General features: G+C 26.8%; 2 protein-coding genes across 4 annotated transcripts; one reads left to right on the plus strand and one right to left on the minus strand.

The window, feature by feature from the left end:
* Positions 1–11636: 11636 nt before the first annotated feature.
* Positions 11637–36128, minus strand: LOC129989028 (uncharacterized). Its single transcript, XM_056097337.1, has 8 exons — positions 35961–36128; positions 34922–35029; positions 32245–32445; positions 30462–30641; positions 26738–26807; positions 24101–24168; positions 20274–20368; positions 11637–12038 (listed from the first exon to the last, which is right to left on the minus strand). The coding sequence occupies exons 1-8, from the start codon at positions 35985–35987 to the stop codon at positions 11906–11908; spliced, it is 882 nt and encodes a 293-aa protein (XP_055953312.1). The 5' UTR covers positions 35988–36128; the 3' UTR covers positions 11637–11905.
* A 322-nt stretch (positions 36129–36450) lies between these two features.
* LOC129988648 (uncharacterized) lies at positions 36451–57229 on the plus strand. Of its 3 annotated transcripts, none has more exons than XM_056096919.1 (6): positions 36451–36597; positions 47842–47989; positions 49063–51033; positions 52048–52173; positions 55825–55918; positions 57060–57229. In XM_056096919.1, coding segments are annotated over exons 2-6 (2301 nt in total). In that variant the 5' UTR covers positions 36451–36597; positions 47842–47880; the 3' UTR covers positions 57061–57229. The 3 variants fall into 3 exon arrangements, with proteins under 3 accessions (XP_055952894.1, XP_055952895.1, XP_055952893.1); XM_056096920.1 differs by lacking the exon at positions 36451–36597 and adding an exon at positions 40107–40228; XM_056096918.1 differs by lacking the exon at positions 36451–36597 and adding an exon at positions 42389–42718.
* Positions 57230–68528: the final 11299 nt, after the last annotated feature.

Genomic DNA, 68528 nt, shown 5'->3' on the forward strand with positions numbered 1-68528 from the left:
TTTTAATTAATTTAAGTCATTAAGCAGTTTAAACCGGTTTGACACAATCACGAGACTTCTCTATCGGTCTCTCTCTAAAGAGAGAGAGGCCGATTCAAACCGGTTTAAGCTGCTTAATGACCTAAATTAATTAAGACAAATAATAACTTAAAAAATAATAATTTTCTTAATGATAACTTGAAATTTTCGATAGTAGATTTCATTTTTTTTTCTTCCCCTTACACAAGTACGTTTCAGTTAGAAGCTGGAATAGGAAACAAAAACTTGGATATTCTGCATAAAACTATTTGAAAGCTTTTATGTTACCGAAGTATGCTAACACCATGATTATTTTCTATGATGTTTTATAAGAGCTTTATATATATTTTAAAACAATTATTTTTGTCGTTAAAAATTAAAATGGCAATGTAAGCAAATGATTTTCCACAATCGTTGAACTTTTGAAATATTTTCTTCAGTAAAAAAAAAAAAAAAAAAAAAATCTAAAGTCTTTTAAAAATTATTTTTGAAGTCTCATAAAATAATTAAAAGTACTCGGTTCTGTATATTAAACCTGCCCCCCCCCCTTTTCAAAAAAAAAAAAAAAAAAAAAAAGGTAAATTTTACTATTAGAGATCTATATGTTATTGTTACATATATTGGTTTCAAAAATATCTAAATATTTAAGCATGAAAAAAAAAATCGGTTCAATAGATGCAGAAATTATTATTCTATTATGAAAAAAATAAGATCTTGATTTTTAAATAAAGTTTAATAAAGATATATTTCAGATTAATAAATATACACTTTTAATAGCACGCACGTTAAATAAATTCATGTATTTAAAAAATAAATCGAAGCACTTTCAGATATAATTATGTTTAGCAGGGAAAATTTTTTACATGTTTCATTTTAAAAGAAATAAAAGGATTATTAACATGAAAAAAGTTTGAACTCTAAAAAAAATTCATTTTTGGTTTTGAGAATCTACTTTAACTGTCATTATGTAAATTGGTCATAATCCTTTCCATTGCATCGTTTCTAGCACCAGATTTAGCGAAGTCCTCTTGTTATTTCTCCGCGTGCTTCACCCAATTTTTCGAGTCGCCCACTTTTTTGTTTAACAGAGTTTTATCGAGCAATTTCCTAACATCTTTAATTTCGGAAGGTTTTGATTTGCAATTTCACATTTCACCTGCGCCCAGTAAGTTCTATTGTGTTGTATTGTCGGTTATACGAGGAAGGGAGGGGGCTCGCCACTTCATGTTCACCACTTTATTTCGGCAGTTATTTTCTGTTTCTGTAAAAACAATTATTTTACTGTAAAATTTGGTTCAGATGACACCAACTCTTTTAAGTAAATGTACATATTATAGGCAACCGTCTGTGATTGCTTCCTGACATCAGGACTATTCACGCTATCAAAGATTAAGAAAAAGGGCGCTGCTGTCTGCTGCATCGTTGCCAAGGCGACGGGGTAGAAAATTTGACCTTGAAACGCCTATTGTATTTACACAGACTATAGTAACACCCGTAACAGATCAGTTACATAATATCACCTGCTCCCAGACCCTGACTAAGGCAGGAGCATGCGGGGCAGTTGCCCCAGGCCCCACATCAGAGGGGGCCCCCAAATCGAATAGAAAGTTTATTTTACGTTTCGGGGGGGGGGACTTTATAGCTATTTTAGGTTCTAGTCAATTTTCTCTTTATATGTCTATAATGAGGTGAAAAATTTTAATACCTCCATAAAGTTCGGGTCTTCATTACTGACGTAGGGAAGCAGAGGCGGGCCCCAATTAGACTAAGTCGGGCCCTGCCTGCTTCTGTACCAATCGCTCTCATAAAAGATTTGACTCGTTATCGGAACGGGGTCGACATTGCCATACACCATTAGTGTACAGCTCCTTTACTCATCCAACAAATTTTCATCAATTAGGAACTCCATCCCCTAAAAATATTGCATAACCTGTAGGCAGTAAGCATGAGATTGGGAGTGTGGTGAAAGCTTATAAGCCAGTTAACAACTACGCTACACGAGCAATTGCTTTTGTATTGTGGTCATGTTAACTGCGCTGCGAACCACAAGGTCCCAGGTTCTCCCTCGCTCATTCCAACTCGCCACATTGGTGATCCAGACGTGACCTCAGGAGTAATTGTTCGCCATAAAAGACGGCAACAAATCTAAAGTGGGCAATAAAAAAAAAAAAAACTCTGATATGGAAAGGTGAAAGTTAGAGAGGTGTATTTTGCTTCCCAGTAATTAATGTGTTTCTAAGGATAATTTATTATTCGGAAACAAAAGTGCAATAATCGAATATCTTATGAATTTCTTGGATCCGAATTCGACATTAAAAAACGACGTGCATTAATTTCAATTTTAAATGTTTTTTCATTAATTTTATTTCTTTTCGAAAAGTGATTTATGTTGCGTCGGTATCGATTAAATCATTTAGTATTGATTAGAAATAATTAATATTACTTCTCTAATTAGAAAAAAGGCTAGAGCATTAAATTCTTTTAATCCGTGAAATTGATATGGAACTAAGCAAATTTGCTTGTACGTAAGACAATTTTAATATAACTAATATTTAAGAGATAAAAAAAATCCCGAATCCGTTTTTTTAAATCATAGTTTGTTCTTTATCTAGAAATCGTAGAGTTGAATTTTTTAAATATATCGCATACTTGACAACTTACTACTAACGTGTCCATATGTCTTAACATCTTTTCTATCCCAAAGAAAAAATTCTACGACATATCCACAGTTTCATATTGTTTCTTACAAAACGCTTGTGAAATGAGAAATTTTAGCGATGGCATTTTGATTAAAAATAATTCAAAGCAATCGTGCTTTTTACATTTTCTATAATAAAAATAACCAAGCTATTTTATTTCATCCCCTATTAAATAGCTTGAGAGTTCATAATTACAAAACTTTGTGGAATTTAAAGCAATTTCATTTTCTGTTTTGTTGATATTTTATAGTGCAAAATCTATTTCCGGTTGCGTAGCAAATTCCATGTTAAAAGATACAATATAAAATAATAATTTCAGGAGATTCGACTCTGTAACCCGAAAGAAACATCGTAGCGATATAATGTTGTAACATTCCGTGCATAAGATATTGCATTCCGTAAATAATAATTGTTGTATCAGCATTTAGTATCGACTAAAATAATAAATATTACTTCTCTAATTATCAAAATGCTGGAATATCAAATTCTTCTAATCCGTAAAATAGATATGACACTAAGCAAAATTGCTTGTGTGGCAAAATAACGCTTCTCTGTGCTCAGAGTATCATGGAATTTTTTTTAAATAAAATTATTATTTAAAAAACAAGAGTTCGAAAAAAAAAATTTCTTTTAATTATCGTTTGCTTCTTCCAGAAACTGTTAAGTTGAGTTGTTTAAATCAAATCGTATACGTGACAATCATATTTTCATCAAGCAATTTATAGAAAGAATCAAAATTATGTTTATTTATAAACGAGAGTGAAAATTTTGGTTTAGAATTATTTTCTACAGAAAGAATTTTATGGTAATTTTAATATTAACAAAAGCACATTATTGAAAGATTTATAAAATCATAAAATGAGTTTGAATTTCTTTACAACAATAAAAAGCATTATTAGAAAATTCTATTTAAAATTAATTTCGAAAAAATTATTAGAAGGGGGAAAAAACTAACATCACTGATGAGCTATTTTTTTAAATAAATTTAAATGGTTTTAATGTGATATATACCACAATGCGAGAAAAAAAACATTAAATAAAAAAACTATAAAATATTACTTATTTAGCAGTAACCCCATGTCAAATTTTTTTATCTCTACATTCAATGGTCCCCCTTGTATAGAATTTTTGGATGATTACTGTGTCACATAATTTAGAGATAATATCGAAACCGTAAATATTATGTTAAAATGTAGCAAATTTTGGTTAAACAAAAAAATGTTTCTCTGTTAATGAACAATGAAATTTGTTTGATTATTAATAGTTTATTTAACAAATTGTAAAGTTATTACTAACACAACAGTGGCAATCAATAATAAAAGAGTCATCAATCTATATATAAAAAAATGTTTTTTGATGGGGGGAGGGAGAATTTTATTTCATCTAGGGATTTCAAGGGAGTATCAGAATAGGAAAAAGCATTCTCTAAACATCAAATTCATGACTGTTGCATTATTAAGGTTGTTTGTTATCTTTTAATCCCAGCAAAAATTGCACTAAACTATATTTTACAATATCATGAAGGTGCTATCTCAATCAGATTTTTTCTGGATTGTAATTAATTAAAATATTTTGCAACTTTTAAAGCAGTATCAAAATTGCAATAATTGTTAAGTATTTTATTGGATCGTGTACAATACTTCATCAAATGTAATTCAAATACATTTCATATATTTGTGTAGATTAAAAATTACTTAAAAGAAGCCTTAGAAATAAGCCTTAACATGATTTTGGTTTAAATCTTTCCTCTCTTGTTTCATGATTATATTGGCTTAGTTTAGTTAAACTATATTAACATTGTTTTGAAGTTACATAAAGCTATTCCCGAATAGACATGATCATTCTAATGCATGGTAAATGAAGAAAGACATACAAGCCAATATCTCCATTTGAGCTTCAAGAAAATTAGGTTTGAGTACATCACAAATCTTTTAAGGAAGGGAATCTTGAACTAACTGCATTAGATTTAATTATTTCTTTTAAAAATAATTTATTTCATGGTTAAAAAGCATGGAAAAGGACTTCTAAAACTGAATCAATTAATTAATATGATAAAAAGCATTTTAATTATAGATTACAATAAAAAAATTAGTACAAATTTCTTTAGTTAACCCTTATGTTCATTTTGTATAGTATACCATACATACAACTTTATAAAAATATATATAATATATATATATATATATATAAAATAAGCTACCTATATACATTTTTTTTTTTTTTTTTGCTTTTCTTCAAAAAAGCAATCTGGCCACAATAAGGGTTAAAGATGACATTTTAAAATATTTACTAATACTGAAGAGTCTGACAAAAGACCTGTCAATTTAAAACTTTTGGGATGGTGAAAATCATAATGAAAAGTCATGGTTCAGAATTCTGCAAAGTTCCTTATCTAGTTAATTCTCACAACCATTTCAGGGTTATGATTTTACAGGATACCCATTCTAATGTAACTTAGCAGACAACTTCTAAACCAGTAGAGAAAAGCATATATTTCTAATTTGAAAAATGGTTTAAATGACATAATGGATCATACTGGGTAAGCACAAAGTCTTGCTCTGATTATAAAAATTTATTATTAAGGTAATTAAAGTGTCGCAAAATAATTTATTTCCAATACTTATTTCCCCTGGTACAACATTTGGCTTGTTTCTACATCAAGGGTGAAATTCTAGTAGACTACTTTTGCTTGAAAAAGTGTTGATGAAAGGGGGGGGGGGAACTAAATGTGTACTTAGGTTTTAATGTTTTACTAAATGTGTACCTCACCTCCCATTTGTGTTCCATATTGTAATATATGCAATCCTTCTGATATTACACTTTGATTTTATCTTTAGGGTTATATTAAGGGCAGTTTTTGACATCGAAAGACTGAAGGCTAGCCTAAAAGAAGCTTATTATAGAATATTTGATGAAAAATAGAATGCTGTTGAGAGATTCTCCGAGCTACCAAGGGGAGACAGGCTGAAATCTACATAAAAACTTTAGATCATATCAAAACAAATATATGACAAATTATAATAATTTTTGCATGATAAATCTTTATTCTAACTTTTGGTCCTAATTCGTAAAATAAATAGTTAGACTAGACTAGTGTACTAGACTTTAAAGTTCCACTCTTCACTGATCAAAATTAATCAAGTTAAGCTCTGAATTTCCTTATTTTAGGCCAACACTTCTTTGATATCACCATTAAAATAATGATATATTTTTATATTGTTTGCTTCAAATAAAATTAGCTACGTACTGAGAAAATATGCATAAGTATATTTTTAATCCCATCTTTCTTTGAATTAATTCATTGGTGACATATAAAAATGTTTAATAATGAATAACTGTTATTGATTTTGTGTATCTTAAGCAATGTTTTCATAGCAGATGAGAAAAAAAAGTGTAATAAAAATATCCAATTACATAACCGAATATTACTGTAATTTTTAATTGCTTTAGCTGGTAAGGAGAAAGATGGGAGAAGGAATATTATATACTTTCTAGTTATATGATTAAATCAGACAAGCGATCAAGACCAAAGAAATAATTTAATAGAATGTAAACTTCTCACTACAAGTTCAGCAAAAATTTTCAACAAAGTACAAGAAAGATACATATTTACAAAGTAATAAATCTTTAAAACTGCCAAGTTAAATACTTAAGCTCTGCATATAAACACTAACTTCATTTGTTTCTAATAAATAAACAGAAAATCCCTTATTATATTGCAGTTTCATTACTTAAATTTATATGTCTTGTAATTCAATAAAATTAAAAACAAATGGTAACATTAATTTTAAAAGCATATAAATAATATAAGATCATTAATAATACTTAAAGTAGAATAATTTAGGAAAAGAAACACATAAGCCATACATATATATGCAGTTGTAATAAAATTCATAGATTGTATAATTATATATAATTTATAAACAACTTTCAAAATTTGATCCTACAGTAACATTTGGGAAGTAGTAGTTTAACACATATAGGGTGTTGTTAAATTTGACTGACAAATTCAGAGATTAGTATGCATTAAAAAAATAAAAAATTGCCATAGAGTCAAAAAAAAAAAAAAAAATAGTGATCAAATGAAGCCTTGAATTATCAGCAATCCGCCTCAGACCATCAATCCTAGAGATCTTCTACCAGACCAGAATTTTTAACACTGATCTGCGATGCAGTATATGTGTTTTAATCCGGCTTTACATGGAATAAACATTTTTCTACTTATTATTCCACTTGTTATTGCACTTCACATTTTTCTTCCATTAAACGAGGTTTGTGACCCCATGTTCTATGGTAATTTTTCGCCATCATGATGACTAATACAAACCCTCTAAATTTGTCAGTCGACTTCAGCAACACCCTATACATATATATATAATGTAGGAATATCTTTCCCCCAAATACAACATGATAATGAATTAGTTTCATAATAATTTGGTTTTAAAAAAGTGCAGTTATGCAATAACTTAGGCATTACTAATATCTAGCACAGAATATTTTTCAAATTAATGTAAATATCATTCAGAATTATTCTAAAACATTAAGGATATACATAGAAATATGAGAGATTTTTTTAATTCCATAAATGTACTTTCAAATTAACTGTGCACAACTAACAAAAAAATTCCCAAACACAGGAAACTAACAATTCTCACATTCACAACATTTTTCATAAAAGATTTAAGCATATAACAATTCTCAAAGTTTTTGCTTTATGCTGTATTTGTATAAGGATATCTATATAAATAATTATAAAGCAGTTTTCATCTAATTTTTAAACAGCTAATATTAGCAATAAATTTATAATTATATATGATATCTAAAACTAGTATTTGCATTTAGTAAATATCTACTAAGCTTTGTCAATTGATATCTAAGAAAGCTGACTGAATTACTAAAAATGTTTTGAAGGAATAGTAAATATTAAGCTAAGCTCTAATACTATCATTATAAAGAATAGCATTGCTATAATGTGTTTCTAAGTTGTGCTATTCAATTCGATGTAATTTAAATACTTTCAACATTGCTAAATTTTTGTACCACAGGTATATATATATATTCTTTAGTTTATACAGAAATTAATGAATAGAAAAGTTAAATTGTAAGAGAATGTATTGCAGATCAATAACATATAAACATCGAAATCATTTTTATTACAATAAAACAAAGGGGGGATGCAATAACTGTAATATATTTCAACACATGATACAATACAGAAGCTAAGAAACTTCATGCTTTGATACAAAAATAGCATTCCAAATGTGAATACCATTATTTTCTTTTACATTTAAAGTATTTTTTAATTTACTGAAATATAAAATTGTAGATCAAATTAATATTTTCTTTTTAAAATACTGCCAAAAATGAAAGTGAAAAATCAACTTGATAACTTGTTTCAAATTGTCTAAGTAACTGTCTCTTTTTATGGAAAGGGGGGGGGGGGGTAATAGTTTTTTCACTTGTTACTATTATTCAAATATGTCCATACTTTTATTATTTTAATAATTTCTTTATCTCTTGCTAGATAGTTCCCATTTAATTATTATTTCAATAACATATCTTGCATAAGGCAGGACAATCTGTACAAATATTCTGTTTACAATTGATACAGATGCATTTAAAATGCTTATTATAAATATTTTGGGTCTGAAATTAATATATATACTAATCCCGCTTTATTTTCTTTTTTCAAATATATTTTATTAAATTTGTTATACTTATTTTATAATCTGAAATATGTAAAAACTTGTTTCAAACAGAGTTTTTATAACTTTTTTCAAAAGGTGGTATTTTTGTTTGGTGTAAAAAAACAGACTCCTACAGACAGTGAGGCAACTTAAGTTGATGGCATGGAGAAAGCTATTAATCATATAATAATAGCTAAATATAATCTTAGAATATTCAATAATAACTAATATAATAACATTTCACAATATTTCTTAATAGAATTATATTATTTTTTAAATTTCAAACCAAAAATCGGCAACTAACATATTAACACCCCTTTGTAGTCTTGATCAGCAGATTAAAAGAGAAGAAGGGGGGGGATAACTGTAAATATTTTTTAAAAACTTTATATTGAATTACATATCAAAGCATGAAGTGTTAAATCAGTGGGACAAAGCTGCTCTACTATATATATTGAATATATTGTAAGAAGTTGATCAATAAACATAATAATTCAGAATGAATTCTAAAATTAATTAAGATTTAATTTTAATAACATTAGAAATTTTAAAAATTAGGAAGAAAACATCTTTTATAATATTTTTTAAAAAAAACTTACCCTTTTCAAGTAAATGAGTTTTAAATTCAGGTGCTGTAGTTTCATAATCCAGAGTATTTAAGCTGAAACAATTTCTATGAATGAACAGAGAGAGTAATTAATTTTCATCAAATCAACTTCTTACAATTTCTGAGATCTTCAGTAAATGCTTAATGCATCATAGGAGGGTCACAAGTTCCTGTGGATTACATTTCTACATAGGCACAACAGTGTACAGGATGGAAAAAGGAATCACAGAGACCATTGGGAGATTGTCAGTGGTTTTTAACTACCACTACATTGAAGAAAATAGCAGCCTGGAAGTGATCAAAATAGGATTCCCATTTAACAGCATTTGTAAGGTCAACACACTATGTAGCTCAATGTAACTAGTGTAAAACAAAAAAAATATATATTTAAAGATATTGGATATTTACATCAAAAATTAAATTAATCATAACTCAGATCAAGCTAATGAAAGATACTTTGTTATATTCTAATTTTACTCTTTAATTACTTATAAAAAAGAAAAGAAAAATAAATTACAAAAAACTCTACTCCAAAGTGGGGCTTCTCAACTATTTTTGAGTGGAAAATTTTTTTAACTCATTTCCATTGGAAACACAGAGGATAAAAATTCAATCAAAAATTGCTATTTGCAAATGCCAATAGAATCTTGGTAGGCATTTTTGTTATTCTAATTTTTCTGCTAAGTAACTGTGCTTGGGAGTCATAATATAAAGTTTAAGAAGCCCTACCCAAAGTGTAAACAAAAATAACTAGTTTGATATTTTTGAATAACCAAATTATCACAGAAATACATATAAAAAATCAAATACAATGCAATATAAATAGTTATGTATAATAAATTATTAAGCATGTGGAAAGAGTTTGTTCATTTCATTAAACATTTTATAAAATGTGTGATCTAATGTAAATGATTGAATATTTATAGAATATGAATTAAAATTAATTCATTTTGAACTGCTTTTAATTTAAAAGTAAATGCATATGCATAAGTTTATAGAAAAAAATTACAAAGATACAGAGAATATGATTGTGCATGAAGCTTAAAAAGATTTTCAGTTTAAATTTCTAATCTTAGTATAATAATCTAAGTATTATAGCTACTTAAAATTATAAGAATGTATTAAAGTATATCACATATTACAGTGTAATTCACTTTGAACGTCAATCGTGAATAATTGTTTGAGCAAATCAGTTGTATTCAATAAATCTCATAGTAATAAAATATTAGATCAAACTTTTTACAAAAGACTTTGCTTTTAAAGGATGAGAAATTAAAGAAAAGTGGTAAATTTTATAGGATTTAATGAAGCTCTATGCTAATATACTACAACTAACATATATAAAACTTTTAAAAGTATAACAGTAATAATTATTGAATCTTACTTTATACAAATTTGCATAGTGCAAACTAGAATAAAGTTCACAGTCATTGCTAAGCACAACAGAACAGCAATAAATAAAACTAAGGAATTTGGCACAACAATGTTAATATCACAGCATAATTTTATAACAAAAGTATAATACTTGCAATACATGAGCACATGAAAAGCAGGATCTATACATGATACTAAAACATTTTAACAGAAATATAAAGTTAAATAAATACATAAAAATCAGTTAACAGTACTGAAAATGTAAGATGCATATTAAAAAAATTGCAATGTCGCACAATAACAATCAAAATACTGCTACATTTTAGAAAATATCAAACACAAATTTAGCTCAATTAGCAGCAATAAATTTAGACTTTTTAAAAATCAATTTCTCTGTAATTAAGCAGAAAATGAAGAAAATAGCTTCTGTATAAAACAAATATATTCGGGGTTTTTTTCAAATGTTTTCAAACCCCCATAGCTAGGACATAATGGCCAAATACATTGTCCCCCCCCATCAAAAAAATAAATAATAATAATAAAAAAAAAACTACTTTTATTTAGAACTATTTAAGCTGATTTTAAAAGGTTAATGGGATGTATATGCCCCATTGATAGTCAAAGGGTAAAATTGTACCTAAACATCTTGCATCACTTCAAAATAAAAAGATTTAAACCTATGCCAAGAGTAGCTGAGAAGATTTTTGTATTACACATATCTTGGCTATTGTGGCTTTTGCCTTTTTATATAGAAATTCTGCTTTAAATATTAATTATTTTTTTAACTGCTGTTCCAGAAATAGTTAAAATCACAAAAAGCAAAAAAAAAAAAAAAAAAAAAAAAAAAAAAAATTACATTTTATAGCCATACATTTGGTATAAATTGTAGCACAACCCCTTATTTTTTGGAACATATATTAGTGATTAATCAAAAATATTTACAATACCACCAAAAAGATGATATTTAGAAAATTTCAAAAAGGAAAAGGAGAAATGTCTCTTACTCTATAAATAAAAAGGATTCTTATTTTTTTATGCATAATATATTGTACTCAATTGTGTGTTATATATTTAAACATAAATAGTACTAAATACTTTATATAATTTGCAGTCTTTTTAATATGCACCAAAAGTTTTGAAATATAACAAACAAATATATACAAAATGAAGTATAGCACCAATTTCACAGTACAATTAAACAAAAAAAGAAATTCCATTTACCATGGAATAGCGAAATCAAAATAGACATTCTAAAATTCTAAAACAAAAATATGATCAAAATTCTTTTCATTCTAAATATTGAAATCGATATTTCACACATTTTCAAAATGAAAAGTACTTGTTTATACTGCACCCGAAAGTCGAATGCAGTAGTTTTTGCCTTCATATTTTGGAACATAAAATGATATGTTTATAATAGGTATGAAACAAAAAGAATTTATCATAAAATTGAAACTAAATCAACACGAAATAATAAGCACTTATAAAATATTGAATCTCAGATGAAAAAAGAAGTAAAGTTATCTTTGAATGCGATGTCTACCCTTTCTATTTTGAAGATGCACACAGTTGTCAAAATACTGATTATTCTTTAAAGATCGCATCTGAGTAGCTCCATTGCAGAATGAATCATTGCTGATGGAATATTCAGGACTGAAAAGTCAATAAAAGCATATTATAAATTGTTATCCAAAATGAAAAATAAATCTTCTATATATTTTTATTAAATGCAATCAATGAAAGTAATAAACATTTTGCACACAAGTTTTAAAGTCCACTAAAATTATAAGAAAATTTTCCCTGACATTTTTTTTTACATTACCTGTTCATATTCAATCTATCATGACTGTTTTAACACACTTCAATAAATGTTTAACATAGTCCTTTATAAAATTTTTGGCACGAAGATCTGGCTAGTTAAGATTTGTTTAGAATTTAACTAAGAACCTAAGAAAATTTTATTATTTTTTTTTTAATATACCTATTGGAACTTATTAAACAGATTTGCCTAAAAACCAACATAAAAAGCTCTTTTCAATTTCAAATTACTTTTTATTGAGATGTTTTAAAAATTTCTTTAGGATATTTTAAACCAATTGTATATATAGTATATATATACATACTAGCTTTTACCTGCGACTTCGTACGCATGGAAATAGATTGGAATTTATAGCATCAATGGCTTTATCTTTTGTTACTCCTGCGCATGCGTGAATTTTCAACGCCAATTGCGGCAACACAAATGTATGAATTTTCTATGCCAGTTGGCGTAACGCAATATAAATTATAAATTTTTAATTTCCTTTATTCTGTTTTATTTTAATTCAAAAGTACTTCAGAATGAATCCGAAAGATCGATTAATTAACAAAGTTTAATTTTAAATGTATTGAACACTAAGAAAATAAACAGAATCGTTTGAAATAATAGTCAAAATCATGTTAAGCCTAATCTCATTGGCATGGGGGAAAAAACCCTGAAGCTTTACTCCTTTGGCGGGAAAGTTAGTTTTTAATCAATAAACAATTAACCACTCAATTAAACAGAATAAATAGTAGCCTATGTCCTATTCCAGACTATAATGTATCTCTCAGCTAAATTTCATCCAATTCTGTTCAGCCATTCTGGCGTGATTGACTAACAAACATCCATCCAAACTTTCACATTTATAATAATAGTATAGATTTTAACCGTTTTAATTAAAGCAATTTGTAGTTAATTATACAGCCATTGAACATATATATAAAAAATGCTACTTAAAATTTATGAGGTTTTTTAATAAAGAAGAAACATTTCCCCCTATTTCGGGAAAATGGGGATCATGACTCTTCTTGGCCTACCTGATTTTTCATTTTAGTATGCTATCTTCAAACTAAGAATATTACTTAAAATAACTCAATGAATGTTATTTATGAAAAATGTCATAAAAAATCTTGCTATATAAATATAGAGCATACACATCCTTTTCATATACAAATATTCATTTTTTTTTTCAGGTCTCTTTTACTGTATTTGAAATACTTGCTTACATATTCACATAAACAGATAAAAGTTCGAATATTTTACAGATTTTTTTTTCTATTACCATGTGAATATAAAACATTAATTTCATTCTGTAAGTACAGATTTATAATCTTCTTTCAACTGTTCTGTAATTTTGAAAAAACGTTTCAACATTTAAAAAAAAACACAGATTTGCTGATTCTAAACACAAATGAGATTGAGGAATGAATTTCAACCATGAATTAAACTAACAGTTATCAAGATAATAGACATTAATTTAATACATTTATTTTAATAAATTCAGTTTTATTAATTTTTTTGTGTGTGTGTCTTAACCTTACAACTTAATTACTTTGCCCATTAGTCCTATGTTTAACAACCTGTGGCATTTTGAAATTATGAAAGGCATTATAATTCAAAACAGAATAAGAAACAGCTTTCTCACACTTTTAAATCTTAATGATTACATTTAAAGAAGGTATGATATAACTAGACATTGGATATATAAAGTTCAAGTAACAACACTTAAATACTGTTTAAATGTAAACAATCTTTAACAATACTTTAAATGTTGATATGTATGATGAATGTATTTCCTTTGAAAATAAAAACTTTTCAGTTGTAACTAACAAACATTTAGATGACAAACTCAATTTGAAGGCTAAAAATTTCTAAAAAATTATACTAATATTATATGTATAATAGGGTTTCATGAACTGAATCAGAATTTCCCAACCTATTTTGCTATTAAGAATTTTTATACAAACACAGTTTTTGCTGTATTCTTTAGAATACAAGAGTGATTGATATCACAACAATATAATATCATTCATATTGCCTGATATTAGTAGCACATAATTTTAAGTTGTTTTTAAAATACAACCTATAATGGAACAGAAGTTATTAGAGAAACATAATAATTTCAACTATAATTTTTACAAGAAAAGCAAATGTATATTTTTCTTTTAACTCATTTTCTGATTTTCTTAATATATGCATTAAACTTAAGCCAATGTCAAAGTTTCCATTTGAAAAAAAAAAAAAAAATCAACAATTTTTTAAAGAAAATTTAAGGACAATGAAATTATATATTTCAGACATAAAAATGTAAATGATAAATTTAAATAAAATATTTTCACAATATAAAATTTCAAATTCAAATCAATATTTCAAAATATAAAACATTTAAATTATTTTCTTGCTAACCACTTCTAAATGTTAAAATGCATTAAGATTACTTATTATGATCATTGCAGTGAATAATATAATACAGTTTAAAGTGAGTTTCAAGATTACTATGCCTGTACCAATAACCACCACACAGCTACTAATTTTACACAAAACTATTACTGAGTGCTAACTTTATAAACACATTCATATTGTAAATGAAACAAAATTCATTATAAAATATTAATCCAAAGAGAATTGATAATCTTACTTGTGTTCAGTGCTCAGCAGAAATAAGGGGGGAAAAAAAGAATAGTTGCAAATCAATAAACTTATAAGTTTATAATTCAAACAAATGAATTGCAAACGGTGCATCATTAAAATATTTTAAATTAAAATTCCTATTAAAGCTTCGATTCCTATAACTATTTAATATTGCTGTGCACAGAAAATTTCAATGATTTTGTACAAAATTTCTGCTGTGCAGGAATAATTCCTTCGATTTTCACTTATTTAGTTCATCTGTTATGTGTTTCCTTGCTTTCAGATACTAATCTTTACATTTTTACATACTTACAGCATATATATTTGCATATAATCTTTCTTCCATAATTTGGGAATTCTCTATTTCACTACATTTTTTTTAATTAATCTAAAACCAATATTTTTCAACATATGTTTAATATATATTTCTTTTTAAAGCTTTTCAATCTCACTTCAAACTAAGGTTTGGCCTTGAGATAGTATCATAGGAATTTTAGTTACCTTTTGCATTTGTTGATAAGACTTTTGATCTTTTTGATACTTTGATAAAAACTTAATTTGATTCCAAGACATTTTAAATTCCTCACATTTTACTGATTTGCAAGATAAGTTTTTTTTAAAAAAATTGTTGAATCTATTAAAACACAGCCAAATATTATATATATATATATGTGTGTGTGTGTGTAATGATATTTTAAACTCTTAATTTAATTCAAATTAATTTCCAAAACTTTACCTTAATTTAGCCCTTCCTAACCTCATTCTAAAATATTCTCTTATTTCATGATCCAATTCCACTTTCGGTTTAATTAATCCCTTTGTAAAAATAATACGCCATCAGTACTATGTATCAAATGAAAGTGATACTTTTGCCCTTGTCTAAGGTCACTCCAGCTGCACTGGCCGGAAATCCTATGCTATATAAGGCGAGCGATCATTTGCTTGGCCCTTTTTGCCTTCTGTTTTTGTGCTGCGTTGTGCCTTTTTGTAAATAATCATGTTTGCCTCCCGAGAGAGAATAAAATGGAATTAAAAATACACCGTCTCGTCTATGTCTTCAAACCTGCATTCTACTTAAACCAAAATATGTTTTATATATATATATATATCCCTGTAATCACTTGCAATTCATTAGAGCAGAAAGAATAGCTTTCTACTCATTACAACAAGAATAGGCTTATTTTACTATTCTCCTCAGGTCCAAATAATTCATACTCTTGGCAGGTAAATAGCTGAGAAGAGACTAATTCAAAACATTACAAATGAAAGCATATAAAGTACTGAAATTCACATTTCAAATTATTTATCTGTATTTCTGAAATTTTTCTTCTGATTTGTAAGAATTTTTAACATTCTGACCATTAAATCTTGTACTGACTTTAATGGTATTGGCACAAGAATCTTTATTTGGAAATATTATTTTCAAGCATGAAGTGTTTGAGCACTTTCATTAATATGAAAAATGATACTCCTCAAACAGCCTGTAACAATTATTTGCATTTCCTTTCCTGTAAATCAATCATATCTGTTATTATTATTTTTTAAAAATCTTTATAAACTTTTAGCACATCTGCTGTATTAAAGTTTGTATGGCAAAAGTGAACTTTATCTGTGCTAAGATAATTTTGGCCAACAAGAGAAAATTCTCAATTTGATATATAGGTTGGATTTCTGCATAGAAAATTTTCCTTTCTCAACATATAATAGCAAATTAACCTACATTTAATATTACTTATTCAGCAGAAGCCCCATTTTCTAATCATTTGGTCCTGCAAAACTATTGGGGAAATTTTCTATGCCTTTTATATAGTCTTTTCTTCTTGTTCACACATATTTAAATAAATGATACACACTATATCTAGTATTTAATCATGCTTAAAATGAATTATTGATAATTAGGGATTGCAATACCGGTATTTTGAGCCATTTTACAATTTTATAATACCGGTATTCACAAGTTTAAATACTGGTTTTTCGGTATTTACTAAAAATTTTTTAAATTGTCTCCACTATATGTTCAGGGATTGCAAACATAGCAAAATAGTATACGTTTTTGTTTTTATGCCTTAATAACGGGCGAAATTAATTAGCTAATTAATGGCTTAATTAATTGCTTAAATCTAAATTAGTGAAACATGGATTATCCCTGAAAGAAGATATTGTATCCATAACGACTAATAGAGCAACAGTTATGAAAAAAGTTGGAAAGTTGATTGGTGCAAATCAGCAATTGTGCTATGCTCATGGAATTCAATTAGGAGTAATAGATATATTATACCAAAAAAATAAAGAACAGAAGAATCCAAATACTGTGGATATAGAAACTTCAGATTCCCACATTGAAGAAAGTGAGAGTGCTATTGACAATGAAGATAATGACAATGTAATTGTGGAAGAAGATATTGCTAATGAGGATGAAATATTAACCCATCAAGAATTGCTTCCTATAATTTATAACGTTCGAAAAATTGTTAAAATATTTAAACGTTCCCCTACAAAAATGCCATATTACAAAAATATATACTAACTGAAAATAAAATAGAATATATGTTAATAATAGATTCTAAGACATGTTGGAACAGTTTACTCCTAATGATGGAACGATTTTTGAAATTTAGAAATCCAATCCAAAAAGCAATAATCGACTTAAACCTGTAAATTAATTTTTCAGATAGTTAATTCGACTTCATATCCAGAATTATATCAGCTCTACTTCCAATAAAACTGACTATAGAGGCATTGTGTTGGAGAGATTTTAATTTATTAACAGCTAATGCAACAATAAATTTCATGTTGCAAAATCATGAAAGAACAACACACATCACTATCTGAAGAATTATATATTACATTGAAAAATCGCACAGAAGAAAGGCATACCGAAATAGAATATGTCTCATGGTATTTACATTGTCATAATGATTTTAAAAATGAAAATAAAAAAGAAGAAAAGAAAATAATTAATTCAAATCTGATTAAGTTTATAGTAAATTCTCTTACAATTTTTTACTCACAAACCTATCCACATTCAGAAGAATTCGGTACAGTTAACGAAGATTATGATGACACTAATGTCGATAATGAAAATGAATTGTCTCTTAAACAAAATTTAAAATTAACAATAAATGAAAAAAATTCAACAAACCAAAATACAATACAGAAATCAGCTATATCCAAAACCATCCGACGAGAAATTGATTTATTTGAAGATGAGGGATTAAGAAGTAAATACTTGGAAAAAGTATATCGCGTATTGCTAACAGTATCACCAACTATCGTAGATGCCGAAAGAGCGTTTTCGACAGCTGGTAATTTTTACACAAAATTACTTTTCAGGCTTAATGACAGTACAATTGATGCATTATGTTTTTTAAGATCTCATTTCAAAAATTTGTAATAGTACCACAGACTGAATAGTGATATTTACACTTTTTTTTGTGATTTCAATAAATAAGTTGTTCTTTTACCTTTTTTTGTAATTCTTTATATACTGTTATAATTTATAAGTAACATATTATTTTTTGTGATATTTACCCTTTCTAATAAAACTGGCAAATAAAACAAAGAAGCACCTGTGTTTTCTTTCTTTTTCTAAAATTTCTAATACCAGTATTAAAACCGGTATCCTGGTATTAAGATCTAAAAAATACCGAATACCGGTATTGAAATTTTGGTCCGGTATTGCAATCCCTATTGACAATATGCGCACTTTATTATCCATATTTAACTTTTCTAGGACTTCAAGTGTAGCAAAATAATACTAATATTTGGTTTGTAAATAAACAATTATCCAAGAATATTTAAGAAATTAAGAAACCCTGAATAAATTTAAAAATATTTGACTCTATTTTAATTTGCTTCAATAAATGATAGTATAATATTGCTCATCATGACAATTCTGTAATTCATTACATAAATAACATGATTGTGGAACTGAAAAAAAAAAACTATTTTATAAAATTCAAGTATTGCATTTTTTAAGAAATCAATATCAATATTCAAAGTTGCTAATTAGTTTTCATAAATGAGAATCTTGCATGAGTTATGGCTGTTTAATTAATCCATAGTTTGTTAGAGTACTGTAATATTTAGAGAAGCTTTATTACTACATATAAGCTACTGAGTGTGCATGTTTCAGATTATTTAAAATACTTAATTAGAACAAGTAAACCATAATAAATGGAATAAACATTTATACTTTCAGAAAATTATTAAAATTCTAACAAGATATTACAACATAAAACTTTTTAAAGTAGCAGTTGGTGCAAAATTAAGTCTTTGGTTTTTGAATAAACAATATTACAATTAATGGATTATGTTATTAGAGAAATAACATTTCCACTCAGTCAGTTGAAATCTGCTACATTTTTATGACGCACGTTATATAATCCTTATTTAAATCTTACAAGTATGCATTTGATATTAGACTTTTCACAATTTATCATAACTTTTAAATTTAATATTATTGAATTTAAGAATTTTAAATTATAAAACCATTTGTATTTTTCAACAGAAATATCAGAACAATACATCTATGAATAACACTGAAATCTGTTATTAATTCCATTTCTCTATATTATATAGCTTTTTTTTCTGATAAACAAGATATAGACAGGGTGGCAAAGCCACAAAATCTAAGAGTTCTTTCATTGCACCAGGAAAGGAAAAGGATAAGGAGGAATCATCCATTATTAAAGATAATGTATTTTATTGTTTTTCTTTCAGCATTTTAGTTCCCATTTTAATAAATATAAATTTTCAAATTTGCCAATTTGAAATTTTTCAATTAAAACAATTTATATTAGTTTTCAAACTAATTATTTTAAAATTCTTAAATTTTGCTTACTTTTGAAAAACTTACATCATTTTAATAATATTTTTTTTCTGTCTAACATTTAATAAGCAGTATTCCAGTTATTTATGAAATTCAATTATTTTCAGGCAAAAATGCTTGCAATTCAATTTTTATATATTCTGTTTTTGATTGCTTTAGAAGAGAAAAGAGAAAAAGTCTTAAAAGTGCAAACTTATCATCTGATTTATAAGTCTGCACAAAAAATTATAGCATAAAATTTTTCTGCAACATCTTAATACACTTTTTTTTTTTTGTTCATATTATTATACTGGCCATTGGTCACAAACTAATTATCATATAATTACTTTTTCAAATGTAGGACAATAAAAATTATCCATGTTTTATTAAATTCTAAACAATCAATTAAAAAATAATTGTTCAATAGCAAATAAACTGCATTTTGCTCATATGAATATAGAAAGTATTTTAATTGACTGAGCAAAAATATAAAATCCATTCCTAAGCAGTAAAAAACACCTTTTTATACATTTAAAATAAAGAATGCCATATAAATTATAAAACACTTCAGAGAATTTTAATTCAAATTCTTGTAACAAAGTATTATATGTCAAAAAATTATTACTTTAAAATGAAAAGAACTTACCATGAAAGAATATATACGACATAATAACACAAGCAAAAGCCACCAATCAGGACAAATCCTACAATTACACCAACAAGAACAGGTACTGGCTGAACCTAGAATATTAAAGAATAAATGTGAAAAAAAAAAAATCCTAGAAAAGTATGAAATTTTTATTAACAGAATTTTAAATAATCTTAAGTGCTTTTAAAAAATTAAAAAAAAATAAAACATTATATTCAAACCAAAATTATTAACAAGAATAAAAGAATATTAAACATTAACAAATAAAAATAAAAAAATGTAGTAGTTTTTGTAGATAAATGAGCATTAACATGCATGATATTAACTAACTTAAAAATTTCGTGCAGGTTGTTCTTAAAGGAAATATTTGTTCATTTTTATATTACACATCTTATAAATGTATAAGAATTTTATTATTTAGTATAGAAAACTATGCATTTTATGGCATTAATAAGGCAGATAATTTAGTAATTAATACATAATATAATCTATGTATTTTATGGTATTAATAAGATAGATAATTTAGTAATTAATACAGGAATGTAAAACTTTCAAATTTCTATAAGTAGAAGGGTACTTTATTAACAACCAGCTTATTATCAACCTGATACTGCTTTATTAGAGACATTCAAAATAGTGTAAAAATCATATTTTAAACATTATATTATTCATAAAGATAACATTTTTTAAAGACTAGAAATGCAGCCTAAATATATTTTAAAAGCTTTGGGTTACATCAAAACAAATGAAAAATTAATGCTTATTTATAAATATTTATATATCTCAGTCAAACACATTTTTTCTCCAAAAAATATTGTCTCAGTTCACTATAATGTACCTAAAAAAATAATTTAAAATCCAATTTAGCTGTTTTGCATACATGGGATTTATTTACACAATTCTTATAACAACAATTTGTTATACAATTTGATAAAGCTTCTTGTAAAAATATCTGAAAAGCTAAAATTTATTAACAATTTACTTGAACACAAATCCCTCCCTTTTTTTAAAATTAAATTATGAAGAAAAAAATCAGCCAAACAATTCAATATACAAATTTTAACAATCATGTTTATCTTTTCATGTTGTAATAATAATTCAAGGTAATTATAAAATGAATCTAATTATATAAACTAAGCGTTAAGAAGTGATAGCATTTCTATAATAAAATAAATTACAGCTGCAAAATATATTCTAAAATTAATATATATATTTTTTTTTCATTTTGATGAACATAACCGAAAAAGCTTATACAATATATAATATCTTTTGAATTCTATAGTTTACTATATGATAATTTGTTTCTTTAAAACTATATATAAAAAATAAAATGCACAAAGATATATTTAAAAAAACATCTAAATTATTAGAATAAATTAAGAATGAAGCTAGATATTTAAAACTGATTTCTAAAAAAAGGGGAATATTATTAAATTTAGTAAAATAACAATAAGAATATTTTTAAATAAATGCTAATGACTTCTGTAGTAAAATATTTCCTTGAATTGCATTTTGAAAGTAGTTTTTCAATATTTTAAATAAACTTCTCAACAGAAATTTGTAACTTGGAATTCTATAGCATAAATTTTCTTACAATGTTAACACTAAAAGTTGCTACAGATGATAAGCATTTAGAAATAAAAACCACAATATTACACACATACACATATATTGATGCCAATTCATAAAAATTCTAAACATTCAAACAAATAATAAATTCCTTTCCTGTTTGTTGATTTTCTATTATGTAGGTTGAACTGAACTTGAAAAATATTTCAAATGAAATCTCTAGATTTTAGTTAATTTTGAGCATTAAAATTTTACTCATCCGTTCATTTTTATTTCAAAATAACTAATAAGGAAAAGAAAAATTTTGGAAGGTTAAATAAATAATTTATCAGTTTTTATCTGTAATTGTAAATATTACACAAATTAGCAAAGCACATTATTGAAAAAAAAATATATGACATTTTGTGCATGGCAGTTACGGTTGTTTTTTAATTTAAAATAAGATGGCAACATCACTAAAAAAAAAGGGGGGGGGGGAGACTAGTATTTTGTGTTTTATACAACAGGATAATTGGGTATATGGCAATTATTTTCAGTCACTTGCAGCCAAACTAAATTTTGCATTCCTAACAAGGAGACATACTTTGAATTAAATATTCTTCAACTAAATACACAATATCATTATTGATTAAATGGTATTTTTTGAAAATCAACACATAAACTATTATTTTTAATTTTGATTTTCAAACCTATAAATATTTTAACTGTATAATATTATAAAATATGCCTTTTATTAAAATTTTCTGTTACAATTATTTTTTATGAACAATAAAACTGGCTTCACATTTAAACTGAAATGGGTAACATTTCAGTTTTTTTCTTTTAACTTTTATCTTCTATCCTTTTATTTTTAAAGATTATGAACTGCTTCTGAAAATCAAGTCAATTTCTAATGTATAATTTATTACATATATTTCCAAGAGTAACAAAAAATCATAATTTCTTTCCGACTCTTATTGAATCAGATTAAGTTCATCTGTTAGTAATAAAGAAAAATCAATATTTAATTTTAAAATTTTAACAGTTATTGTATAAAATATCACATATTAATAAAACTATAATAAGACAATATATCTATCCATTTATTAAATATAGAACTATCAGAGCTGATAGAGTACAAGCGAGATAATCAGAAGTTTTTACATTCTTTGCACATAAGAGGGGGGGGGGGGGAAACATACACAAGCATATATGAGAGCTGACATCTGATAATGTGTAAATATATTACTTATTTATTCATACAAACAAAAGGAAATTCATTTAAAAACCATTCATACAAATATTTTTATTATAAAAAAGTATGTGTAAATTCATTCAAATTAATTTAATACAATATAGCCAGCATAATAATCATTAATAATTTATATGATATCACTAGTACTAAAAATATGTTTTTCATTAACAGGTTATCTCTAATATTTTTCTATTAATATCAAAATAGTTCACAAACTATTTTAATCAAATAAAATGATTTTTTTTTATTCCCAAATCATTTATATATATATATATATATATATATAGATTCACAGAAAATACATTTCTATATTATAATAGAGAACCAATATATCTATTTTCAAAATCAAAGCTTTAAAACAAGCATACATACATATTTATAATTAAAAAGAAAATAAAAAAAAGCAGAATTAAAAAAAAATGTTTTTCAAATTGAGCCTCAATTAGATATTTTACTAAATCATTATAAGAATAACATTCAGCATCAATAGCATTCATTTAACATCTAAAGAATAGGAATGATACATTCTGAGAAAATATCAACAAAGCTATCATTAAAAAATAAATTTACAACACATCTTAAAAATTTAAAATAATTCATAGCATCCCTTAGGAATAATTTGTCAGATTAATATTTTGCACTATCAAGGTATTATAATAAAATTTAATTTACTACTTTAATCCACAAAATGAAGCATAAATGCATTTAAAATACACAACAAACACTTCTTAAAACAAAAATGTAAAAATAAATTTTGCTCTGTAAATCTTCCAGCAAAATTTCTTAATCAAAATTTTACTGTAAAATTTATGAAAAAAAAAATGAATATATGAAAAAAAAAACCCATCTGAGAGTAAAATCAAGACTGAAAAATTATTCAAATTGTAAGTAAAATCATTATTTTCTTAGATATAATCATTTTTACAAATTTAAATCAAAAATATATGAAGTTTAAATAAATATATATATATAGATAACCAATGAAAATAACAGCAAATTAATAATTATAATAATTACATACCACTTGTAATGATCCATCAGAATATTTATTACATGTGAGGTATGAACATATTGCTCGATTCACTTCATCTGAAAAATACAGAAAATCAATAAATTTTAAAGAAAGAAAGGTGGGGGGAAAAAAGTAAGCATATAACATGCACAAAAATTTCGCAATGATTATGATATGTTTTAAGTCATTTTCTAAAAATTAGGAATATCAATCACACATTCTAGTGAAAAATAATTTCATTCTTACTTCCACATTCGTCAACTTCTAACAATAATTTACTTTCCACAATTTGGAGCAATGGAATAATAAATTTTAATGCCATTTAAATTATGCTGTATTGCATTTGTGCAAATGATTTGCTTCTTGGAACCAATAATAAAGTTAATCTTTATGAATTTAATTATTTAGAGAATATTTTATTAGAACAGCTCTCAATATCCCCCCCCCCACACACACACAAAAAAAAAGAGATAAAAAAAATTTAGATCAGATAAGATTATAGAGAAGACAAGAATTTACTACAGATCTCACATCAGACATTTTAAGTCTAGTGACCTATGGCAGTAACTGCAAATCATCTAAACTACTTGACAGTTAAATTTTATTTATGAAATTAGATTGTAAATAAAGTTCCACAGTATTCAAATAAGGACAGATCTTTTGAAAAGAATGGGTCAAAGGCAAAAAATATTAATAATAATAATAATGAGAAAAGAATAAGACAAAAATCCATTAGTGATGTGCTTAAAAATTTATGTGGATAGAATGTTATGAAAGAAATGAATGTTTGCACTTTAAGCACACTGGTTACACTAAAACAATTTAAAGAACTTTTAGCTCTTAGATTAGTTGAATATAAGAAAGAAAAGAAGAGCAGAAAACATTGGACATCAGACAGAGTGTTTAAATTTACATATATAAATACACGTATGTAACAGGCAACTTCAAAACTACAGTAAAAAGACCAAATAGAAGATACAAAAACAAAGCTTAATTAATGAAGAGAATAATTTATAAGAAAACAATGAACAAAAGATATAAAATTATTTATTAATAATAAGTTCAATAATTAACTTATAAATGTGAAGATAATTTGTGAAGTTCATTTGAGAATTCAAATTCCAAGGCTGGCTTTGAAGTATCTGAATCTGAACCAGATTATTGTTTAAATTACAATCTAAAAGTTATAATTATATGTATTTTTCTTTTTAGTATCTATTTTCAGCACTCTGTCATTTTAAAACCAACCTCAATAAATTAACAATATCTTTTTAAAAATCAGAAGATACATTCTCATGGTAGTTAAAAAAAGATGATATCCAAATCTAGTATTTTATGAAAAACACATGATGTAATATTGGATTTTTTAATTATTTTTTTTTTCAATTTTAATAAAATTAGAAAGCTGTAAAGGGTTTACAATAATTCAAATTTTTCTTTACTTACATGCACCTTACGTTTCAATTATATACTGCACATCAATGCAGATATTTTATGGTGTATGCAAATTAAAATGGAAAACATCCATGTATTTGCTTTTTTAGTAAAAATTAAGTATTGCAGATCCTGGAAGACATTTTGAAAAAACTGCTGAGGTGATTAAACCTCAATTAAGTATCAATTTTAAAGGCTGCTTACAGAAAATTGTTCATATAATAAAAGAAGCTTTCTAGAATTTGTAAAAGAGGGATATAATATACCTTCTCAATAAATTATTCACACAGAGAGCCTTGAAAAATTATATTAATTCTCACTGAGAAAAGACTTCCCCAACCAATAGATTTTTTTAACTCATATAAAGGAATAAATATGACAGTGAGAAAAGGTTGCAACTCAATTATAAAAATTCATGATTTTGAATTTTTTATTTTGTTGGTTTATTAGAGATGAAACAACAAAATGTTTAACAAATTCCAAATATATATATTTTAAATTTTAACAGTGTTAATTAAAGTTATGAAAACAGTATTACATTTAATGATGCTAAAATAACAATTATAAAAAAATTCTGCCAATTATTTCATGATGAAAAAAATTAATAAGGGTCCTTAAAAATCTTAAAGAAAGAAAAAAGAAATTTAAAATTTTCTAAACCAGCAATGATTCCAAAATCCACTCCGAAACTGATACCCATTAAATTTAGAAAGTTGGAATAACTTTTTTGATTCATTCATAATATAACACCTGATTTACTAAAATTAATGACATTTAATAAACTAAAATACTATTTTAATCAAACTTTTTTTCAACATATCTAAAAATGCTTTAAAATTTCTACAACTATTACTATACAAAAAATATATAAATAAAAGTATTTATGAAAAATTAATCTTTAAAGAAAGTTGTAACAAAAAATAAGCAGGAAATTGCAGGAAACAAAAAAGTTTTAAATACATAAAAAAATCAATAAAATAAAAATGATGCAATAAACTTATACATTGAATATTTTATTTCAAGAAGAATTAATTTTTTTTCTTCTTTTTTTTGTAAGAAATACTCAAAATAAAGAAAGGAAAGTGGAATTTCATTTTATGCAATTTTAAATTCTGTGAATATCTATGACAATAACTGATTTGATCAACATTATCAAGAAATATTGTAGAAAAATATCACTAAATAATGGTCTGATAAATACTACTGCATTACCTTCAATATCTTGATAATCTTTAATGGAAAGAGGCTGGAGGAGATCAAGTAAGCATTGCCTCATAACATTCTAGAAAATGATTTACTGCATATATTAACATTAAAATAATATATTAAAAATTATTTTTTCAATAAAAAATTGCAATGAAGTATAATTTTTATACATAATATGAACAGTACTACATGCAAACACACAAAAAAAGACGCACAAAAATAATGAAAAAAATTATAAATAAAGTAACTATTTTTCACAATTAATACTGGAATTGTTTTACATCATAGAAACTTGCATATTCTATATTTAGTCATTTTATAACCTGATAACTAATGATAGATTTATTAAATTTTAATTATATCAAAAGATAGACCATTCAAAGAGAAATAAACTTTTAGACAAAATGAAGCTTACAAAAATTTTTTCATGATAAACAAATGACTGAAATTATGTATTACAAAGGAACTCTTTGCACAGTGCACATTTAAAATAAAGTAAGTGTCATTTCTCATATTAGTGACGACAAATTTCATATTCCAGTAAGAGAATATCTTCATAAAACAGTTATAGATTTGAAAAAACTGGCTGATACATTATTTTTTTTATTTACAATTGCTAAAAATGCTACAGCTTTTTCCTAAAATTAATTTTAATTAACAGCACTACTGCAAAAATAATATTTTTATATCATAAATTAACCCTAAATATTTACTCCAATAGTTTACAGTAGTATTAAAAAAAAATTTCTACTTTTTATTCTTCTCCCTAAACTCTTTTTCTGTACATAGTCAATTAATAAATGTTTTGTAAGAGTAAATGCAGAAATATATTAAAAGAGCAATATTATAAGCACAATAGAAACATTTAATTAATGATATAAATTTTTATCCTTTAATTTCTTTTAGTGAAATTATATACAGTGGGTAAAAAAAGTTTCCGTATGGAAGACTAAAATAAAAATAAACTAGCATAATTTCTAATCTTTGCTTTTTATCTTTATAAACTACTTATATAATGTTAATTTGAGTCTTTAAAAGGGAGTTTCATAATAAATTTCTCTTTTTTACAAAACTCAGCAAGTCCATTTGCAATTTTTAAGATAAATGACGAAGTTTCATGCAAAAAAAGTTTCCGTACTCAATAAGCAAATTTCTCCTGACGTGCTCTACAACTAATCCACAGTAAATATTCGAAGTTTGATAGTTTGTCAGAGTGAAGAATACAGCATAACAACAGTTGTTTAATTCCAATGCTTCGCTGATCGTCTTAAAATGGAAATTCAGAGATCCATTCGAGAGTTAGTGATTCGGTTGCGAAAAAATGGATTATTTATGAAAAATATCAGTGAAATTACTTACAAACCAAAGTCTACAGTGCAGTATATTATTGAAAGATACAGTGATGTGTAAAAATTTGAAGATAGAGATCAATCCGGAAGAACTTCGAAGTTAAATAAGAGAAAATAAAAGCATAAAAGAAATATCATATGTAAGGTGCAAGTTAATCCCTCGGATTAGTGCACCTCAACTTGCAACTGATTTAATGGTTAATTACAAATTAAATTCGCATCTTAAATTGCGAGAAATATCATTTAAAATTGTGAGAATAATTATTATAATGGATGTGGGGCCAGTAAGAAGCCTGTTATAAGTCTCTGCTACAGAAAAAGAGTCTCAAGTTTACAAAGAAGCATATAAGCAATCCTCTATCTTTTTGAGAATCGGTCCTTTTTAGTGATGAATCAAAATTCAATATCTGTTGGTCAGATGGTCGAGTTATGATCTGGAGGGAATCAAAATTGCATATGTTACTTACGAACTTATGTGGAACTGTGAAGCACGGTGATGGTTGGAACATGGTATGAGGATATATAAGTGCTGCTGGTGTCAGAAATTTATGTTTTATAGATGGAAATATGGATAGATACATGTATCTTGATATTCTAAAACAAAATGTTTTAACCAATGCAGAAAAACTGTCCCTTGGAACGGACTTTACTTTTCAACAGGACAACTATCCTAGGCACACCTCCAAGATTTGTCAAGAGTAATATCTCTATAATGTTAAAAAACAGCTTCATAGCCCTCCTCAGTCTCTCTATTTAATCCTTATAGGACATTTGTTAGAAGAAATTGGTTGTGAAATAAACAAAATATGACATGAAGAACAAGGTTGACTCAAAAGGGTCATTCAAGACATTTGGAGTAGTATTTCTCTAGAAACAACAAAAAAAAAACTGATGGGGGTTATGCCACAACATTTGAGAGAAAAGAAAAAGGCCAAAGGAAGGCCTACCAATCATTAAATGCAAGTTGGTCAGCATAAAAAAGGTTTTTCATGTACTATATAAATACCGTACGGAAACTTTTTTGTTCCTTATTAGTGGCATTTTTTTTATTCTTCCAATTTAAGTATTTAATTTTCTTTATTTTTTTCCTTTATAATATTCATAAATAATAAATGAAATTGTGTTAAACCAATTTTAAAATTTTCATTTTCATAATAAAATATTCTGTGCCAAAAATTAAACTTTAATTAACAGTCATAGCTGCATACGGAAACTTTTTTTACGCACTGTACACTTATTAACATTCACTGAGATATAGAAAATTTGTAAAAAAAAAAAAAAAAAAAAAGATTTTTTTTTTCTTTTTTTCTTTTTTTATTTTAGTACAAAGATTCAAGACTTACTAAATGTATGAAAATACATAGGAGAAAAGTTAATGCTTCTAAGAGTTCATTCCTGGTAACAATTCAGTATCATGAGAGGAACTGATTCAGAAAAGTTGGAAATACTTCATTAACAATTCTAACCATCATTTGTTACTACAAAATTTATTTATCACATGTTAAAAAAAAAGGTATGATAAATATATTATGCTTTTAATAAAGATAGTGGTTTATAATGATTTATTAATAAATAATTTAGGGAAAATAAGCAAGAAAAAAGTGCTTTCATGATTTTATAACAGCTATCTCAAAATTTGATAATTATTCAAACTCAGCACTTTAACTAAAATCTAAAAGAAAAAAACAAACATAGAGTTTTAATTTATATTTAAATAAGCCATTTCATATAAAAAAATACTTTTGAGAATTTTATGCACTTTGTTTCATTTACAAGAGAAGTATTTTTGCCTATTTCAGAAAACATAGGCTGCATTATTTATTAAATAATATGCAATATTCTTTTTGAAAGTTATGCTTCTCAATATTGATGATTTTTCTGAAAACATGAATTTGAGTAATTACAGCAATTAATGTGCCATTTTATTAATTTGTCATAAATAACATGCAGTTTATAATCACTTATAGAAAAAATTATTACCTTAGATTTATTTATATATCTCAGATAAAGCAAATTTTATTAAAAAAAAAAGCCCAAATATATACATTCTTAAATATATATGATACACAAGCCATTGAAGAGAACATAGTGAAATATTTCAATAGCAGTGTCCATTGTTCAAGGAAAAACATCCTAAAAAGTTGCTCTGCGAGTTTTCATGCCTAGTATCACAATCAATGTCTAAAGACCACCAAACAATTTTCTATATAAATTCTTTAAAATTATGCATATATGACAAAGTTTTCAAAATAAATACTTTATCTAGATGAGAGATATTTACTTTTCATTACACAAATAAAAATAAAAGCATACAGCATAGTAAAAATATATACAATTAAAATATTTTTTAGTAGAAATTCAAAGAAAAATTATAGGTTTACCTTGCATTTTTTTTGGAGCAAGAACATCTTTTTATCATCACAATTACTTCTATTCTGTGAATATGGGAAACTAGGAAACTTATCCCATTCAAACTTATTCTTCTCAGCCTCTAAAGTAGCCAATATCACTTCACATCGAAAGATGTCACAAAAATTAGCAAAGCAAACTGATTCTTCAGCCTATGTATTAGAATAATATAATTACTATAACAAAAAAATAAGAGAAAAAATGGCTATAAAAGAATAAAATGCAAGAATTTTTTTTTTTTTTTTTTTGTATTTTTTGTATGATTGGACTTCCAAATTCAAGATATATGAATTTAAAAAAAAACAATAAAAAGTCTTTATGTCCTATATAATGTTTAAATGCCATAAAAATGCAAAGGAAAAATATAAGGCATATTAAAATACCTATAACATTCAAACGTTTATTAGTATCATTCATCTAGTCTAGTAACTAACAATTACATGCAATAATTTTTTTTCAAAACAATAGCCATAATATTAAAAAAATTAAATATAATAAATTGTATAAGAATTTAAATAACAATACACATGAATTATAAAGAGAAGTTATTATGACAACCTTGACAAACCAAAAACATGATACAAAAAAAAAATGACATTTAAACTTTAACGGGATTGCCACTCAAATTTGGAAATAAAAAAAAATGAAAATGCCTGAATAGCAAGATTTTTTTAAAATTATTATTATTATTTATTCATTTTTGCCAATTCAAGCATTTGGGCATCGATTTCTGCTGATTTTTCAGCCATCAGTTTCATCGAGCTAATGGACCTAATCTGTAACAAATAAGGTACGACATTTTTGTATGATCTCACATAAATATTTTAGCTATTTCACTTTCTGTGAACATATGTGAAAACACTTCTGATATATCACTAATTCATTAAAGGACAAATGTGATGCAAAAAGTTTTAATGCTCATAAAAATTCAGCTTTAAATTATTGTTTCTAGAATTAAAAAGTTTGAAATTGGTTTATTTTCAGACAACAAATTTGACGTTTTCAGATTTGACATGTCATCTTTCCACGTATTCCTTTTATATACTAAGTCCAACGTCAATGATGACTCTTTTGAACTGGCACACATTTGCTCTTTTGGCATGACTAGTAAGTACCTTTTTCCCATTATACTTAGGCTTATTATCTTCTTGCAATGTGAGCAGTACACAACAAATTGATTTTGTGGAAGTTCTCAAACCCTTTTAGCAAAATAAAATTTATGCTGAGACTGTTTGTGTTTACAATCACAAACATAAAGAAACAAGCATTTATAAACATAAAAACTATTATGTAACTATTTTCTAGTTTCATTTCTTAAAACTGTTTATTATACAATCAAATTTACTTATTTGGATTTAAGAATCTAAGCATAAAGTTAAATATCCACATTTAGAATAAATAAATGAAATATCTTTCTTGCATGACATTATATATATTTGATATTCTAGATATAATAATGGTTAATAAATCTTTTTAAAAATGTGAACAATTCTTCTTTTTAAACAATTTGTTGATAATATATCACTATAACAAAACGGAATTCATCAATACTACTCCATACTTTAAATAATGTAAAACATCAAAGTAAATGAAATTGAATAGAATTTATAATAGAAAATGATTATTTAACAATTTTGCAAATATGCCCATAAAAAACGAGTCACTGTAAAATTATATTAATTATGAAAATATTGTTAATCAGAGAAAACATTATTCTGAGTTAAAATCACAAATCAATGAAAAATAAATAGTTACTTGATGAATGAGATGTTTTTGATCATAATGTTTCGTTACAAGGTCTTCAGATGAAAATATTTGACCACAAAAAGGACAAACCCACTGTCCATCCTGAAAATCAATCTGAATGTCAGGCCACCATAAAATATCACGTTCACTATGAAATGGACAGGAGAGAGGGAGTGATAGTTTATAGCGATGAAGAATGGGCAAAACTTTCTGTAAGAGAAAAATGATATCATATTTCAAATGAACATTTAGTTGAAATGGAGTGATATATCAGCTATCAATAATTAAATTAAATACATAATTTTGAAAACCTTTTCAAATTTAGATACGATTTTTGTCAAAATGATTATTATTAATAAAAGAAGTAATAAAAATACTAATGACAATGATTTGAATGAGGCTTTCAAACTGTTTTAAATTAAAGAATGAAAAGTTAAAATTAATTTTAAATTGAAGATTGATTCAAAATATTAAAAATTAAAGCTAATTATATATCATAATTCTAAAGCTATAATTAAAATCAAATAATAAAGATTCGCTTATATATATAATAAAAAAAATAATATTTAACATGCAAAGTGAAAATATTTTTTTTAAATGCAATAATAGATATAAAACTGAAATGAATAATTAGGCAATAAACTGAAATTAGAAGGATATTTGCATTGTTACTAAAATATAAACAGCTAGTTAAAAAAATTTCAATGATGGTGTTGACCTAAATACAAATTTAATATTAAATTTCAGCAATGCAACACAAATTTCAAATAAAGTTCTAAGAAGTACAAAGTTTGCTAAACAAAGAATTATTTACTGTAATTACATCTTGAAAAATTATTTCTGAAACTTACAAAGAATTCTGGAATGTTTACAATGTTTTAACTAAGTCCTGCAAGTAACTGAATAGTTTTTAATATCTCTGTAGAAAAATGTTAACAATACATCTATGATAAATGAGAATGAAATGAAAACTCTACAGTTTTGTTAAAAACATTTTTTTGTGGCAACTTCTCAAATGAAATAAAACATCATAGGTGGTAGACAATCCATACAATATTTGAAATACATTAAAGTAAGAGTTATGAAGTACTTTATGTTTATTAATATACATTGCTTCTATTCATCTTTTCAGAACCATGAAGAAGAGATAACTTGTACTATCACCCAAAATAATTTCTCATATAATAAAAATGAATTCCTTAAAAAAAAAATGAAAATTTCCTGTCTCTTTTAAAATTTCAAAAGAAATTTTTGAAAAATCAAAATAGAAAACTAGAATTTCAAAAACATATTTGTGAATAAAAAATTTGATAAAATATGATTCAGTTAATAATGTGCTCCAATTATTATTATTTCCGAATTTTGAACACTTCTCTGGCTTGAAAAAACTAACTACACTTTGAACACTACTCTGGCTATTCTAAATCAGTACCAAATATTTCTTTCCATCCTTTGGTCTTTCTTCCCAGTCACCAAGAAGTATTTTATAGATGTAAAACTGAAATGATCAGTAATCATATCTTCCCCCACCCTTCAAAAAAGGGAAAAAGTTTTTTTAAAAAATGGAAATATTGTATCTTTTCTACCTTATTTGTTTTATATATTTCGCATCACATTTCAAACGAAACGAATATTATACATTCAATTTCAAAATGTCTTCTAAAATTTAAATAATAATCACGAAGCTAATTTTTAAGCTTGATACATCACTTCTAAGATTACATCACTTTAATTATTTTTATAAAACTCTCTTATCATAAAATACTACAATTAAATCAAAAGACATCAGTCTACTTAATTCAGAAGTCTTTTCATCAACATCAAAGTGTCAAAGAATTATTACCAAGTCAGTTATGCAATCAAATAACACTAAAAGATATTTGAAACTGTAAGAATAATGAAAAGAGTCTCCTCTCTTAAAAAACTATCAAAAAAAATAAAGGTTTAAAAATCCTTTCCTATAATTATTTTTATTAAATATTTCATTAAAAAATGCTAATACATGTTTTATACAAAAATACAGCGATGAATACATCTGTATTAATCCCTGTGCAAGTAAAAAACTTGTATGAATTGTTAAGTATTTGATTTGAAACCTGTGCATCAAAATTCAAAGTAAGTAAAATTTCAAGTAAATTCCAATTATTTTTATTAAATTTTTCATATAAATACAAAAATGCTAATATACATTTTTAACAAAAATACACCAATGAATATATTTGTATTCATCCCTGTGCGAGTGAAAAATAAATTAGTATGAATTATTAAGTATTTTACTAAAAACTGTGGATCAAAATTTAAAGTAAAATAACCTAGAAAAATAATAAGATCATGAAAATTGTCACTGAGCATTCCTTGATTAAATTAATACTGTAACTTAAAAGGTTATAAAAATCATTTTAATTTCAAAAATTTCACAAAAAATGCTAAATAATCACTTTTAATTGTATTATCGATACTTAAAATAAAATTTCCAACTTCGGGAATTTGGCGAAATATTTTTTTTAATGCAGTCACTGATGGGAAAATGTTAAAGAAAATATAATGTAAATCCAAAGTATCAGCAATTTAATTTTAAAGCACAAAAACTGAAGTCGTGCCAATTAAAAATCTGAATACATTTAAAAACATTTTATAGTAAAAAAAATAATTTTTAAAAATAGAAATAAGACAGAAAAATAAATACCTTGTAAATTATCATCCGAACAAGACGAGATTTTATTCTTGAACATTTGAAAACATTTTTAGATGGTATATTCCACCCAGCATAATATAATAATAATAATATGAAAATCTATAAAAAAAATAAATATTACAATATTAATCTTCCATATAAACCAATTTAAAAAGAACTATTTTAACTAAATATTTTTTTTTTAAAGTTAGCTTATTACTAAGTATATCACAAAGAAATAAATTACTATTTATAACATTATGTGATAAAATATAACAGTTTCAATAGATAATAAATTTTAAAAATAGAAATTATTTCAATATTATGATGAAATCTCCATCATAAAAACAATTTGAAAAAACACACACCATTAATTCAATAAAAATGTAAGCATGCTAAAAAGCACATCACAAAGAGATGTTTCAATTTAAAAATTATTATTAATTAATTAAATTAATTATATTTTTTAAAGAATATGCTAATCACAGCTTCAATAACATTCAAACACACAAAGCACACTTTTTAGTATACTTATTAATACAGAACAGTATTAAGAGAAATAAGTCTGTATAACTAGATTCATAATAAGAGAATAGAGCTCATACATGCCAATATAAAATATGGACATATTGGTTGTTAGTTAAAGATGAATATAAAGGAATAATCTGATTAACATGTAATTATATAAAATTATACCGTTTAATTCCAATTTTTTACATACAATTCTTTTATATCAAGAATCTAAATATGGCCATTGCAAGTGCACAACATTTTCAAATCAGAAAAATTTACGATCTAATTGTTTTATCACAATACCAAACAACGTTTTCATAATTTGTATCTGAATACGAAGGTGACCTTAATCAAAAAGGTAATTTACAAGATTGCATTTTCAACTTAAACCTGCAGCTAAAATAGCAATTATGAAATATAATTTCGTCAAACGCAGAAATGTACTTTCCCATATTAACTATATTTGTCAATTAGGTTGACAAGGTAGAAAGGAAAAATCCGCATTGAGATTCACAAATGTTTGGAAAAATATGCTAACCTCAACATAGTAATAGCTCCGATACATTAGAAAAAAATTTCTGACATCTACATCATATTTCCCAAGTTGTAAAAAATATTTTAATAAAGATCATTGTAATAAAATTTCTGTGTTAAAAATTTCTATAAAGATCAAAAGCTCTTGAGGAACTTTTCATTATTTTACAGCTGTAGAACGAAAACAAACGTTTTCGAATTTTCGAATTCGATCAGCGTTTGATCATCTCAGTTCAGTTCTTTTTTAAGAATTCTTTCCAATTATTATTATTATTTTTTTTAAATTTGCAGTGAGGATGGCATAGTAGTATTTGGAAGGTCTTTCCAGATCCTAAATCTAAATTTCAATTCAATATAAATATTGCCTCCAAACAAAGCTAAAAAAATCATTTCAACTTTTATTTATTCGCTAGTTATTGGAGTTTAATGAATGCTAGAAAAGAAATAACTATATTTATGATTTAGTGCCACTAATTAGAAAAGAAGCGAAGAATAAGGAAACAAAAACAGTCTATTCCCCAAATCTGCTTCAAAAGTGTTTATTGTTTCAATTTCATTTCAAACATCAATAGTTTCAAAACAAAACCATTGATTCAAATTTTATAAATCGAATAGAATAAGATGGATGTCGGGAAATTAAGGTATGTATTTCTAACTTCATAATAAATTTATTAAGATACTAGTAATTTTTTGTATGTTGAGATACATACACAATTAATAAAATTATCAACTTACTGTTTTGAATACAGTAGTCACAAGTATTAAAAGGTATTCAAGAATAATAATTTATCATCATATATAAAGAAATAACGTGGAAAACATATAACATTCACTCATAGTCATAATATCATAGCGTTTAAGGCATTGTTCTGCGTTTGTGTTTTACTTCTTCTCTCAAATAAACTTATCCAGTTCCCGAATTAATGAATAGTATAATTTATTTGTAAAAACCGTTACACAAATCATATGATATCGTTTTCAATAGAAGAATTTGTATTCCTGGAGCGGCCCTACATAAATTAATGTTTTGACACTATCTCTAAATTTTCTGATTCTCGGAATAAGAGTGTTGAACGATATCTGATTTTTCTGGTGTAATTAAAGAGGAACTTTTTGACCCTACTAATACTTTGATCCTACTATTTTTCTTTAATTATTATATTTATTTATTGTAGTTGTAGGGGCGTAGGACTGTGAGTACAGTAGAAAGGTAATATCAACCACTCATGAAGATAACTAAACAAAATAGCCTATAAACACAAAATACCCCCACAACATTGTTGGAATATCTTCACGATATTATTCGGTTTCCAGAATATCGAACAACATCGTAAAGATAACGTAATACATCTTGTGTCAATAGGATACCTATGAATTAATAAAATCTAAGATAATAGGTTAATCCAGATTGAAATTTCTAATTCTATTTTAATTCGTATGCCTATCATTTTTTTTTTCATTTTAATAAAAAAAAATGTCAGCCCAGGTAGATCATTCATTATTTATTACAAATTTTCCACACCAAGAATATCCTAAATGTGGGAAAGAAAAGGTACCGCTACGGTTGTTGGTTCTCGCTTCCCTACTGGGTAAAATGAAGTATATTGAATCGGCTTTACTTCGATGATGGGATGTACCTCCCATAGAAGAGTACAAAGGTGATAGCAATTTGAACTCAACTATACTTCTTACCACAGTGCTGTCGAGATGACTGTCAATGTTTAACCAGATTGCTGAGGCAGAGTCATGGCTCATTTTATCTACGGTAAAATTATTTTATTGACATCTGGATGAAATGAAAGATTGTACTGTTGTTTAGAAGACATGCATTTGTAAAGATATGCATCATTACCATTTAAATCAGGTGCTGTATTCACATATAAAAGTTAAAATGAAAACCGAATCTGAAAATTAGAAAATAAATTACTGGATTTTTGAATTAAAATTTGAAATAAACACCTTAAAAAGCTGAAATGAGCTGATATTTATGAATATAAATTTGAGTTTTCTTGCAATTTTGGCTTTTATAGATGAATAATGGATGAAGAAGCATATTTATATCGTCTCGACAATGAATTCGTAATTAAATACACCGAAAAAAGATGAGACGGCAATTTTGAATTTAAAAAAATTCTTCTATTTCGAGAACAAAATTTCAGGTACGAATTCTAACATTTTGCATACTTTTCGCTATAAAAATTAAGTGGAATATCAAGTTTGAAATACTTGTGGTGAAAATACTAGATAGTGATCAGACCCAAAATATATGAAAAATTAATGTGTATGCTGAGGAGATATAAATTAAGTTTATGTGATACAAATTTCTTCCTATTGTATAACTTAGAAATTTTCAATATAAGATGACAGTTCATACGAAATATTTATCATCAGTCCACCATTTAATAATATTTATTACTTCATGATAACATAAATATTTGAACAGATGTAAAGCAATAATAATAAGAAAATCACATTATCTAATAAAACTTTTCGAAATTTTACAAACTAATTCTTTTTAATGTACCAATTATCAATAATTATTATTAATTGCAATTTGTGTTTTATATTTCTACACATATTCTTTTGTTATGCTGTTGACAAAGTTAATTGCATTCTTAAATCTTGCTCTCCAAAATGAAATAAAATAATTCGATTTTTAATCTCTTGATAGACAAATATCCTCTAATGCATAATTAGATGCACGTTTGTTTTGTGAATGTGTTCTAATTGGAATCTTTATAAGTCAGGAAAAATTTTCTAAATAAAAGTGCGATCGCTTCTCTCCCTCACCTTCTTTTCCTTTTCTGTTAAAAAGGCGAATGGCAGAAGTCCATAAAACTATGTTGCTCCCGTAGAATCCATTCCTACCTGTTATCAAGAACTGGTGAAATAAAAACTGAAAGCATTTAGGAGGCATATTGCTCTTAAAAGGTGGCTGTTAATGCTGTGATGATGATAATAATAATACTTATTTTGAAAATGAAATGCTTAAAAATCTAGTTAACAATATTTAGATTTCGTAGAAAAGCAATAGGGCCCATTCACTTGTTGTTATAGTGACATGATAAACTCTTGTCATCTATCATTTGGCTGCACATTATCTTATGATGTATTGCCGATAGGGCGCCTGAGGCAAAAAATGATTTATCTCGATAATAATTAACATCAATAGCTCAATAAAGGTAAATGCGACCCGCGATTATTATTATTTTTTCGTTTCTTCTTCAAAGTAGACTTTTAAAAAAATGGTATAAACGGTATAAAAAAATGGTTTCGTCATCACGTCACCTGCCAAGAATGACGTCACTCTCCAGGGACATCAGTAGTTCCCTGGTTCTGAAATAGCTAAGATTCTGATTTTACGCTTTGTTATAGCCATGTATCTTTCCTTCCTGCAATAAGTATAATGGATCTTCAAAATAAAATTGGTGGGATGCATTTTATCCAGTGTAGTCGAAGATTATTTCCATTGAATCTTATATAATTTGTACATTATTCTAAATTAGGGAGCTCCGCTCCTTGCTTGCTAACTCCCAGGAACTGCTAATGCAGTTTCTCTCGGATCGCTTCACTCGCTCGCCAACTACTAAACCACTTTAGTCTAACAACAGATATATTCAGATTCAATTTATTCCAAAATGTGATAAAATAAAAAAATATAAAGCAAATAGTACAGTCGCAAAAATCACCTGCATCACAGTTCTTTGTAAACACAAATAACCTTTCATTTAAATAAATATTTTCATCCACCAAAGAAACAAATTTTAAAAAAAATGTGCTTTTTTCACAATTTTTCAAATTTGGGAACTATACCATAGAAACATAATAAAAAAAAAAATGATATTTACAAAAAAAAAAAAAAAAAAAAGCCACTTGAATTTACTTCTTTTTCCCACTTGAATTTACTTCTTTACTTCTTTTTCCAGCCTGGCAAAAAGAACATAGTCCCACAACTATGCTCCTGTACTTCGCTCCGTACACATAAACGTTTAACCCTATCTCGTTCATTACGACTCGATTTTCTTATGAACGATTTTCGAGCATTTTCATTCAACCTGTCTTCTCTTTTTCTACGATTTCGTTTTAAAATTGATACGGCACGACTTAAACTCATCGTAAAAAATTTTATCCGCTTTCTGACCGTTAATTTATTTGTTTAAAAATTTTTCAAACCGATGCAAGAATAGCGTTCGCTTGAAATCTTATCAAACCTGATTGAGGTCGAAGTGTTGCCAAACGGCGATAACAAATTTGGCCTGATTTTGCATCCAGGTAAGCGTTTTGTATATATATATATATATATATATATATATATATATATATATATATATATATATATATATATATATATATATATATATATATATATATATATAATAAACTTTAATATTTGAAATTTTACTTTTGAAAATTCAAAATTATGTGTGAAAATTATGCGTAATCCAATTCTTATCTCTAGTGAATTTCTTATAACCTGATTAAGAAAATGGCATACATATTATTTAAAAATATGACATGCATTTCATCAGATGATAAGTTAACTTTTATTTTAAGATGAATCAAAACAGGATTTTAGGTTCACAATTAAGTTGAATCTTCGGAATTTAGAGAACATTTACATAACCTTATTCGGATCATTCCATAGTACATCATACAACTGATCAATTGATACAACTGTCGAATAGCGGAAGAATAATGAACTAACGATTCATTACATTATATGCTAAGGTCTGGCGATTTCGGTTCCAGAACAATCGGCTTCAATAAATCCTAAATTTTAAAATGTCCTGTTTATAGAGGTAAAAACAGTTGCACAGTGCAATTATTCATAGATGAAAATTGGAACCTATTTTAAAATATTTTGAGCATTTCAAAATTGGAAAGAAACTAAAATATATTTCAATTAAAGCTTAAAATTTGATATCTTATTTTCGAAATTTAATTTAAAGAAATATTTTTTGTTGTCAGTATGAAACTATGTTAAAAATACTAAGATATATCTATTTTAATTTAAAATTTTGGGAAAAATTTAAACATAATGTTTATAGGCTACCTTATTATTTGCAAATATCGTGATGCGACATGCACGCTGTACAAAAGCAGCTCGTTGATTTAAAACTACCGAATTTGTCAGATGGCTACATCATGGGAAATAGGTACTCAAATGGTGAGATTTTTCTAAATTTTTATTAGTCTTTTAATCAAGAATTAATCGAAATTCTAAAATGTTTCATCTATAATTTAGGAGTACATTGTTGCACAAAAAACACTTTTTATATCACTTTTAAACTTTAAAAATTAACATTTGTTTGAAACCAATTCTATTTCAGATGAATTATTTCTCTAATTTCAATAAATTTTAAAAATATTTTTAAGCGTATTTTACAGTCATATTTTTATGCTTATATATATGTGCGTGCCAACATTAATACATTTTTTGTATGCCTATTATCGTTGCTATAACTAAGCAAAATTCTTAAAAATAATTAATTGACAAATTCATCATTAAATTTGCTACGATGCTTCGGATTAGAGGTTCAAATCTCCTTTAATTTTATTTTCGTAATTTGTATTATTACAAGCCATTCTATTCTACCAATATAAGTTTTAAAATAGTCTCTTTAAAATTAAAAAAAAAAAAATGCCATGTCTAAAAAAAAAAAAAAATGCCATGTCTAAAAAAAAAATCAAACGATATGTATTATGCCAGATTCGGGATATGTAAAAAACCTTTACCAGATTATATTTGATCCTTATAAAACTGTCATTTTTATTCTGCTTTTAAAAATATTTATGAGAAAAGCAAATTAAACAATAATTTTTAAATATTAAATAGGAATATTTCCATTAAAATACATTTTTATTATATAAGAAATGGCAACGCAGTCGACAAATTTTATTTTCGAGGAAAGATAATAAATATTATAGTTTAATTTGATAATAAAGAATTCTTGTTCTGTATTTTTTTCAAAGAATTTTTATTCTTAATAAAATAACCTTTTGTTGATTTTTTTTTACAGAATACACAATAAAAAGATTTCTAAATGCTATAAATATTATCTCAGTCTTAACGTTAAATTATTTTTAACCTTTATCTAAAGAAAAAGATGAAAGAAATCAATATTGCCATTTTTATTCCATTTTTGCATTATTTTATCAAAAAAATCTAAAGTATATGTTTTATATAAATAAAATGAATTAAAACAAGAAATCCACGAGATTAATCGTTGTAAAGGGAAATGGGTAAAAAAAAATCGTTTGCAGGTAGCATCCGAGTTGGGGTTGAATTTAATTATCGTTTGGCATGCTGTCGATGGACTTATTACTGCGCGTGTCTTCGTATTTCACGAGGGAATACCTCTTGGGAAAAGTATTCTAAGATATTTTGGATTATCTCTGGTGTGGTTTTATTTTTTTTAAAACGACGTGGATGTCATGGAGGTGCAGTCTGCAACGAATTTTAGCATGCTTACAGAGCGTTTGCACATTCTTTTTAAACGCTACATAATTAATGGAAGAGTACGCGCACCCCCAGAATTTGAATTGAAAGATATGATTCCTACTTTTCAACAAGGAGCAAAAACAAATAGAAGAGCTTTGCAAAGCAAATTCAAGAGTTGGGCGAAGAGAATGACAGTTATAAGCGGGAACTTAGTTCTATCTAGTTCGGGAAAGGTTATTATTCCTCAAGAAAGATGTGAAGAAATAATTATGGAATTTCATCGTGACAATCACATGGGTATCAACAAAATTATTACCCAAGTAAGTATTTCTCGTTTTTTTCCCCGCCGTATTTTTGAATTGTATAAAAAAATCTCTATGAATTAAGGGTGTTAATAATATGCCTGATATTAAAGCATGCTAATTTTAATAATAAAACGAATCTACTTCCTTTATTAAAATATGAATTTAGAGCATTTAAGATGAAAAAAGTATTATGTATTATTATTGCAAATAGTATTTTTGCTTGCATTTAGAAAGTAAACTATACTAAAATAAGGCGGATAACATAATTAGGTTATGTTGCGATTAATTTAATTGAAAATGATTTTTAGTTATTAAATTAGTGATTAAATGACTGTTTCATTAATTGTTTTTCTCTGCAAAATATCTTCCTGTTAATTATATAATACCTTAATATAGCTATCAAAAATATTTTAACTGTTCTTTGTATGATGGTACAATACTTTTTTTTGATAGAATAACATAATTGGATCGTGCCCTTACATGTATTCGATACTTTTGTAAATAATCGCCAAATTTGGCGAAAGTCGCTTATTCGCAACGTTTCTCGACGTATCATGAATGTATAAATCTATATTTATCTTTTGTTTGCATGCACAAGATTTTAAATCCCAATTCTTGAAGAATGCATGATAAAAATAAGTTAAAATGAAATTCACGGCGGATTCTTAAATAATTGTAACTGTTTGGAATTAATATATAGTATAAAATAAGAACATTTTTACATGCAGCTATTTAGCTGACATATTGACTTAGCTTCAAAGAATATAAAATCTACATTCTGAAATATATTTCAAATATTACAATTTGATAAACTTGTCTTTATTATCTGATTCGTAACTCTGCAATTTTTATTCATTTCAGCTCAAAATTTTTATTTCGTTCTGAATGTAGTGAACTTTGATATCATTCTTCAAGAATAATAAAGTAGATGAATAATAATTGAATTGATTGTTCTTCCACTTTTGTATTTATTTTATTATGGTGGTAAAACTTTTTTTTTTCAATATATGAAATTTTAAAAATTAATGAAGAGAATGTGACTTTTATTTGAATATTTATTGCCAATATGGGTGAAATGAATATATTCTTCCCAAATATTCTAATACGGATAAAGTATTCTAAATCAATTAATGGATCTTTATTCCTGGTATTTTAATAATTCTAACTTATAATGAAAATCAATTTACAATCAATATAAGAAATTTATTATAATGGCAAATGTCATGTAAAATGAAAAAATGTTTAAATTCGGCATTGAAGATGTTGTTTTTTGCAATTTCTTGAAATCTTTCCGCTTTTTTCTTTCTCATATAAAAGTATAGAGAAAATATAGTAATCATCAAAAAATTCGAACTCGAGATTTTGACTAATCTCTACGTGTTAGACTTTTCCGAATTCAAAAAACACATTTTTTTGAAAAATGTCTGTCAAGTGACAAATATAACTCAAAATCTCTTTCAGCTAGAGGGATGAAATTTGGTATACGGTCTTTACGCCAAAATTGAACATTTACCTCAAATATTGAGTACAAGCTTATATAATATTACAAAATGAAGAGAACAAGATGAATGAAATTCGGTATATAGATTTAAATTTATAGTGCAGACAACAAATATTGTGAGAAAATCTAACAAAGGGTTGCCCGTCTGTCGTTTGTACTTTCAGCAACATGTAAACGCCATAACATTACAATAAAATAACAAATACATTAAAACAAAATGACTTAAATACGTCAAATTTGATACGTGATTTAGAGTTTATAATTGTAGTTCTGCGTCAAATTTTGGTTTCAATCGGTTGGGAAAAACACATCTAAAATACAAATTGAATTTTCGGACTCTATTAATTGCATGCCAAAGATTCATGACAAAAAGCATGGCTTGTCAAAGTTCATGCCAAAAGTTAATATTTTGCACTATTGCATGCCATTGCTAAACAAGGTATTCGTTGCCTTACATAAGGCCGATAATTTTTTTGCGGAGGGGGGGGGGGATAGGGATATCACCTTTATAGAGAGTATACCAGAAAGTTTTTCAAAGACAATCCACTGGTTTATATATTGATTTCGTAAATATTTAGTATCCATATTTATAATTATTATTACTATTTATTTAAATATTATATTTATTCATATTTGGCAGTAATATAATGTATAAAATAAGAAACTTTTTCAATTGCTCTTTTTCTGTTTTATATCGCGTAATGTTTTCACAAAAAAAGTTCGACAAAATAATCCAAGTCTTTGCATTGCACAATAATGTCTTTCGCATCAATGAAATTGATTCCTCATATGGTGTACGTCAAATGACTCGCTCCAAATATTTATTGCATATTTTGAAGGAGAAAGAAAGACATGGCATCACAACACAACGCAATAAAACATACAGTTTGCTCATTTACTTTTATAGAGTGATTGTGACAAAATTACTCAACGTTACTGTACGATTTTCAACATTATTTACTCAACGATGATTGAAGACTGATCCTCTTTAATTACTTAATCTCATCTGTCATTAAATGTTATTATTCATTTGAATCCTTTTTTACTTTCTTGTATATGTAATATAGAGAAAGTATAGTAATCGTCAGAAAATTGGAACTCTAGATTTTGGCAAATGTCCACGTTCTGGATCTTCCCAAGTTCGAAAAACATATTTTTGGAAAATGTCCGTCCGTCCGTCTTTCTGTGACCAAGATAACTCAAAAATGATTTGAGTTAGACAGTTGGAATTTGGCATACGATTTTTACATCACATTTTCAGATGACTATCAAATTTTGAATAAAATCTGTTCAGAGGAAATCCATCTGTTTGAATATTAGTTAACTCGATAATTACAAAACGAAGAGAGCTAGATAGATGAAATTCAGTACACAGATGTAATATCTATTGTGTAGACACCTGTCAAATATTTAGCCAAATCCAATGACTGAATGTCTGTCGGTTTGCCCTTTCAGAAATTAGTAAACGCGAAGATTCATAAATGCAACGATTTAAAGATATCAAATTTGGTATGAGAATTTGTAACTACAAGCTCAGTTTTGTGTCAAATTTTTGTTTCTGTCGGTTGTGAAAAACATGTCTAAAACACAAATATTATTTTTGGATATAATTGTCACATAGTACTAGAGATTAACTTGCCAAGCATCACACGACAGATTCAGTAAAAATGTTAAATTTCATACCAAAAGTTAATATTTCGTAATTGTTGTATGCTATTGCCATGTAAGGCATTATCTGGCATAGCAAATTTATTAGAGAATATGCGAGAAAGGTTTGGTGAGACCATCCCCTCTGGTTTTTAAATCAAAGAATAGAAATACTTTTGTATGAGAAGTTTGGTATCTGACTAACATTTATTGAAATTCACAAAGCATTTTGATTTAAATTTATAGAATATCTTCTCCTAGCGTGCTTACTTAATATTATACGTTTTTAGACACATAAGCACGCCATTAACTTTCTAGCACATCGAAATATTAACCCTGACCTCCTTGAATAATTAATTAATTAAATTTTAATTTTTTCTGCTGATATTAATACCAAGGAAGTGGTGATTTGGCATCACAGCCTAGACTTTTGAATCCCGAGTTCGAAACCGATTCCATAAGCGACTTTCAGCTCGTTCATTTTGAATCTGTTTTCAAATGTCTTAATATTGGTAAACTATGGGATATGTGATGCCGTATCATATGCTATCCTAATTATCTGCGAGTTAGAATTGCATCCACTGTCTTTTATAAGCCTCGTGTATTTAGTGGCGGATTTCCAATTAACAAGTGTGTAAGGTCGCTTGTTGAAGGGTTCCACAAGCAGCCCGATTTAAAAAAAAAAATGTTATTATCTTAAATTAAGATGTTTTTATCTTAAATTATATTGATTTTAATTCAATTGCCAAATAAAAAAAATTATTAAGAAAACACAAATTCTATAAATTATGACATATTAGAATTTTATAAACACTCGATCAAGTGTAATCGGATTGTTTTATTAAGCTCACTTCGTTATTATAGTATTTATAGAGATCAAGTATTTGCTTCAATAAAAATGTGAAGGTGGGTGGCATCTATATATACAAGTCCTAATAAGTAAATAAATAAATAAAAACATTTTCAGAAAAAAAAAACATCCTGAAATAAATCATTAATACATTAAGTTAAAAATGTGTTGAAATGGGAAACTAAATGAACCAATTTATCAAAAGAAGGGTCTTATATAGTGTGTAGAGCCGTAAAATGTCGGAATCAGCCACTGCGCATAGCTTCTAAATGGGTTTTAGCTTAAGGGTCTCGTGCTAAAGGGGTCCAGAATACGTACAAATCCATGCTTAGTTCAATGGTATAATGTCAAGACGCATTCCCTGGGTTCCTTTAATAGATGGTGGAAAACTGAGCTGAGAATAGAATAGCTTCTCCTTTACATGCTCCAATGCGAAAAAAAAAAAAAAAAAAAAAAAAAAAAGGATATTTTGACGAATTTTAAGTTTTATTGTTTTTCAAGACCCAGAATACTTTTTTGAATTTTTTCGGTATGTCTATGAACGCCATAATCTAAAAGCGTAAAGAAAAAGCGTGGCCTGAGCATCAAAATTGCAGATTTCTATTAAGTTATGAGAGGCCTCTTGATGGCGATCTCTGAACATGAAACAATACATTCAGATCGGACGTAAAAAAACATTTCCATTGGAAAAAAAAAAACATTGCAAAAAAATTTGATTTTTGTTTCGTAAAATTTGGAAAATTGCTATGGCCAGTTTTGCTTGTTAAACTTCGATGTACTATTGCCCGATTTAATATGAAACTATTGCTGAATAATTGTTACCTTTACTTAATAGAGAATATAGGACGAAAAGTAGCGCATGCAGGAAATGATTAAAATTAATCGATATCACAATGTGCTCCAGGGATTACAATTTGTTTATTTATCCCAATCTTTTCTTAGCTAATTTAAAATTACTGAATTAAAAAGAAAGATAATCGATTTAAAGTAAAAGTTTTTAGGATTGAATATCATTTAAAAGTTTTACTTAAACTTTCGTATTAAGAATTAAATTACGGTCCAATAAATAAATCTAATCTTCATTTCCTTTTAGATTTCATTTCAATTTGAAAATATACTAAGTAATATATTTTTTTTCAGATTCAAAAAAAATATACATGGACGAAGAAAAATTTTGGTATGGACTTAGAAATTGTGATGAATGCCATCTCCAATAATTGCAAAAATACTGCATGCCAGAAAGAGATAGGAAAAGCCATTAAAACATATTGCAGAAAACTGTTTCAAGGTAAGTAAAATATTTTAGATTGTTTAAACTAAAAAATGCAAAGTTGTTATCTAAAAATTATATACGGTATTTCGAAAAAATTTCAAAAAATTTACATGAAATGAATTTTTTATGAACTCATTATGTTCAATATTAAATGTCCGAATTCCTGAATCTAAAGATTATCTAATTTGTTTACACGTTTCTAATATCATCATTTAAAAAATCATTATCATTTTTAATCAGAAAAATGTCACCGTTTTTAGTGCCCTTTAAAAAATTTATAGAATAAATCTTTGGAATACATATACATACATAACATATAAATAATATAATATATGAATAGGCACACATACATATAAATAAATACATGATTTCATTTCGAAATAGATCATAGATGACTGTCTAGACTCTGGATTTAGAAATTGCAAGTTTAAATTTCGGTGGCACAAAAGAAATGCTGCGAATCAAATCTATTCTCTTTAAATGAAATTCACAGGAATGAGTCAACAGGAATTCTGTGAATTCATTTGGAAATGAGATTCACAGTTCCAGCATCACCTCACGTAATTCACTAAGACTCAAAAATATGATACTTATTTCCAATAACCTTTGAGTTACTTCAAAACAGTCTGTTAATCTAGTAAATCAAATTGTCTCTAAATTTCTATCCTTGGTTTATTTCATTGGCCATGTCGAGGTAACCATTCATTTTCTGCTTTAGCCTCCTTTCATATTCGAAAATATTATTCAAAAGATCTTGTTTAGATCTTGATCTTTTTTAGGTTTATCAAAATATCTTGTTTAGGTTTAGATCTTCTTTTGTCACAATCAATCTATTGTGAATTGATTTTGATCTTTAATCATGGCCACTACAAATTTTTTGGACAACAGTTTATAATTAGTCAGACCAGCACTAAAACCGAATATTGTTTAAATATCCTTAATCTTTTTGATATGATCTTCTTTGATATTTTCTCAACTTGAAATCACTTTATTTCTTTGCTTGATATTTATGAACATACATTCTGTTGTATTGCTTTTTAAGTTATAAAATTCTTTTTCTTTCACTAACTTAAAGTTATACTTTTAAGGTTTTCCTGTATCAACGGTTCCTCAATCGTTCTATCAAGATTCGAACTTTGAGTTTGCTGATTTTTATAACAGCTCAATGGAAATTCCATCGGGAGACAGAATTTCGCCAAAAGAATATCCTATTCTGCAAAGCTATCTTAGTAACAGATATAATGCCTTGGAAGTTTTGCCAGAAAAATTTGAAAATAAGATGAATTATTTAACAAAGAGTGATAAAAATGAAAGTTATAAAAATATTGCTTTGTCAAAAAATAAATATCTTACAGAGCTATCTTTAAAAAGTATTAAAAACGATGAAAGTACAGAGCCTAAGATCGATATATATGGGGAATGTGATGTTCCACAACCTCTAGTTTTTATAGAAAATCAAAGAAATGAATTCGGAGCGCTTCGGTCCATACCAACGAATAAGAAAAAGCAATGTTTTCTGCAGCCATTGGATATTAAGAATGCAAATGAATCTGAAAAAGATAATATTTCAGGTCCACTTTCGATGCCATCGACTACATTGCATAGAAAATACCCTAATTTTATAATGGAGAACGACGATTCAAATAGAAACAGTTATTCATTAATGAAATCGTGTAAGAAACCGAAGAATTTACACGAATTTAAGAAACAATTAAAAGATGCTCAGATTTATCCAGGAATATATCCTGATATATTTACTGACCCAAAATCTCAATTTTTAAGCACCTTAGGCCTTGTCCCTAAGCGAATTTGTAGCAAAAAAATCTTGACCAAATTTACCAAAGAACAACGTAAAAAACGTCTAATGGAAAAAAGACGCAGCTGGTTTATGGTTGACCGCAAAGTTTTGCGTGATCGGAATAAGCTTAACAAAAGAAATTCTCATCGATTAAAAATGAGGCATGAAGCATATGGAAACTTTTCTAAGCCCCATTCATCCTTATTTTACCATTCGTCCGCACAAAGCTCACAAAAAATAAGAAATGATACTTTCAAAAAGTTAAAAAATATTACGAAACGACCTCTGAGAGGTCATAATGGAAAACTCAGAATGATTAAACAGCAATTTATACTTCCAAAAAAGCCTTCTGTGCTAGGGAAAAAAAATCCAGAAATTATTGACATTGCTTCATCTGATGACGAATGTGCAGACTCTCAAAATTTCAAAGATGTAAAGACTGAATTACCAGAACCTGAAATTCAGATAACCAGCTCTAATGAGCAGAGCTGCTCATTCCAATATGCAGATCCAATGCTATTTGGATGCAATGCAGAAAATGAGGACACTTTGAGAAGTCAAATGTTCTACGGGCAAAACTTTGGATATAATGGAATATTTGGAGCACCAAATTTATTTCTCAACCAAAACAATGTTGTAAATTTTCCAGTAACTAGCAACAATTTACCGTATCAACATAATGAGCCATTTTATATCAATTCTCAAACCCAGTTTCCCATCATGAGACCATTTTTAATCCCGGCTTTATCCAACAGCGATATTGCTGTTCTGCAAGCCGGAAATTTTCCAATGATTAGACCACTGAGGCCAATTAATTCCCCAAACGTAAGTCCCTATTTCAAGAACATGCAACCTTTACCGAAAAGTGCTTACTCTTTCAATGGACAACCTGCAAACTCTGGAAATGATGAGCAATGTTTATTTGTACCAGGTGAAAATGTTGTTGCTGGAAATAAAGAAAGTAGCATTAATGTTAATCCTATGCCACCTCAAAACAATCAGCTGCCACAAAATTTCAAGGTTTTCTTGGTGAATAAAACTCCCAAGAAAACTTATTTGTTGGTGCCACCTAGCTATAAAGCTTATCTAAACTCGGCAAAGAAAACCATTCCAGTTTCAGATGGGAAACAACCAATTGCACCACGTATAAGTAGTTCAGATAAAGTGTCACTAAAATATAAAACAGTATCACAAGAGTTGCATCAAAGACGATTAAATAATGCAATTTTTGGAAAAGCCAACTACAGCAGTAAACAAAAAGGTAAGTGTAACTTGCATTTGATTTCGTTTTATCGAATGCAATGTATTCATAAAGAAGAAATGTCAGTTAAAAAATTTACCTCGAAATTTTAAATCTACTTGAATCCGGAAAAGACTATTTTCAGCTAATTTTTAGTGCAGAAAGTTGCAATTAAGAGATATAAAATTTTTTCTTAACTTTTTGACAGGAGTAGATATAAAGCACGTATGCATCAGTGAGAAAAGAGCGGCAACTAGTAAGCTCTTCAAATTCGCAAGAGAAAAAAAAAATGGAAAACGTTTAAAGGCGCAAATTTTATATTTTAAAATTTGTAGGTAACCACTTCAGCAATAAGTATTAATATTTTAGTTAAGAAATTAAATCTCATAAATTCATTTTAAGAATTTTGCTTATTACTTGACTGAATGCTTCTTAGAAACGGCAGAACGAACTGTTGATTCATAATTATTTTCTTTGAAATAGATTAGGTCTCTCTGGTGAATTTTAGATCTTTATGCTATTTTCTTTTAAAAATTAAATGTTTCTTATTTGAAAACAGTATATTTAGTTTTTTTTTTTTACTCGAATGGAATATTCTAGTAATTTTTTTTCCTTTTTCATGTGAACTATCATTTAAAGTTTTTCGAATCAATTACTAATTTATATCGACCCTTGATATATATTTTTTTAAACTATACAGTTTCATTTAATGATATTAATGAACAAATTTAAAAAAAAGCATTTAATCTAAGCAGGATATACTATAGATGTACACTGGAATCAATTCAATAATAAAATAGAAAATTCCTGGGCTTACTTTAAATAAATTATTGCATATGGGAATGATAATATATTAATAGCATATTGCGTTTGCAAATCATTGTATTTGTGCTTAAGCGCACACATCACATTTGTACATTTTCCAGTGATTTCTCCTCTATGGTGCATATTAAAAATTACTAAATGCAATTTGAGTAATTTTAAATTATTTCGCAGGGCATTTGAAAGCTTCCAATGAATAATGTTCTGTTCTAGGTCCAAAGAAAGATATTCAAAGTGAAATGACAAGACTTTCAAATTGGATAAGCCAAATGAAAACAAACGTCACACCAACAAATTTTCACAGAGGAGTTGAAAAGTTTTCGCACAGATTAACAAATCGTGAGTATAGTTTCATATTTATTTTCGAAATGTCAAAATAACATATTGATATTTAAAATATTGGATGTAGAAATATTAATACACTGTCATTATAACATTAAAATGCAAGTTTAAAATTTTATCTGAAAAAAAATTAGTAAAAATCAAGCTTTATTAAAATTTATAAAACAGCTTCAGAATATGAAATATCATAGATTATTTCCCCTTTTGACTGACGCTTTTGAGTTCAAAATATCACAACGTATTAAAATTCATGAATTTAGATTATACTTCGAAAAGTTTTGTAAAAATATATACCCTTTCTTTCTGTCAGTAATAATTATTGGTTTTTAAAATCATTTTTTACAGTTTTGAAATAGGCAATTTCAATGATTGATTTAACGACAATTTTCAACTTAAATTTGTATTGAGATATAGTTTGATTCGAAAATTGTATTGCATTTATTTTTATATTTTAGGACGCTTTCCCAAAAATTAATTAACTGCTATAAATAAAAAATCGTTAATTGGCAATTATAACTTTTTACTTTTGTGTATACGAAGTAGAGAAAATAAAAATGTTGTATACACCAAAAAATTCGTAGGAGATTTTTGCGAATCTTTACATCTCAGACCTCCTTGAGTTCCCGAAATCCCCCCTCCCAGACATTTGTCTGTTTGTGAACTCGATAGTTCAATAACGTTTTGAGCTAGACAGATAAGACTTAATATTTGGATTTGGTACAAAATGTATGAATTTTTAAAATTAAATTTTGAACGAAATCCATTTACAGAAAGTCCATCTGTCTAAGAGATATGATTTGAAAAACAAGTTTAGCATTTAAAATATAGAGTTTTATCAAATTTTGTAGCCAAGTCTGTCAGAAGGTTGACCGTCTGTCGATCTGTATTTGTACATGAATGGAAATGCAATAATTCATAAATATAATGAATTAATTTAATGAAATTCGGTACATGATTTCGGGACTACAACTTTTTCCCCGTGTCAAATTTTGGTTTCAATCGCTCAATAAAATAGTTTCCAAAATATATATTCGCACTTTAAATTCTGTAAAAATCCTAGATTCCCACAACAGATCTTTATTTCGTAAATATTATTCGCCAATGTCATGCACGGTATTTGTAGCCTTATGCGAGGTCCGCAATTTTATGAAGGGGGGGGGGATAAGATCTTTATCGGAGGATATGCGAGAAAATTTCGGAGAGACCATTCCTACTGGCTATTGACATAAAAATTCATTTATTGTTAAATGGAATATTTTTTAATTCTAATTAACATATCAGGATTACATGATTTTAATTTTATATAAATGGACTAATGAGAAAGAAGATCCGAAGTACTATAATTTCATTTGAAAAATACAGTACACTCCCGAGTATCCGGTTCGCGACTATACGGCTTCCGCACTATCCGGTCAAGTTTTCTTTTATCGTTATGTTTCCTGCATTTGAGTTAAGCATTACAGAATTTATATCAAAATATGAACAGTTTTTATATCCTTTAACTTACCTTTTTTTAAAAATAAATTCTTGAAACGCGCAATGCAGTATATAAACATATATAAACTACTAGTATTTCTAGAGCCTTCTATTTTAACTCCACAAGTTATCGGCAACTGCTTCTATGATTTACTGGGCCGCGGCTGTGTTCATATTCTACATGAATTTAGATAAATAGAAGGGTTATTACTCAATAAGGAGTGAGGAAATACTTATTATAACCTTGAGTTTTGGTATGAAAACTTTGTCTTCTGGTATTCGTAAACGCAAAAAAAAAAAAAAAAAAATGGCAGAATTTTGGCCTATTTGGCTTTTTTGTTATCCAGCCTGACCTTCCGCCACATTAGGCCGGACACTCGGGGGTGTACTGATCTATAAAATTAAAATATGAAAATGCAAATAAAAAAATCGTTGTACAAGAATATATGAATATAATGAGACAAAGAAAAAGAAAAATTGCCCCAAACCGGAAAGTATTTATATGATATTCATTTATTTATTCATTTTGTAAGTTATTCAATGTACCAATTTTGTAAAAATATGTTTTTCAATTTTTCTTAAACACAAAATGCTTTACTTCGCATGAATTTGTTCAAATTATGAAGTTTTCAAGTGGAAAATGGCTCTCGAATCACACAATGTCAATGTACCCAGTATTTTCGAGAAAGAATTTGCAGTATAAGTCCATGATAAAGAACCAAACCATACCACATTGTTGAGTGGATTAAAGAAAGCAGGTGTACTCAACCAACACCTGCTTTCTTACTACTACTCTACCTCTACAGTGTTTTATATTCGAATCGTTGCCAGCTGGTTTCCTCTTCTAACGTTGAATATTATTATGTTATGAATATATATATAACAAGGGGTGAATAAGATATTACTACAAATATATCGAAGTGTAAATTATTAATGAAAGTTTTTGTTCTAAAAATTGGTACCAAATAGAAATGGATTTTTTTTTCATCCCAAGTCTTAGTTATTAAAAAAATATTTATGTATATAAAACAAGTAAAGACGGCATTTTTGGAATGGATAAATATATATATTTACTATAATATGACTTGATAATCTATAATAGAATAAGTCAGTAAAATCTGTCCGGATCGAAACAACTCTTTTGGTTAGCATTATCGGATGCGCAAATCCCGATGTCTATTTAGGTGAATCAGTCAGGATTTTTTTAATGTTTAAAGTGACTGATTCATCAGGTGTGAATAAGCAAGAATAAAAATTAGGTGTGATTTATTATTAATTTTTTATGTTGAATTGTAGCAAAGGTCAATAATTTTGTCAGTAGATCGCTATTTGCTTCAATTCAGTTTTAATGATAGTTTTGATTTGAGTGGTAGTGAACATTATGGATAAAGAAGAAAGATCCCAATACAAGTAAATAAAACATACAAGGTTATTATATATTTATATCTACGTGTACTGTAAATAATATGTTTGCTTTATTTCTTAACCATTTTGCCAGTTTGCATTAGATTCTCTACTAAAATTTTGTTAAACTCTGATAATCACTTCTGAGATATTAAGAAAACAGATATAGGAAAACTGTTGCTTTATTTCTTAACCATTTTGCCAGTTTGCATTAGATTCTCTACTAAAATTTTGTTAAACTCTGATAATCACTTCTGAGATATTAAGAAAACAGATAGGAGAAAACAGATATAGGAAAACTGTCTAGATGGACACAGGAACTCAGGAATGTAGAAAAGAATGGGTATAATTTTTTGGACCATGATTTTTACTTTTTATTCATCCGTATATCTTAGCAGCTGACGTATAATGGAATATTTAATATAATTGTATATTCCAGAATCTTCCGATTTCAGAACATTCTGTGAGAAAATTTCGATTTTTGAGGTATACATTGCACTGTGAATGAGAAAAAGAAAAAATGGAATTTCATTTGCCTTTTTTTTTTAAATGATGCTATACATTTGCGACAACTTTTTATCATAATATAAATCGAAGCATAATTGGAAAATAAATGCATTTTAAAATAATATGAAGTTAAATAGTTACTGAAATATTGAAAAAAAAAAGGTTTAAACTGTCTTGTGGTTTTATGTTTGCGATGCAATTACTTAAGGAATGGAATTACATTATAATTTTTTTTTATTGAAAAAATGATTTTTTTTTCAGAGTTGAATGTAGGCATAACTTTGGTGAAAGGAGTTAGAAATGCCCTGATTGAAATAGAAAAGAACGAAGATAATATTGTAGAAGATGCAGTCTAGTAAATTTTGTTTCATGTTTATATTTCGCCATCGTATTTTTTTAAAATGAATTTTAGCATAAACTTTTATTTTTACATCTTAATCTATTCTTAAGTATGCTATCATTTTCCTTATATTGGTTTAGACGAGTTTTAATCTTTAATTTTTATATTTACACCTAAAATATATTTATTTTTTAGTATATTATTTTATTTTCATGATGTTATAAAAGAATTCGATAAATTTCTTGCAAATCGTTTTCATTTTAAAGATTATACATTTCTTCAGATCTATCATGATACTAGAAAAAAGATATTACCATAAGTCATGTCGATTTTTGACAGTCATTCTCAAAATCTAAATAAAATTAGCTCATCATTTTGGATTAAACTGTTTCAATTAATTAAGTCATTTTTGATTAAATTGTTACAATAATATGCAGATTAAAATATGAGAATACATTTTATTTAAATATAAAGAAGAAAGGAAATGCGATTGTGACTATGACCATCTGAGATATCACAATTTTGGCTATCGCGTTAAGTAATGACTGATTTAAGTCCAACGCCAATGACGACAGATTTTGAGGAAAAGTGTAAAATATAACCAAACATGTTTAAGAATATAAGGAAACATTGCTAAATGTTGTCTAAGACAATTAATGTTATCGCATGACAGAGCTAGAAACCAACACGAAGTAAACAAAAACTAGAAATAGCCATTTAATGGAACTAAGATTATTTTTCAAACAGCAAGAAATGACCATTTGAATTTTTAATATTATTTATTTATTGTTTAAATGTAGAAATAAATGAATAGCAAAGTACGTAAGAAGGTTGCAGGAAGCAAACGCTCGTGTTACACTAAATACAAGTTCATATGTTATATAAAAGAATTAAAAAAAGATATGATCGGATAAGTTATAATTGTATATTTAATAATAGTTTGAATATATTGGCAACATAACCAATCACAGCATTGCAATTTTTTTCATAAAAATTTATTACTCAATAAAATTATTATAATAGTGAACCTAGATAGTAATTTAGTTTTTCTTAGTTAAAGTTTTATTGTGATGACAAATTTTATTTTGATATCAAATGCAAGTTTTTTATATGTTAATTTTTTGGTTTTATTAATAATAACAAAATAATTTTACAGGTTCAGATTTGAAGGTATCGATAGTTAAATATTCCACTTGAATGTTTTGAAGTAGATGGAGAAAGATCTGGAGAGGAACAACAGATAATATCCAAGAAAAGAAATAAAAAAAAAAAAAACATGAATAATTTCTTAAAGAAAACAAGGAAGCTTATTTTTGTATTTACAGAAGGAGGCACGCTTTAGTTTATTTCCGAAATTTATTTATATGAAAATCTGTTTGTATACATTCTTCTTTTGATTTTGTTTGAAACATTAAAACGTATTTCAGCATTAAAGCATAAATTTATTCATTCCATTGATTCTTAAATTTCTTTTCCTTTGGTATCAAAAAGATGAAAATCTATTTAATTTCTTTAGACAAGAGTTAATCTTTTAAAATTATGAAAGTGATTTTAAAGTTGTTTGTAAATCAATTATGCCATCATATTAATTATGAAGATGAACTATCAGTTATTATCTTTTCAAGACAATATCATCATAATCCATTCTTTGTATTCAATATTCCCTTATAGTTCTTCAGCAACGAGGTGAAGGAAAAAAAAACTTACTTCTTTCCTGAAAATTTCTGACAATATATATATAGATAAAATATATTGAAATATAATGAGCTGTCGCTTAAAGAACAGTTCATACATTTTCGAATGCATGTTTTCGAGAAAGGTTTTCTATTTCATAGTACAAACATTTGCAGAACAACTTTGCAGAATTTGCAGAACAACTGTATCATGTTGCTGGAATTCGATTTTGTACTTACAGTACATTCCTTAGTATCCGGTCCGTGACTATCCGGCATAGTTTTTCATAAACTAAAAGCTAAATTTTGACTCTTATCTTAAGGTTATTTTTTCTTATCTGTGTATCATTTATCAATGAAGAATAAAATCTGTTTGAGTCAATTTTCTAAAGAGTCAGGCCTTCGATTTACATTAATGTTTTATTTATATTTCTTGCATTTAAGAATTACAGAATTTATGCTAAAATGTGAGCAGTTTATATCCTTTAACTTACTTTTTCTCTAATAAATTCTTGAAACACGCAGTGCAGTATATAAATATATATATATAAACTATCAGTACAGAGCCTTCTGTTTTAACTTGGCACAATACCGACAACGACTTTATGATTCACTCGACCCCGGCCAAATTCAGTAGAGATAAATGAAGGGCTTAAGAGAATGAATAAGAAGGGCTTAATGAAGAGAATAAGAAGTGAGAAAATACATATTATGACAGTGAGTTTTTGTATAAAAACTTTGTCTTCTGGCATTGGTGAACAAAGAAATGAGTTCACAGAACTCTGACCTATCCGGCCTTTTTGTTATCCTGCATACCCTTCCGCCACATTAGTCTGGATACATGGGAGTGTACTGTACTTGTTTTCAGTCGTTTTAGACATTCACTTCGTATCTCAAAATTCTACTGGGTGGTATTGGTGTTGGCGCTCCAACTCTATTTGGTGTACTTCACAAAACATCAAATTTTACAGCATTGAGTAGGAAACTCAAACAGAATAGAATCTGCGAAATCTATTTGGTGTAAATTACAGAACAAGGAATTAACAGATTGGATATAGTGTAAGGGAGTCTGTGAACTCAGATCGTCAATATTCGCCATTGCATTTGTAGATATTGTTCCAGAAAGGTGAACAAAGCGCGTAATAGGAAAGAGTTGGCGGCTCCAGTATCCAATATGCCAGATGAACAAATGAAAATGGGAACTGAGAAAATAAAATATGAGAGATTTTATACACCTACATACGATTGCATTTATTATCTCTTTTGTGAATTACACGACTGATTTCTATTTTTGAAAAGCACTTTCCTGGACTTTTAATTAAAAAATATCATAGAACAGAAAAATAATAAAGTCAATAAATATATCACAATTAAAACCAAAAAGTAATTATTTACAGGTGGTTATCAAAATAATCGGAAAAACATGTGAATAAAGGTGAGATATATTAATGCGCTCCGTAAGAGTTAAAATATAATCCAACATTTTTTAAAAATATAAAAAGTACATATCATAGTAGCATGAGGTAGCTTTAGTGAAATTGAATACATCCTGGATTTTTGCATAAAGTGTTAGACCTCACAGATTCTCAAAGAGGAATTGTAGGAGCTCGACTAGCTGGAGTAACTGCGACCGAAACATTCTACCTTTCAGGATTTTCTAGAGGTACGGTGTCTAATGTCATGACAGCGTACACAATGCTCAGCAAGACAAGATTGGAAAAGTAAAATAGTGGACAGAAGGAGAAGCTGACACACACACACACACACACACACACAAGAAAAAAAAACTAGAAATTAAAATGGATTGTAATGCCAAAAAAAAAAAAAAAGCAACGGCAGCCAAAGTGGCCGCATAACTCAATTAGCATTTGGATTCTCCAGAATAATTACAGTAATTTATAAACAAAATATTTACGCCAGAACAATAATTCTCAAGCAATTTGTCACAGAAGTTAATGACACAACCACAAAAACACGGTCTATTGATAAATGGAAGGAAATTATATGGTCAGATGAATCCTCTTCCAGATTTTTCTCCACCATAGGACACGTTTGGAGGATACCTGCACAAACATATGATCGTGATTTTTTCTCTTTCTCTCTCTCTCTCTCTCTATATATATATATATATATACAACCAGTTATAGCATATAAAAACAACACAGCAAGATATCTTTTTTTCATTTATTGATTTATGGAAAAATTAAATCAAAATTCGATAAAAATGTATGGTAAATCGATAATCAGTTACAGAATATCACCTTTGAATGGATTTTGTTCGTTAACAGATTATCTACCAAATTTTCGGGCATGTAATATTTAATAAAATATTGAAAGGCATCGCTCCATACAGAGCTATTTTTTTGGTAAAACATGAATTTTGAAATTAAATATTTTTTACTGAAAATACATGAGGTGAGGTCTTCTGAGGTTGTTTCTCAATGCCAACACAACCATTTATAAAGGAACAGTTTTGGGCTTCAAGTATATTTCAATTTCCATACCTTACCTCTTTGAAGGCACTTTCTACCATCCATTGCTAAGTGACACTGAATTATCTTTATGTCCCTACCACTGCCACAATTTCAATCATCGGTGCTTAATCAACCTGCTTATGAAATCTTTTTTTAGTCTCAAAAGTTCAGATGATAATTTTAATTTCTGTTATTTTTATCTGAATTTGGAATTTTACAGATAAATAAAAAACTCATAAATTAAACAAGAAAATGAATAAAGAGAATCGGTTAAATTGTTAAGAAATACAGAAATTTATTAATCATTCTATAGCATAACAATTTTTGAACATGACTATATAAGAAATTTTCTCGTGTGATTTAGAATGAAATTCATGTTAAAGTAAGACAAAAATTAATGAATAATAACAATGTATTTTAATGGAAAAAAGGAAAAAAAAAAATCCGAATTAGAATTGGAAGAAACTGAAGAAAAAAAAAAAAATCAAATAATCGTTTATAACTTTTCGATTTGCATCAATTTTTAATTGTAAAAGCAAGCGAAAGGCCTTAAGGTAAGATCGTTATATTAAGTGTCTTGCTTATAATTATTCGAAATTTTAAGAATTTTCTAGAAAAAGTGCCCAACTACTTAAAATTTATCATTTAATGATTCATGACATTCTATTATAATACTAATGCATTCAGTTGAAGAACATCATCTTTAAATGGAATATATATTTCAATATTAAGCATCTGAAACATTTTTATATTTTAATGAGATAATGTTTATAGATTAACATAACATCTTTAAATTACTACAATGGACAGATAAAAAAATGTTTAAAACGCTTCATACAGAAGGTCGGTGAGCCTAGAGATATGAAATTTGTAGAAACAAATGTCGTGTTTGAATATCTATTTCATTAATGTTACTCATGTAGAAAAAGAGTATTTCCTAATTTTATGTAGATTTTTTAATTGAAAATTAATCAAAAGTTTAATGTTTTATTTCAATAAACTCATAAATATTGTACAAAACCTTTTTTAATTACATTAAAGTTTAAACAATAAGTTTTTCTGCGATACTAATACTATCTCCATTCAATTTTCTCTAATTTTAATAAATTCTCAAAAATATTTTCAAACATATTTTCTAAAAATTCTTTTCATTTATATAGTTATTGGATTTATTCTCATGCGCATTTCGCTGACATTAAATAATTTTTTTTATGATAATAAGATAGACGAAGATAAGCAAGCGTTAAATATTGTCATGCTACGAAGTGTTGGAATAGAGATTCAAATCTATTTTAAATTTGGAAGATGATGGCAAACAAAATTAAATTTCAGTTGTTGTTTTAATGTATATTACGACATTTTTCAATTATTTACAAAAATGTGTGTTACACTTAACAAATAATTTGATGACTTATAAGATAAACTATATTTCGGTATAAATACTCGTAGAAAATAAATAAAATTGACATAATATTTTAATACCAAACGATTATTTCAGGCAAACGATTAAAATAAAATATGGGAAAATCATCAATATAGAATGGAACATTTCTGGATTACTTTTTAATTTAAGGTGAATTAAGTTCAGCCACGTGACAATAAAAAATTTATAAGAAAAATAATATGTTTGAAATTAAATTTTAGCTCCAAACTTTCCTTGCTCTTTAGAATGAATAAAAAAATATCCTTTTGATAAATTACGCTCATATCGTTTGGTGAAAAAAATCGTCTGAACTCTGCTTTTTTTTATTTTTTTTATTTATAGTATGATTTATATTCGAAACAAATTTTTCTGTCTAAAGAAATAGAGATATTTATCTGTTAATACTTTATATTTCAGAATGTATTTATTTATATAAATTGTCAAATAAGAAAATATTCTGCAAATTGCTTTAAAGATTGTCCTGAAAAATAACAGCAAAAGAAAAAAAATACAGTAAGTTTTAAATGGCAAAAATATTCCTATTTACGTAAGAAAGAAAGTGTTATAATATAGTAAAATTTCAACAATATAAAAATAAAAAAGAATTATAATTATGCTATTTAATTTTCTATTAATTATATAAAATCATTTCTACAAATCGTATGAAATGGTAGCAAGTGAATGATTTGAAATTTCTTATGGATATTTTCTCAGATCTTATTGACTTTTTAAATGATATTGATTTATTTGATGTAAATACTTAAATAATATAATTATTGATATTTTTTTCAAAATCTGAAGGATTTTAGAATTAATTGAAGTTAAATATTAATTCATTTAATATCAGTGATATTCAGTTATTTTTGAAATGAAGTTTTTCTTCAATTTTTTTCTATGCATTAATATGAATATACTAATTTTACAGAAGGAAATTCTTTGAATTTACTATTATGATAAGATCATTTGTGACAATCAATTCTATCCTGTTATCAATTTTGAGAAATTAATTATCATTTGTCTCAACTTTATTACTTTCTTCATTCCATAATTAATTTAATGTAAAAATATTCCTTAAAAACTGCAACCTATACAGACCTTATTTGTTTTATGCATATTTGACAGTTTCATTTATTCAAATGTTTCGTACATATTTTTCAATCTATGTACATTCCTTTTATTTATTATTGCAGATTTTTTGATTTTAAGGTAGGAAAATATTTCTGAACTGTTCTCTGAGGTATTAAGCATGCCATTGTTATATAAAAAATCTTAACAAAGGTTTCTAACTTTAATATAAAATTCACATATGTCATTTGTGCAGTGGTAAAGATACTAAATATTCCGGTATTAAATTTGCATTTACAAGATATGAATTAAAAAAATCAATCTGTGTAATCTCTTTTAAAATATTTGTGTCGCTTTTTTGAGTTATCTGATTGTGAAAAGAAATCAATGATAACTTAAATCAATGAAAATAATCAATTAAAAAGTAATTATTAGATATCTTAAATTAAATTTTAAATTAAGCATAGAATCGAGCAATTCGTGCTTATGCCATGCAAATAAAATGCCCAATTTGGCTTCTGCATTCAATGTGCATCTTGCGGATGGAAGAATGAAGTGACGTAACTGCACAGCTGAATGTTGGGTTTATTCTCGGACAGTTTATTCTATACAGACAACAAAAGAAAGACATATATTCCCACAGGGATCGTTCCAACTTTTAGATGGTAGGAACTTTTAATCAAATGACATCTTTTAAAAAGTATAACTAAATGTTACACGACATGATATAGCATAAATGCACTTAATTATGAAATATTATAATAATTATGCACTTATTATTATGAACTATCTAATTAAACATTGTATTATACGATGTAATACATATATGTCTGTTATCTAAAATTTTACGTCCTGTGTACTCTGAACAACCGTATTTAGCGAAGAAATGAGTTATTTTTCTACTTTTGACTGTTCTATGCATAAAAGAAAAACGCTTGTCTTTTAAATACTTATCCTGTTTAAAGTTACGAATCTGGAACTATTAAGAGCATGTACTGAAGAAAACTAGAAGTGAAATTTTAAAATCTTTTTAATACTATGTACTGAGTTTTTTTAGATTTAAGTACTTTTACAACACAATAATATACGCATTATTCCCTAACATATAAGAAATAAAAAGTATTCTAATAAATTATTTGAATAAAACAAATATAATTTTGATTTAAAAAATACCTCTAATAAGACATTTTTAATAATAGTTTCGAACTTGAATGTTTCTAATATAAATAGAAAACGATATTAAATGAATGAAGCAAAATTTAAGAACAAATAAAAGATTTCGTTAAAGTTCTTATGTAAGAACTAAAATCATATTAGCATTGAAGATGCACGCAAAATATAATCGTTTCCAATACGAAAATAATTGTTCTTATGATTACGAACAGCAATTGAAAAATAAGTAATATATCGAAAATTTGAATCGGTATGGTGCTTCCCATTGACCTACAAGAAGTATTCAATACGTGTATCAAGTGAATATTGATTCCAACACACATTTCCTATAATATACATATTCAAAAAGAAAGGCTCAAAAAACGTTTTAATGAACAAATACTAAGTGTTTTTTTTCTAATTAATATTTTAAGAAAAGTTCGTCTGCTTTATTACAGTTTTCCTTTTTTACCAAATTTGGTATTTCAAATTCACATAAAGATAAAACGGAACTAATATATACCCGAGTTAAAAATATCGAAATATTAAACACATGATTAACTATAAAAGTAATGCACTTTCAAGAGGGATATTTCTTTGTTTTATTAGTCCAATTTTTCTAACCAGATAAGTTGGTCTAGAATGCTTTTCACAGCAGTCACACTTTGACCTCTAGTCAGCATATTGAAAGATTAAAGTAGGTTTCAGCTCAGAGATAATATGTACTAATCACTATTTACAAACTAAATGAATTATGTCCTTTGAAACCATTTTATAGCAGGGTAAATCTAAAAGGAAAATTTTGTTTTAAAAAGAGCAAGAGATATATTATCTTTTGGACAATTGTTCTTACTAATGACGTTGATAATGAACTTCATTAACCTGATAAGGAATTTCAGAAGTTGCCATCTCTAACTGAATACACAAATTTTGAATAGTTTTTCAATATAAACTTTCAATTTTGATATCCTTAGCATGGGAAATATCAGATATAAATATATGAGAAAATGGCTTCTGTATTTTATTGCAATAATTCTCATAATAATCGTAATTCAAAATAATTTAGCTATTACATAATCCTTCATTATAATATTATCACATATTGCGCCAATTTTAAATGTTAGCTAATTGAAAATTATAAATGTATTATCATTCTAATTGGTGGGAACTAATTATACATCAAATTTTCTGGAGATATTTATTAGCGTTAAGAAAATTCACAGAAAATAAATAATCGAATATTAATAAGTACCTAATATAATAATATTTTTAAAATAAAAAAAAATTGTTTAATAAGAATTTCAAATAATAATATTTCAGTATAAGTAAAAAATAAATAATATATAAATAAAACTATTCAATTCGATAATAAAATTATTTTCAATAACAGTACCAAAAACAATATCATCAGATAAATAATAGCATCTAATTAAAATTTTTCTATATAATCCCTTTTTGCTCTCTTTCTTTACAACATCAAGAATGTCAATTTTCAATTTAATTTTTAATGAACTATTGGCTAAATTTTCTTACATACCAGAAAATTAATACCAAGTTAATGGGAAAAATTTGTGTCTAATTATTCAACCAATCAAAAGCAGGATTAATTACGCCACTCAAGTGTTATAAAAACTTAACATGTAAATATTGTTAAGGTGTTAATACAATAAAACTAAAACAATACTAATTGCATATATTCATAGTACAACTTTTATGATTCATTATTAAATGTTCTGGTCGAATAGATAGGTATTGGTTAACTAAGAAAATAGAACGAGAACATGCAATTATACTGTTTGTTAGCTCAATAGCACTTAACATATCTTGAGCTATCATAAATACGATGTAACAAATTCACTATATATGTATTTAATTATCTATACTTATAATAAAGCTCAATTTGTGTGTGTGTGTGTGTGTGTGTGTTGGCGCCCTATAGGCCAGGTCATTTGACATACAGCTACCAAATTTGGTACATGTATACCTTAGAGGTCGGGAATGTGCACCTGGGGTAGCTTTTTTTGAAATTTTAATTAGAATTTTAATTATTAATTAAAAACTAACTTTCCCGCCAAAAAAATCTTCCATTTTCCCCACCGCCAAATGAGTAAGGCTTCAGTTTTTTTTTCTCCCAACAGTAATGAGGCTAGGGTTAACATTTTTCGGCGGATTATTTCAAACGATTCTGTTTATTTTCTTAATGTTTTATGCATTTAAAATTAAACATTGTTCATTAATCCATGTTTCAGATTCCTTCTGAAGTACTTTTGAATTAAAATAACGCAGAATAAAGGAAATTAAAAATGTATAATCTGCATAGCGTTACCCCAACTGGCGTAGAAAAATTAACGCATTTGCGTTAACGTAACTGACCGAAGAAAATTCACGCATGCGCATTGTGTTCTGATTGTTGCCATGACAACCATTATCAACGGATGATTTAAATTATTTTTAGGTTAATTGCATGCTTTTGTAAGTAAATTGTATTTATGTTAGTTATATATTTTTTGTATATGCTTACAGTGTTAAGTACATCGTTTTTTAAGTAGTTTTTTTTAACCTGTTTCCAATGATTTAAATTATTTTTAGGTTATTTGCATGCTTTTGTAATTAAATTGTATTTATATTAGTTATATATATTTTTTGTATATGCTTATAGTTTTAAGGACATCGTTTTTTAAATAGTTTTTTTTTAAACCTGTTTTCGACCGATTATTTTAAAGGATTCATTTTATTTTCTTAGTGTTTGATGCATTTAAAATTAAACATTGTTAATTAATCGATCTGTTCATGAGGAATCAGAGAAAATTTTGTTGACAAATTCTTGAGATATTACATAAATTAAGAAAGATATTCTTTAGTGACCATAAAGTTTAAACGCTCCGTGACTCTATCATCAGTAATCATATTATTAAAAAAAATGCTTTGTTTCAGTAAAAAATATTATTATATTAATTGCAGATTAATCATTTACACTTTAATTTAAACCATAAATTCGACGAGGGGTAACAGAAAATTAGAGAGATACATATCACGTTATGACTGAAGGCCCTTATAATATTATGAGTGAATTATATGACTATCAAAATCTGAAGTTTTAAAATATTTTGCTGAAGAATCTATTAAAGTTGGAATTGCGTAAATTATTTAATGGTACGACCGGAGTTTAATCCCCTGCTTGGCGCAATTTTTAAAAATCGCCAACAACGGCCTTGCGAAATGTTCAAAAGCAAAGGAGCAGATGTTCAATTCTAGTGCATAATAAAGATTGCCAGCTTTGGCGCGTTATCGCAACTTGGCGAAGAAGGGGGTTAAACTCCGGCTCAACCTATTTAATTATTAAAATTTAAACGAACATTAAGATTGGTGAACCGGCTGGTCGCCAAAGGCGGCTAGTTATAAATAGAAAAAGCAAAAAAGTGTAATAAATATCAAAAATTAAATTTATGTAACGATTTAATGATCTTTTATCAATGTATCTTATTACCTCTATTATCAACATATCTTATAAAAGTGATTTTTTTTATTTTATTCTCTAATGGCATTGAATTGACAATAAATATAAAGATAAAATACAATCAAATTAAATTTTAAAAATAGGATAGGAATTTCTTTGTGTATTAGATGCCTATAGATTGTATCTTAATTTAAATAATGAAAAATGATTTTCTCATAACAAGGAAAGTATATAAAATAAAATAATAAACTAAAATACTTTTCTATTTTCCTTTGAAAATAGACATCCTATCTGTTTCATCAAGAAGTGGAGGAGTGTTTTTAAGCCTAAATTTAGCAAATAGTATGAATCAAGAAATGCTGAAGCACTCGGAATACTGGAAAAACCATCAAAGGAGATTTCATCCATACGTCACAGAATTCCTATCATGTAGAAATAATTATATGAATCACAAAAAGTCACTCGATTCCATATATTCTCCTTCAGACAGACTTAGAGGGCGTTGGAAAGGATATTACCATAATCCACTAAATACACCGATTTATGTAAATCCATATGGAAACTTTCAGAGCTTATATAGAGATAATATTGAGCACCATTCAGATATTAGTAACAAGAATTATTCAGATTTCTTGAGATTTAACAGATTTTCTAGAATGAAAAATGAAAAATTGCTACAAGAAAATGAATGTATCAGTAATTTAATTATTAGAAAGCCTGTTATGACAGTAACTCCAAAGCATCAATTTCAAAATACAGATTTTTCTGAAGAATTTCAGAAAAAATATCGAGGTACTAAGAATGTAAGCAATACAAGAAATGAAATACAGAAAGATGGTAAAATTGAAAGGAGAATTTCCCTTTCCCATTCTTATCAAGAACAGATAAAAAATGGTAAACTCGCAACAACTCCAACTAATTTAAATTCGGTAAAACCAGATATTAATTATGTAAAGTGTGATAAATTAAATAAAATACAGAGTGAATCTCTAAATTTTAATAATTATGATTTTCAAAATGCTAATTACCAATTAAACAAAGACTATCGTTATCAGGGACAAACAAATAATCGTAATGAAATATCCAGGACTCAAAATTTGAACTCAGAAGTCAAAGATTTGAGGTCCGTTTCCAAGATGGCATTCGAAAATAAAAAAATTAATTACAATGAGCAGGGGAATACCACTTTTCAGAAGAAGAAAAGATTAACTTATAACGAAAGGCCAGATATCTACACATGGCGTTCACGAAATTTGAATAACCTTAAAAGAGGAGTTGATAGTGATACTTCCCAACGATTTCAAGAATTTCACAAAAAAATAGCAAATGAAACAAATATTGCAGGAAATGAAAATAACTACATCAGCAAAATGCGTAATGA

Source organism: Argiope bruennichi, chromosome 10 (assembly GCF_947563725.1).
Source record: "Argiope bruennichi chromosome 10, qqArgBrue1.1, whole genome shotgun sequence".
NCBI classification, from domain to species: Eukaryota; Metazoa; Arthropoda; class Arachnida; order Araneae; family Araneidae; genus Argiope; species Argiope bruennichi.

What these genes read in the sequence shown, in the direction of transcription:
- LOC129988648 (XM_056096918.1), top strand. Translation starts at nt 42,392, where the DNA reads ATGGAGGTGCAGTCTGCAACGAATTTTAGCATGCTTACAGAGCGTTTG. An exon ending in CTACAGCAGTAAACAAAAAG is followed by an intron (nt 51,034 to 52,047) that starts GTAAGTGTAACT and finishes GTTCTGTTCTAG; the next exon opens with GTCCAAAGAAAGATATTCAA. An exon ending in TTCGCACAGATTAACAAATC is followed by an intron (nt 52,174 to 55,824) that starts GTGAGTATAGTT and finishes TTTTTTTTTCAG; the next exon opens with AGTTGAATGTAGGCATAACT.
- LOC129989028 (XM_056097337.1), bottom strand. Translation starts at nt 35,987, where the DNA reads ATGTATCGGAGCTATTACTATGTTGAG. An exon ending in GGAGCTATTACTATGTTGAG is followed by an intron (nt 35,030 to 35,960) that starts GTTAGCATATTT and finishes TTTTTTTTATAG; the next exon opens with ATTTTCATATTATTATTATT. An exon ending in AGATTATCAAGATATTGAAG is followed by an intron (nt 24,169 to 26,737) that starts GTAATGCAGTAG and finishes TGTATTTTTCAG; the next exon opens with ATGAAGTGAATCGAGCAATA.